The 72,089-nt window shown below is 37.3% G+C and overlaps 4 protein-coding genes across 4 annotated transcripts; all 4 read right to left on the bottom strand.

Moving 5' to 3' along the window:
* Positions 1–12,359: 12,359 nt before the first annotated feature.
* On the bottom strand, positions 12,360–13,158 carry LOC148803299 (uncharacterized). The gene has a single exon (XM_088896793.1). The coding sequence runs from the start codon at positions 13,138–13,140 to the stop codon at positions 12,859–12,861; it is 282 nt and encodes a 93-aa protein (XP_088752919.1). The 5' UTR covers positions 13,141–13,158; the 3' UTR covers positions 12,360–12,858.
* A 9,652-nt stretch (positions 13,159–22,810) lies between these two features.
* Positions 22,811–23,600, bottom strand: LOC148803298 (uncharacterized). The gene has a single exon (XM_088886708.1). The coding sequence runs from the start codon at positions 23,512–23,514 to the stop codon at positions 23,242–23,244; it is 273 nt and encodes a 90-aa protein (XP_088742834.1). The 5' UTR covers positions 23,515–23,600; the 3' UTR covers positions 22,811–23,241.
* Positions 23,601–39,138: 15,538 nt separating this feature from the next.
* On the bottom strand, positions 39,139–39,851 carry LOC104589371 (uncharacterized). The gene has a single exon (XM_010247670.3). The coding sequence runs from the start codon at positions 39,640–39,642 to the stop codon at positions 39,370–39,372; it is 273 nt and encodes a 90-aa protein (XP_010245972.1). The 5' UTR covers positions 39,643–39,851; the 3' UTR covers positions 39,139–39,369.
* Positions 39,852–71,161: 31,310 nt separating this feature from the next.
* LOC104589372 (uncharacterized) lies at positions 71,162–71,732 on the bottom strand. Its single transcript, XM_010247671.3, has one exon. It carries the CDS (start codon positions 71,621–71,623, stop codon positions 71,351–71,353), a length of 273 nt encoding a protein of 90 aa, XP_010245973.2. The 5' UTR covers positions 71,624–71,732; the 3' UTR covers positions 71,162–71,350.
* Positions 71,733–72,089: the final 357 nt, after the last annotated feature.

Genomic DNA, 72,089 nt, shown 5'->3' with positions numbered 1-72,089 from the left:
TATTTAAATATTTTAACAACTAAATATCTTAACGAACAATAAATTGAGACTATCTAAATAATTATATAACAAAATATTTAACATTATGCAATAACTTTAAAATAAATAAAATTCAAATAACGAAATATTTTAAATATTTTACATATTATTTAAATATTTAGATAACTAAATATTTTAAAAAACAAAATATTTAAAATAACTGAAATTTAAATAGTTAAAATAACGAAATTATGCAACAAATTTAAAATTTTTCTTAAAAGTAGAAAAATAATTATAATACATTTCATAACATTCAAATTAATACTAATTTAATATTTTATAAAATTAATAACAAAATTATGTAATAATAGTATAAGTTATAATCTCATAGATTAGGAAATTCAATAAATAATTAATATTTTAATTTTTAAAATAATGATATTATTTAACTAGGAAAATAATATAGTAAACTAATTTCACTTATATCAATTAATAATTCTGGAAAATAACATTCAAAAAAATTATATTTGTTAATAATAATTTAAATCTGAATCTATATTTATTTTATATTAATTTATAAATACTAAAATTAATATTTATTGCATTATCGCTGATTGCAAGTGACGCTCGAAAGGTAGTCTGAGCCCTCTTGAATGACCGTCTGGATTTCCCTTGGCGTTTATTAGGGCTGTTCACGGGTCGGGTTGGGTCGGTTTACTGTAGTTTTCCCAACCGACCCGACCTGGTCGGGTTACCTGACATAGAAACTGAAACCGACCCAGTGTTAAGCAAAACCGACTTGGTTGGTTTGAATCGGGTTGGATCGGTTTGGGTCGGTTGCGGTTCTAAGTTCATCCCTATGATAAAATCTTGCTAATTTTAAAAATAGTCATAAATTGAACATCATTTCAGCCATCTCCTATGATAAAATTTAAATGAAAAGTTAATCACAAAAGTTGTTCATTAACCACTATTCACTAATCCAAAGTTTTTTGCAACCATTCAAAAACTAGGTGACCTAATGGGCTTTGGAACTTCATGTTTGAAATAGGAACTAAGTCGGTTCGGTTCGGGTCAGTTTCAGATTTCTTGTGTGAAAACTGAAACCAACCCGAATCATCGGTTTAGGAATTTGCACAACCCGAAACCGACCCGTGCTGATGAAAACCCGACCGACTCAGGTTGGGTCGGTCTGGGTTGGTCGGTTTGGTCGGATTGGGCCTTCTTATGAACAGCCCTAGCGTTTATTTCCCATTACCACTGATTACAAGGACGTTTTGAAAGAATTTCAGTCTTCAGTTACTTCTTTTAGGCCTCGTACATGCAATAGAGCTGCACATTTAATCATGAAATTTGCTTGTAATCTCTCAAGGACCTTTACTTGGTCGATTCCTCCTGATTTCCTTTTGCATGTACTTGTCGATGATATGAATGAATGAATTGCCTATGGGCTTTTTCAAAAAAAAAAAATTCCATATAATTTACACCCCTACTTTATCAGAAATAAATAAAAAGGATTAAAAAAGATTTAAGACGAAAATAGGGATTTATTGGGTAGGGAAGATGTTACAAACATTGGCTATTAAGGAGAGAGAGAGAGAGAGAGAGAGAAGAATAAGAAGAAGAAGAAGAATGGTCCTATTAGAGAGTAATTAAATATGGGTTTTATGGGAGACAATGAATATCTATGAGAATTTTAATTTTAGCTTGTTATATTTTTAATTATTTCATTTAAAAATAAATATGTACTTATGTGAGAAAGGAGAGTAGGAAGAGGCACAAGTGAGCTCTGTGGTCAAAGTACCCCTCACCTCCTCTCTTTCCTCTTTCTATTATATATATAGATATAGATTAAACTAGAGGACTTCAACATCAGCATAAAAATCACCTCTTATGTATAAGATAACCACTAAACAAGGTTCATTTCAAATAAAAAGTACTAAAGGGAAGATCTTACCAAATAATTCTAAAAAAGCCTTTCGAACCAATCAATTAAAAGGCAAGAAATGCACACCAAAGCCTTGACAGAGAATATAAGAAACCACAACCAAGAACTTGGTAGAAAAGGATTTAAAACAACTATCAAATAGATTGATTTCTTCCTTTATTCTCTTAAAGAAGAAGATATCAGCAAAGAAAGAAAAACCCCACACTATCTACAATTATTGAAAGAGAAAAGGAACCAAAAAGAAAAAAAGAAAAGATGGTTTGACTATGATATGGAAAAGATATGATATCTGAAAACTGACCAATAAATTCAAATCATAAATGTGGCAGTGAATCAGGTGTCATTTATCAAAATTCACGAGTCGATTTTCATTGGTCAAAACTCCTTCCATATCAAATCTTACCCGTATCATAGTGGAGAAAGGGCCCCATAGTGGGATTAGTGATAAACTATTACTCTGCTTCTTTCTTTTTATTGCCCCACAAGGCACAATGGATTGCATAAATGAGCAAGGATACCGAACAATACAGAGGTGAATAGTGGATGAAAGGGAAGAACCACATAAATGAGGTTCAAAAGAAGCTATTTAGATCAAATTTAAGCATCCAATGTTGAGGTTAATTACAATTATACATAAATCACAAAACTACGTCTTGAATAACCGAAAATTTACTTGAATGTTTCAAAACGCATTTCGGAATCAGAACCGCTTTGGCCACCGATTTTGTGTCAGTGGTTAAATCATCCAGTTCAAACAGATGATTCGTTGTTGCAATTTAAAAAAAAAATTAAAATTAATTAAAATTAAAATGGCTAAAAACCATTGCCTGAATCAAACAGGTCAATGGTTAAACAACCTGGGTCAATAGTCACTAACCAAATCAATGATTTTTAGCAAAGAAATAATTTAGGGGTGAAACAGAAATGGTTGCCTAAACAATTTATTAAGAATAGGAGAATAAATTATCTTACATTACCAAATACTAGCAAATAGATTGATTTCTTCGAAATTCTCTTAAAGAAGAAGATATCAGCAAAGAGAGAAAAACCCCACACTATCTACAATTACTGAAAGAGAAAAAGGAATCAATAAAAAAATAAATAAAAAGATAGTGGAGAATGGGCCCCATTATCCACTGATTTATTTTATTGTGTATTGCGGCTTTTGCCTGCCCCCATAGTGGGATTAGTGATAAACTATTACTCTGCTTCTTTCTTCTTATTGCCCCACAAGGCACAATGGATTGTATAAATGAGCAGCGATACCAACAATACAGAGGTGAACTTTGGATGAAAGGGAAGAACCACATAAATGAGGAGCAAAAGAAGCGACTTAGCTCAAATTTAAGCATCCAATGTTGAGGTTACAATTATACATAAATCACAAAAATATGTCTTGAATAACTGAAAATTTAGTGGAATGGTTTAAAAATCAACTCGAAATCGGAACCATTTTGAACACCAATTTCAGGTTAGTGGTTTAACCAACTAGTTCAAATAAATGGCTCGTTGTTGTAATTGAAAAATAAAATTAAAAATTAATTAAAATAAAAATGGCTAAAAACCATTATCAGAATATCAAATGGACCAACGGGTAAACAACCCACGTCAATAATCACTAACCAAATCAATGACTTTTAGCAATTAAACAATTTAGGGGTGAAACAGAAACGGCTGCCTACATGATTTTCGGGCTGAACCTAACTATCCAGGTCAACAACAGTTTAAAAACCATGATTTATTCATTTTGAACCAAAATGAAAATACAATCACTATTCATTTATTACTTAATTATAATGAATAATAAATACATGCATGATCAAATCAGACGCCTCCCCACGATTTTTCTCTCACATATGGTAGTGGCAGTTAAGTTTTACAAACTTTCCCTAACGCATTTATGTGCAGTTAATTTTTTCACTGTATCCGTGCATTTCTAATTCTATCTGCTATACCTATAGTTTGAGCCATGGATGTTTTAAATTTTTAATTGAAGAAATCGAGAGATCAATTGGTTTCTTCTCTTCTCTAATCTAGTATTAATCAGAAAGTCAAAGTCAATTAGCCCAAGTGTGGCCTTGCCCCAAACATTTGACCATCTATTTCTTATATATTTTTGTTTGCAAGTAATTAAAAAGAATGAGATGGGTGTTTTTTAATTATCCTTATAATTTGTCTAACAATATGAGAATGCTACATTCTTATTTTTCTTAAATTAATAAACAATTAATGAATGTTCTTTCAAAACGTAATATACTAATATATAGTCTGATGGCTGATTTGGCCATCTAATGACATTGTGACACATGGCATTTCAGAATAGATAGATGACACCTAGACACCATCTAAGTGATGATTTGGAGTCCTATATTGCAGCTTGTCTTTACCTCAACTGGCGACCTACCTTTACCGCCGACCTGACGACATGCCTTCACCGTTGACTTGGCGACCTACTTTTACGCCGACCTAGCGACCTCAACCACAATCTAGGTCGGCTTGCAGCACTTCATCCAGGGTTAGCCTGTAGCACCTCATCACCGGCCGAAGTGACCTCGACGCGAGAAGCGACATCCCTCGAGGGCTTGCCGACCTGACTGGGGACCAGACGGTGACCTACGAGATTTTCTCACCGACAAATTCGGCATGCATATCCCGACGCTCCCAAGTTTATCAGAAGTTGGCCCACATATCGAATGTTCCAGAGGATGGTGAACGCGCATGGCGGTTATTCTCGAACCGGTTAGGCACGACCTCTCAGAAATCTCAGATGCGGTGCGTGAGGCCCAAAACAAACAATGCCTATATAAAGGCACTAACCCCAATGACACAAGAGAGGGGCGAGTAAGCACATTCTATCTCTCATACTTTATGATTTTTCAGCTTGCAATCTACTACGAGAGTACTAACTTAATCATCGGAGTGACATCGCCAGGTTAGCCACCCCGGGTTCTCTAACATTGATTCCTTACAGGTTTCTCTAAAGAGCTATCCAGTTCAGCAATCAACCTAGCTCGGCACCCAATCTACCCCCAGCTCGGCCTAGTCAGCTCGGCATTCAAGTCCTCATCCAACAAAAGTCCTCCACTTTGGCCTCCGAGTCATCAGCCACCTAGAAGTATTCCGAACAATAGGGTGCTATCAAAAAACCCTTTATCAATTGGCGTCGTCTGTGGGAAACGCTACAAGAAACTAAGTTCTCACCTCTAAAATGCTAAGTCCTTACCTTCCAGAAAGCTAAGATCTCACCTTTTAGAAATCAAAGGCACTTTTGAGCGGCATCAACACTCAGAACGAATACCAATTTCTGGGGGCAAAAACATCTGTGATGAACTTGGAGAACTCCCCTATGACAATCAGACAAGTTTAGGCCAAACTCAGCATCCCCAGTGCCCCAGATAAATACCCCACTACCACATGTGAACGCCCCTCTCCCTGCAGTAGAGCCATAAGCATTTCCCGCCGGATCGAAGCATGGCAGTTCCATGAGATGAAGTATGAATTTCCAAATGTGAGCATGAGAGCAGCTCGACGTATTCATGTCGATCTAGAATAGACAGCAGTAGAACGACCTTAACAACCAGCAGTCTGGCGACAAGCACCTCGGAGTAAGGCTGTCCCCGCAGGTTGAGCCAATCATGGTTCCCACATGGAGTTGATGGCCAACAAACTAAGCAGCTCTACCGACTATATTTTAGCTCGGATAAGCCTCATCAGTCCTCTTGGCGAGGTCTCCCCTACAGATTAAACCCTTAGCGGCTCCCCCCTCCCCACCCCACATTTTATCTATCCATCTAAAGAAACTTTGAATTAACAAATTTAAAAATTATTTAAATATAATAATGAAATTATAAAATAACTTAAAATATTTATTAAAAACACCAAAAATAATTCTAATAGATATAATAAGATTCATATTATTAATAAATTTACATTTTTACAAAATTCACGAAAATATGTACCAACAATATAAATTATGATTTTATAGATTATTCAATTTAACATTAAAAAAAATATTATTTAAATATTTTAATAACTAAATATCTTAAATAACAACGTATTAAGAATAGCTAAATAATTATATAACAAAATATTTAACATTATGCAATAACTTTAAAATAAATAAAATTCAAATAACGAAATATTTTAAATATTTTACATATTATTTAAATATTTAGAAAACTAAATATTTAAAAAAACGAAATATTTAAAATAACTAAATTTTAATTAGTTAAAATAACGAAATTATGTAACAAATTTAAAATTTTTCTTAAGTAGAAAAATAATTATAATAGATTTCATAGCATTCAAATTAATACTCATTTAATATTTTACAAAATTATGTAATAATAGTATAAATAATAATTTTACAGATTATTAAATTCAATAAATAATTAATATTTTAAAATTTTAAATAATGATATTATTTAAGTAGCAAAATAATATTGTAAACTAATTTCACCTATATCAATTAATAATTATGGAAAATAACATTCAAAAAATTAATATTTTTTAATAATAATTTAAAATCTGAATCTATATTTATTTTATATTTATATATACTGAAATTAATATTTATTGCATTTTCACTAATTATTTATTGTTTTTTTGTGTTAAACATATTTTCAATAATTATGTATAAATCTATTTTTTATCCTATTTATCAAAAAATTTTCAATAATTGTTGGAGATTAAAGTACAACTATTTAACATTTTAAATTTAATTTATTTTACTTATTGAATTTATTGTATATTTGTTATAAATTTATTTTTAGTAATTATGTATTTTAGTTAGCATTTATTAGAGATTATACTATTTATTGACTAATTTAATATATTTTTGGTATTTATTTTTTTTTCTAATTATTGTATTTTTATTAGTTCTGTATTGTATTTTCATTATAAATTTATTTTCAATAATTGTGTATTTTCACTATAGATTTTCAATAATTATTGGAAATTAAACTATTGTTATTTATTAGAGATTAGACTATTAAATTATCTGAAATTAGGAGTGGTAATTGGTTGGTTCCCTTTGGTTTGCAAGTTGTTTGGCCAACCAAATCAACCTAGTCAAGTTGGTGAGTTGGTCATCCAAAACAGACTAACTACTAGTGAAAACTAGCCAACTTGGGTTGTAACGGTTTGGGTCAATTTTTAATTTGGTTGGTTGTCTAAAAGATTTAAACTTAAAATTTAAATTTAAATTTTAACAATTATAGTGGTATTTCTAAAAAATCATTTAAAAAATTAAATTTATAATATAAAATATTTTAGACTAAGGAATATGTGAGTTTTCCCACTTTCCCCTATTAAAAAATATATTTAAAATATAAAATGTTAATATATATCTATGTTCATGCTAAGTTGGTTTTGGTCAGTTTACAAATGGCCAAAACAAAATTGATCCAACCTGATCGGGTTAGGAAATTGTTGAACCAAAGCTGATAAAAAATATTAGAAACTGACCAACTCAGGTTGAATTGGGTCAGATTGGTTAGTTTCTTTAGTTTCATGAACAACCCTAGCTGAAATTAATTATTGTTATTTTTGTATTGTAAAAAAATTATTAAAAGTAGTGGGTCAGATTGGTCAATTGTGTAGTTCTGCATTTCTATAATTTTTTTTTTGCTTAAAAAAGCATGTGCATCATGGGTCCCCTCTATCTATTTGTATATATAGCAGGATGGTCAACATCAGCATGCTTCTCCTTGACTCTCTCTCTCCTCTCTCCTTCCCACTACTCCCATTAAGCCATGTCAATATTCCCAACCCAACTACCTAAAAATATTCCTAGAAATTATCTCATATGTATCTCCTTTAAGCCATTAGAAAAATATCATGTAACCTCACTCCCTAATCAATTCCTAAAATCTCTCTTCCGATCTATGTCCACTCTCTCTCACTTAAAATATTCATATTAATTAATAAATAGTTAAATACGATTAATATTTAATACAACCCATATGCAATGAGTATTAAATAGTGTTACTACCAAAAGTTAATAAATACGGTTAGTAAATAACCAAAAATTAAAAAATATTGTTATTAATTAACTCATCAGGAATTTTTAATGTATTTTGGGTAAATACTAATATTTTCATGTTAATTAACAATATTTTATAGAAATTGAAAACAATTTAACTAATTTCTACAAAATTGAGAATTATATTTAACAATTATTAAAAGTATAAAATTTTAGTTATTGCTATTATTATAGGTAATAATAGAAAGTAGATGGGGAATAAAATATTATAATGTTGGAAAATGAAATTATTCATTAATTTATTTTGGATAATAAAAGATAAATTAGTGTAATTTTGTTAGTAAGTTACCTAACAATAATAAATATTTAATAACAATTTAAATAATTTTCAATAAATCTCCATAATTACACAAATGTAATAAAATTTTCAAAAATTTCCATAAAACTACATTTTCATAAAATAACATTTTTTGAAATTAAAAGATATAAAACTTTTGAAATTTTATTTAAAATGTATTAAATAATTATCTAAAAATATTAGCATATTTTGGAAATTTCAGGAAAAATTATTACATTTAATAGATTTTGGAAAACTATTGAAAAATTATTTAATTTTCATTGTAAATTATGGAAAACTATTAAAGATAAAAGACTATGGGAATGGAAAACTGTAAGTTAAACCAATAATTACACAAATTATTAAGATAAATTTGTATAATATTGGAAAAAGGAAATTATTGATTAGTTTATATTAGAAAATATAAGATAAATTAGTATAATTCATTAAATAAACCATTTAAAAAGAAAATATATTATTTAATGACAATTTAAAAATAATTTTGAATAAATTTTCAAAATTATACAAGTGTAATAAATTTTCCAAAACTTTCATAAAATTACAATTTTTTGAAAATTAAAGACAATTTAGTGTACTTTTAGAAATTTACCATTTGGCTGATACTCAATTTATCCTCTTGATCATTTCTATCATCAAATAGAATATTGGGTTGAGGGGACAATGTTTTCAAACCAGATCAAACTAAATGGTCAGACCGGAAAAATTGGGAATCGATCACTTGGCCAGTTCCGTTTCACCCCAAAAACGCTTTTTGGCCAAAAACCATTGATTTAGTTAGCGAACTACTAACCTGGGCGATCGAACTGTCAAACCGAACAACGGTGTTTGGCCATTTTTTTGTTTTTTTATTTTTTATATTTTTTTGTTAGAGTGGGTCGTCCATTCGGATCGGACAATCGAACCATTCAACCCAAGAACTGGGCCCCAGAACGGTTCCCTATCTGGTCCAATTTTACAAACTTAGGACGGGGAGTGGGTGCCTTGCCTTGAGCCTACTCGACACTGTGGACAGGTCGGCAAAAATTTGAGGATTCCCAATCCTTGATGAGGAGTGTGTGCCTTGCCCTGAACTCACATGACGTTGAGGATGAGGTGGAGAAATTTGAGGATTCCTCATTCCTAACGAGGAGTGGGTGTCTTGCCTTGAATCCACCTGACACTAAGGATAAGGTAGAATGTCTTGAGTAAGGGATGGGGATAGGGATAGGGTGCCCCGCCCCATTGCCCTTCCTATATAATTGTTAATTATTAATGAAACTAGTAAAAATATTAGCTAATTATTTTTATTTATTTAAAGTCAATCAAATTTTCATTTAAAAATAATAAAATTAACAAATAATTACAGTTAGATTACAACTAGAGGACTTCAACATCAACATAAAAATCACCTTTATGTATAAAATAACCACTAAACAAGGTTCACTTCAGTTAAAAAGTATTAAAGGGGAGATCTTACCAAACAGTACTAAAAAAGTCCTTCGAACCAATCAATTAAAAGACAAAAAGCGGACACCAAAGCCTTGATAGAGAATATAAGAAACTACAACCAAGCAAAGAGAAAAAAACTCCACACCTACTCTACAATTACTTAAACAGAAAAAAGATACTAAAATAAATAAAAGAAAAAAGATAGTGGAGAATGGGCCCCATTATCCCCTGATTTATTTTATTGTGTATTGCGGCTTTTGCCTGCTCCATTAGTGATAAATCTTTCCTTTTTATTGGCCACAAGGCACAATGGATTGTATAAATGAGCAACAATAGCCGACAAAACAGAGAACAGTGCATGAAAGGAAGAACCACAGAAATGATGAGCAAAAAAGCGACTTAGCTCAAATTTAAGCATGGTTACATACGTCACAAAAGTTTCTTGAATAATTAGACCTGTTCATGGGCCGGGCTTAAGTCGGGCTTTCACTCTGTATTAACAGATTTTTCTAAGGCCCGAATTTAAAACCGGTCCAACCATCGGGCCTAAAACTTAGGTTTGAGCCCGACCCTCATAAAAAGTCCAAAGCCCGGGCTTGGGCCCGAACCCGAAATTTATCCCATGTTGTTACTACTGCTAAAGTGGCTGAATAGAGAGAGAGAGAGTGAGAGAGAAATTATAAAGAAAAAAATAAAAAAAATGATATATTTAAATTAAAAATATATATATTTCAATAAATATTATATCATTTATATATTTTATATAATATATAAAATACATATTATGTATTTTATAAAATATATAATGCTGAGTCGGGCCGGGCCAGGCTCAGGCCGGGCTTTTTTGACAAATCCCGAGCCCGACCCATAACACAGTCAGGCTTATTGTGTTAGGCCCGTGGGCCTAATTACATGACCAAGCCCAACCGGGGTGCGGGCTGGGCCAGGTCGGGCCATTGGGCTACCCGGCCCATGAACAGGTCTATAAATAACAGAAAATTTAGTCGAATGTTTTAAAAACGGACTCGGAATCAGAAAGACTTTAGTCACCAATTTTCGGGTTAGTGGTTTAACCATCCACTTCAAATGGATGGCCAATTATAATTTAAAAAAATTAAAAATTAAAAATTAATTAAAATAAAAATGGCTAAAAGACGTCGTTTAAATCAAACAGATCAATGATTCTATAATTCGGGTCAATAGTCATTAACTAAATCAATGATTTTTAGCAAAAGAACAATTTAGGGGTGAAACAGAAATGGTTGCCTAGGCGATTTCCGGACTGAACAGCCCAACTATCTAGGTCAATAATGATTCAAAAACCATGATTTAATCATTTTGAACCAAAATGAAAATACAATCACCGTTCATTTATTAAGAAAAGGAGAATAGATTATCTTACATTCAAGATAGATTACCTAGAAAAATAACTGAAAATATTAATGGTACTTTTTCATATTAATTATTACTTAATTAATTATAATGAATAATAAATACATGATCAAATCAGACGCCTCGCCTCGATTTTTCTCTAACATATGATAGTGGCAAATTAACAGATAAGGGTATTTTTGTTACAAAAAGTTTGAAATTCAAAAGCACATCTTCACTTTTTGGATTATAGCTTATGCAAGTTTCCCTAGTGTATTTTTGTGTCAGATACTTATAGTTTGAACGATGGATGTTTAAATTTTTTAATTGAAGAAATCGAGAGATCAATTGGTTTCTTCTAATAATCGAGAGACCAAATTAGATAATAGGAAGGACTTGTTTGGTAGAAAATTTTGATTACAATTAATAGAAATCTCTATGATATACAAACATGTTCATTTTTCAGATTTATGTGGGGACCAGCAAAAGTTTATTTTCTAGGGTTTCACTTTCTTCTAGGTGGGTAAATTAACTTTCCCATCTAAGGGAAAGTTGCCAATACTTGGATGGTACAAAAATACCCCCTTTAATAATGGAATTTTTATGGTTAAGATGGTCATTGCCTTATTTACATGAGAAGTAAAAGAATATGGATAAGTGGCTTACCGAAAAGCGAATGGCGCATAAGTAGGACTTGTGTGAAAATGTAGATAGGATCCAAAATTCAGCCACTGTATAGAGTTTCTTTACTAATTTCTAGGGTTGTTCACGGGTTGATTCGGTTCGGTTGCACTTGATTTTGTCAACTGAACTAAAAAGTCGGGTTGAATTTGAGGTGAATCGAAACTGACCAATAAAGAGAGAAAACCAATTTTAAATTTCATTTTATTTAACATCAGTTTAATCGGTTTTATTTAAACCGAACCAAAATTAATGCTTGTAGCCTAAAACTGTACCTATATGTTCCCTGCATTTCTGATGAGTTGCGGTTGGCTAGTTGAGTGTTAGCCAGTCCCTATATAGGTCCAACCTGTACCTATAGTTGTCTCTTTGATTTTCACTCCTATGAATAGACTCAATTTTTTACTTTTTTTGTGCCACTCCCTATATTTATATTTAGCTTTTGTTAGTTAGATCATAGATGAAAATGAGTAGAAAGTAGTGGTTGTCAATCAAAAGTAAAAGAGATGAAAAATATATAAGATATATGAATTAGAAAAGGCGAATATATGTAAGTATGCTTGGGTCGGTTTCACATAAGGTTACAAAAAGCATAACCGCAACCAAACCAGAACATCGGGTTTTGCCATTTTATAAACCGAGACCGGCCGAACCATTTTAGAAACCGACCATGTCGGGTCGAGTCGGTCCGATTTGGTTGGTTTGTTTGGTTTACAATATCTTCTTTAACATGCATGTGTTCATGGTCAAACAGTGGGATTACTTTGAGAAATCATGAACTTGATTTACGTTTCGTTTAGGTGTGTAAGTATGGCTGAGATTAAGGCCGAGTTGAGTCAGAGCTGTATATGTTTAAAAGGGAAAAAAGGTAAAAAAGGGACAAAGTATTCTTTACATGTATGAGAACAATTAATTGACATTTACAACATTTACAGAGGTTTTCGTTTCACAATCACAATCTTCAAAAATGAAAATCTTCAGGCTAGAGCGTATGACTTTTCTGGGGTTTCTCTATTTTCTTTTTTCCGGTTTATTCTCGATTTCCATTCTAGCGTTGTTGGTCCAAAACTTTCAGACAGACTCCGTCCGTGCATTCAATGTCTGGATGGATCAATTGGGACCCCAGCAGCTCAAGTACATAACTTTTCTAAGAGAATCCTCGGATTGCTTCATCTGCTGCTCGTCTCTCATGGCTTTATTATTGCTCGCCATGGCCATGGAAGAAGAAGAAGATAGGCTCTTCGTAGCCTGAGAAAATGATCCAAGATTGCCCTTGGCATGTTGGTGCAACGATCTGAGGGTGTAATTCCATCTGCATAGGCCTTGATCTTTCATCACTTCAACAGCCCCAACAGTAGCTGCTGCAATCCATGCTCTGCTGGTTGAACTCATTTTTCTTTTCTCTCTCTTTATCTGTTTTTAGTAATAATTATCAAAATTATTAATAGTTATCAATATTAAAGTTCCCCAATAATTTTCCAATTTAATTATTTTCAAAAAATACTAAATTTTCTGAATAGTTATGAACATTATAAATATAATAAAAATTCCCCAATAATTTTCCAATTTAATATTTAACAATTTCCATAAACCAATGTAAATGAAAATTTAAATAAATAATTCTTATTAATTTTAAAAATTAATAAATTTCTAAAAATTAATTTTTTTATTTTAAAATAATTATCAAAATATTATTGACAATTTTAGGTAAAAATTATCAATTTTAGATAATACTAATATATAATAAATTTCATATAATACTTAATGAATATTTAAATATTAAAATTTATTGTTTAATAACTATTCATATAAATATATTAATTTTTAAAAAGTTATGTATTTATGAATAATTATTACTAAAAATATCAAAATATATTTATATTTTAATTATTGTAATTATCCTATATGTTTAATGTTTTGGAAGTTTCCACCTTTGTTACGACAGTGAGATGGGACGCAAGGTGATGTGGCTAAAGACTAAGAACTCGATAATGTGGCAAAATGATGGGCTTGGGTAGGGTAAAGGCAAGCTCATACTAAACTCGATTGTTGCGTTTATTTTTCATTATTTTCTAAATATTGAATTCAAACTGAGTTTAAACTAATATTTTTTTTTTACTTTTATTAAATGTCAACATATTTAGTAAATTGTTATTGATGCACAAGTTAAGTTATGATATTATGATAAGTTTATTACTATTTAAGATTTTTAATAATGTTAGAGTTTGTTATTATATATTAATTATAGTATTATTGTAATTAATTTTAAAAATAATTTCTAAATTGAAATTAAATTTTATTACTTTATAATTATATAATTATTATAATCAATTATTAAATTTTATAATGACAATATGAAAACATTATTCATAATTGTAATAGTTTTTTAATTATTAAATTTTATTACTTTTATCATTTGGCTTATTGTATTATTTATTTTTTCTTATTAGTATTTTAGATAGAAAAAGGGGTGAAAAAGAGACATTAAAAGTAGATGGCTTATTGTAAGATAGATTAGGAGATGTTTTAGAAGGAAGTTTTAGGTGGGGGAGATAATTTAGGAGAAGAGAAGATTTAGTTGATTGGGGAAGAGAGAGAGAGAGAGAGAGATGAGAGATGAGACTAGCTTTGAGTGTCTTGTTTACCTTAGAAAGTTTGTGTACCCATTAAAATCTTTTTGAGTGTCTACTCAAATGTCTGTTTACCTTGATATCCTAAATTCCATTAAGTCCTCAAATGTCTACTCAATCTTCCCATGATCAACTACTCTCTTAGATACCAAATATGGGGAATTTTAACTGGAACATCAAATGGGCTGAATCAACTAAGATTCAACCTTGTATCGTGTCCATATTTAATTGGCTTGGATAAATGGCTAATTCAAAAATGAGTTGGATATGGGTTTGCATCCATTGATGTATTCGAATTTTGGTTGTGTGACCACCACTTCAATCATAATCTATACTATATATAAATCAAAGTGATTCCGCATGACCCTCCCTCTCCCTACACCATACAATGCTAACAACCTTGTAGCAAGACATATTGCCATCAAGTCCTCCTTTCAAATGAAATACCGACTTACAAGTGCCAATGTTATGATCCTTGGGTTTAGGTACAAGAACCCAAGTGTAATTGTGCTTAATAGTTATACCTAAAAAATCAATTGTCACGGAAAAATACAAATAAATGTAAAACGTTAAAAGTGCCTTTATGGCATAAACATTAACAAATACAATGTTTCCCGGGACATCTATCTCAAGTTGTAAAAAGTTAAAAGTGGCCTTATGACAACTATCTCAAGTTGAGATAGATGTCTTTCATGCCTAACTTCTCCCAAAGGTCATTGTGCCACAAGTGGAGAAGTCCCTTTTGACACACCTCCCACTTTCAAGTTTTTTCCAAATAAAAGTAGTGCTTTTCCTATACTTGGCTTTGACACTAGATCGAGGCACAACACTTTGTTTCTTATTTCTCCAAATGATTAGATTGCCCCCAACCAAGGTGCAATATCTACTTGTACACTTCCTATCATCCACTAACCTAGCCTAGTTTGAATTTGTATAAACCTCAACCTTCAAGTGCCCATGCTTCTTGAACAAAAAACCAATCCCTATAAACTTCTTGAGATATCTAAGCAGTCTCTTTACTACCTCTATATGAGCAGCATTGGGAGCATGCACCAGTTGACTAAAGACACCCACTGCATGGGCAACATCAAGCTTAAACATTGATAGATATAAGAGCCTCCCACGAGTCTCTAGAACTGTTTCACATCTTTTATGGGATCTCCACTGCAATTGCCCAACCTATGGTTTGTGTCAATAAGAGTTTTAGTAGGCTTTACTCTTACTTTACTTGTGTCCCACAAGAGATCTAGGACACATTTCCTTAGTAAGAACATGCAACTTCAATTCCAAGGAAATAGCATAAGGGGCCCAAATCTTTATTTCAAACTGAGTAGCTAGGAAACTTTTTAATCTTCTAAAACCCAATCACCAGTGCTGACAATGTCATTAACATAGACTATCAAAGCTACAATGTTCCTTCTTCATAAAGAGGGTGTGGTCTGACTAACACTATCCAAATCCCACTTGTTGTATATCCAAGTGAAATATATTAAACCAAGCCCTTGGTGACTATTGGCCTTAAAGTGTGGACAAGCATAGGCCTATCCATACCTTGTACTGAAATTTAATTAATTATAATGGGAGAAATGAGGATCAAACGCTAGACTACTTGGTCAAACAGGCTCTGATGCCATATTATTCATGGAATGAAGAAATAAGGAGGAGATGAGAGAAGAGAGAAGAAAAGAAAGAGGAAGACCAAATAAAAGAATGTATAACCAAAAAAATCAAACAGGCTCTTCATTTGCCAATCCTTCATAATAAAGAAATGAGGATGAACCTCAAAATATACATCATGATACATAGAAAATTAAATCAATGATAGGAATGTTGTTGTAATCTCTAAAACATTCAACACATTTTTTTAAGAAAAAGAGTATGGAAAGGAGATTATATATGAGAAACCAATGTTTTGAATCTTCAAACCTGCTCCATTTGTTATTCTAATTTGATCTATCCCAATGTAGGATGAATGGAGTTTCAAGTTGCAAAGATCAATAATAAGATGGTTAATAGCTTCAAAGTCCAGCACTAGTCTCCATCATTATCTATTGAAGTAATATTTGTAGAGCATGTTTTGATCGACTTGTGTCATTATCCTTATAGTATACCTAAAATGATAGTTTCTGGAAATATGGTTCTTTTTTCTACAAACCTAGAATGGTTCAATGCTTGTAATATCTAGCATGGTTCAATGGTTGTAATATGGTTCTTTAGATGTGTAGATAGTTACAAATCTTAAAGAAAGGAAATCTTTCTATCTCTAAATATATTAGTAAAGCTAAGTGTCTCTCTAATAACTTATCTATTGTTGTTAATCCCATTAATTCTACAAATCTCATGTTATTTGTCTTAGCTAGTCTAGGTTTGGAGTATGAACCAATGGTCATTGTTGTCACCAATGAAGCATGGTTAGAGAAACATCATCCTAACTCCATGGAAAATTCGCCATCAGCCAATCCCAGTTCTTTCAAAGGTAAAACTCAGTCCTCTCAACAACAACCTTGGAATGGTTCTTATTTTAACAATCGTGTTCATGGTCATGGACGTGGTGGATTAGATGGTCGATATAATGGAGGTTGAGGTCGTGGTTGTTCTACCATTGTCTATCAATTGTGCAACAGTCCTGGAAATTGTGCATTGAAATGTAAGCGACTATATGATCTTAATTTTAATAATCTATAAATAGAGGAATCTGAACCAACAACTTTTCATGGAGCCACACATAATATGATGCCAAATGTTGATAATCTTCAAAATCATTCTGATTATGGTGGTTCAAATCAGGTTAAGGTTGGCAATGGGGCAGATTTGCAGATTTCTCATATTGGTTCTTCTTTGATGTCTCATGATTCTCATATTTTTATGTTGAATGGTTTGATCCATGTGCCTCACATCTCCAAGAATTTGTTATTTGTTAGCAAGTTTACTCGTTATAAAGATCTCTTATTTAAATTCCATTATGACTATTTTTCTTTGAAGGATTATACAGGGAGACAAATTCTATGAGGACCCATAGAGATGGGCTTTATTTTTTCCTAGGTAGTCTTGGCATTAAGAATGATTTTCCAGCAACTTTCATATGTTAACATTCTTCCATTCATGGTTGGCATCAATGACTAGGACATCCAGCTCTTCAAGTGGTATGGCAAGTGATCTCTATGTTCGGACTCCCATTTATGCCAACGATGTTCCATTTTTGTGAGTCTTGTCAGTTAGGGAAGAGTCGTAGGTTGCATTTATTTTCTTCTAGTAGTCAATCTAGCGCTCCTCTAGATTTAATTTTCTCAGATGTTTGGGGTCCATCCACTATTGTGTCCAATAATGGTTACAGATATTCTATAATTTTCTCGATGATTATAGCAAGTTTACCTGGTTATCCTTGATGTGAAATAAGTCTGATGTATTTGACATTATCCTTAAATTTAAGAGGCATGTAGAAGTGTTGTTTAAGAAAAAAATTAAGGGTTTATAGTCCAACTACAGAGGATAATATGGATGGCTGTCATCATTTCTACTTGAACACAATATCACTCATCACCTTGCCTGCCCACACACTGATGAACATAAGTTCCGATGAAAGAAAATATCGCCACATCATCAATTCTACCCTATCTCTATTGGAATCCTCCCTCAACTCTCCCCTTTACATTTTGGGATGATGTAGCCTCTACGGCAGTTTATTTGATTAATCGGATTCATACCAAGGTGTTGCACAATCAACCTCCCTTTGAAACACTATTCGGCACCACACCTAATTATACAATGCTACGCACTTTAGGTTGTGCTTGCTATCCTCTACTTCGGTCATACAACCCCAACAAGTTCTACTTTTGTTCACTTCATTGCATCTTTGTCAGCTATAACGCTGGTGATTCCCTCTACATAGTATGTCGAACTGGCCCAATCTTCTTGCTTGACTTTGTCTCTAGCTACTCCATCTCCGCCTATAGACAGTGTTGTTTTTTTGTGATGTTCCCTCTCCTCCTCCTCCGTGTGGCACTCAGCTTATACAAGAGTTTCTTGACGCTACTCAACCAGTCCTAGAACCCTCCATCCGGACTCATACTATGCTCACGTGTTCCCTAACGAGCTCTTTACACAATCAATCTCATATTTTTGTCTACTATGTACCCTATTCCGAAGGCTCTTCTTGTTGCTCTTCATGATGATCTTCATGAGCCTAGTTGCTTTTCATAAGCCATTAAAGAACCATGTTGGCACAAGGCAATGTCTCCAGAATTCCATGCTCTTGTTGCTAACAGCACATGGACCTTAGTACCCTATCAACCTCATATGCAAGTCGTTGGCACAAAATGGGTATACAAACCCAAAGGGCGGGCTAACGTGTTTGTTGAATGATGTAAAGAACGACTGGTCACTTAGGGTTTCAATCAAGCTCTAAGATTCATGGGTACTTTTAATCTGGTAGTGAAGCCGGTCACCATCCATACTATTCTTGTTCTCTCCACTACTCTTAGTTGGCCCCTTTGGCAGTTAGATTTGACAATGATTTTCTCAATGGTTATGTCTCTGAGGACATTTATGTTCATCAACCGAAAGGTTTTGAGGACTTCACTAACCCTCATCATGTCTATAAACTCAATAAAGCACTCTACAACCTACGTCAGGCTCCTCGAGCATGGTATTCTCGTCTCAGCTCTCATCTCCTCCTAGTTGATTTTGCATGTCAGCCCCCTATGTTGATGGCATACTCCTTATTGGCTCCTCACTGTTTGCACTTGATGCCTTTGTTTCTTCTTTGGGTAGGACCTTCTCCTTGAAAGATCTTGGTCCAGCAAACTATTTACTTGTCATGGAGATTACAGATCAACCTTATGGCATTATTCTCACACAATGGCAGTACATCTTGGATCTCCTAAAGCATGCTAACATGGCTGAGGCCAAACCTCTCACTTCCCCTATGGCTATGAATTCTAAGCTTTCTATGGTCGGTGGTGACTCTCTCAAAGATCCCTCGGAGTATTGGAATATTGTTGTATCAAAGTATCTTTGGTGCACTCCAATATCTTACTATTACACGATTGGATATCTTGCTCTCCATCAACAAAGTTTGTCAGTTTCTTCACTCTTCAACGACGGAACACTAGGCCGCTATGAAATGGATCTTACAGTACCTCAAGAACACAATCGATCATGGACTCCATTTCTACTCCACTTCAGCTCTGCTCACTCTTCAGGCTTTCTCTAATGCTGATTAGGTCAGTTGCCCCGACAACCAGTGTTCTACTGGGGGTTATCTCTGTTAGACAGTGTATACCCTTAGCTCCAATCAGAATGATGTACATTATGACATTCAATGTAAATGAATAAAGTACATATTTGATTCATGTTATCATGGTGTGTTTCTGTGTAATACCCTTAAACTGTACACATATAAGGCTCGTGTTAGTTAGAATCTTCACAACCATTGGATAGATCTGGGGAGATTTATCCTACCAAGGTTGACACTGATGGGCCACAAAGTTGGTTGGGATGGCTTGTCTCAGATGTCAGGGTGAGACCTGAGGTACATGCAGTGTGGGTTTTCATGAAACCCTGAACTGGACCAGAATTCCAGTATTGCCCTAGACCTTGGAGATAGATGGGAAAAACTAGAATGTTACACCTGACCCCTACACTCGATTATGATACTACACTAGGGGTCAGATTGGGCTGTCTTTGATATGCCAATTAGTGAGATCCTTAGAGGGGGTCAAAACCTAGGTATGTTGGGACAGTCCGAGAATTCATCTGAGTGGGTGACCATAGTGACTGGATCAGCCCCTTTGTCGGACAAAGTGAATGATCAGGAATGCACTCTCTCTGATGGAAACCAAAAGTGCTGGCAGTCGATTTCAACCGTTGAAATTTGTTTTGCAAAATATATATATATATATTATGGTTTCAAAATGTTTGCAAAAGGTTTTAATTCCAGGGATCCATGTGAGTAGAGAGTGCAGCACTGTACCTTATAGCCGAGGGAAAGATCCTCTCTTGTCGGGCAGTGTTTGATCATTAAGGGCTGAGAGGTTAAGTATAAGACCATTGAGGGTAATACCTGATGGGCTAATCTTGCATCTGCCCACAGTCCTTGTGTTTTTATACGGTGGCTTGACCCAAGGACCATTTAGTGTAAATGTTGGGCTCATTAAGAGCCCATGGTAATGGACTCAGGGGTTCACTGTCTCCTACAGTGAATTCGGCCAGGCCTTATAATAGAGGCTGGGCTAAACCCATGTGGCTGATGTGTAAATCAATGTTTGGGTCCCACACCATACAAGGATATCCAACTGGGTAGCAATTTGGAGGGTAAGTGAGCAGATGGACTTAATGGGCCTAAAGCCCAATTCAACTGGCTTAATGAGATTAATTAAAGAGGGGCGGTTCTGGGATTTAGATCAGCAGATAGGATAAGGGATTGTCCCTATCCACTTAGAGAATCCAGATCCAAATAAAGATTTGGATTAGGAAACTCCTAATCAGATTAGGATGGCTGATCTTTATCTGTAGATAAGATAAGGGATTATCCTTATCTCTTAAAGAGAGTCCAGATCCAAATATAAGATTTGGATTAGGAAACACCTAATGGGATTAGGAGATGCTCTCTTTAAAGGCTATAAATAGAGGAGGAGAGAGAATCTTCAACATACAATTCTTAATTAAGAGATTACAAAGAGAGAAGAACCTGCAGTTCGATTGCTCCTGTCTTCTGCTCTTTCCTACTCTTGCTGCCATACCAGTTCGATCTCCACCTGTGGGAGCGATCAAGAAGTGTTCTTGATATTACATTTTGGCAGAAAAGGTAATCAGAAGTTTTGCTCACTAGCCCTCCATCAAATTCTTGCTAAAAAATCAAGTTCTTACTGAAGAGCCATCCTGCAGATTTTGTTTCATCCTGCACCGTGTCATCTTCGGTGGAAGTAGTCTTTGGATCTTTCCTTGGGCGTGAACACCTTCATTGGAGGTTATTGTTACTTAGTATCAGGTATAACCCTCCACTCCCTTTTGGTTTCAGATCTGGTCTGGTTTAGGTTCAAGATTGATCCTTGAAAATGCAGTTTTCTAAAATCAGGAATGTGATTCTCACTTGGATGATCCTTACCTATTGAAGAACGGATGATCGATTCATAAATAGCCAAACCTCTGCATTTTCCACATATCCAAGAAATAATAAATCGTGTTTCAACCCATCCATGAAACATCTATATATTCACCGTTGGATAATGAAGGCCAATAGAAAAGAAAATGAAGACTTCCAGATAATAAGGAAGTATATATTTGTGTAAGAGAACAATTTAATGGTGTTTACATGCAGTAATTACAAAATTCTTGGTATATTTCATTTTCAGGACCCCACCGAGGTTTGTTGTAACGATGTTGCCAATCTGAAGTTGACGAGATTGGGTTTACAAAAGTTGAGATTGGAGAAGTTTAAGAAGAGCAAACGTTGGTAACCATTATCTCCCGCTCTGATACCATAAAATCTAAAGGATGGTGAAGTGAATTGTCGATTTGATTGATATGTTCAAAACATAATTTTATAGATAGAAGATATTAAAATCAACTATAACTCTTCCAAGGGAAACACGGACTCTAACTAGGCTACAACAACTAGAGAAATAGAAAGATAAGATTTTGTTGCTGTATAACAAACACAAGAATGATAGAAACGACTGGAAAGTAGTGAAAATAGAAAGAAACACATAGAACAGAGCACACAAAACACAAAGAGATTTAAGTGGTTCGGCTTATAGCCTAAGTCCACAAGCTTAAAGGAGAATAAATCCACTATCAACAATGGGAATTTACAATGTTTACATCCCATTACCAAAGCACTAGCTCCCAATACGACTTGAATATCCCTCTCCCTTGTCTCACACTTATATTTTTCTTTCTAGGACCCCAAGATACAAGACAAATTTCTATGTAAGATACAAAGCTATTTATATGAGAAAATTAAACCCCTATTCTGAATGCTCTTAACTTACTGATATTGATCCTCCTAGAACATCACTCCTCCGAGTCCAACAAATCACAGGAAATCCTAATTGCAAGATCAACCAAGATTCAGATGAGCCACATTGGATAAGCCGCAAAATTGGCTATGCTGCGAGATCAGATATCTGCTAGATGATCCAATATGCTACAAGACATGGGTACTAATGATCTCCACTTATCTCTATGAGTGCATACCTTCCACTTCCACCACAAATTACTATCTAAATTTTCCTCAATTTTGTTCAGGATGTGACATGGAGAGAGATCGCAACAGGAACAGGAATTCAAGGCACCAACACATATTGTTGTGGGTTACTAAGTAGATATGTTACAGACTCCATCATAAGCTATTATGTGTATTGCTTAAACCAAATTTGGCTTGAAAGAAGGTCTAACCAATTAAATAACAGCCATAATTTGAAGGAAGTATCTCAAGAGAAGGTCAGTCTCGTTCTCCTCGGATGGATAACTTGGATGATCATCACCTATTGAAGAACGAATGATTCATAAATAGCCAAACCTCTGAATTGTCCACATATCCAGGAAATCAATCCAGATTCAACCCATCCATGAAACATCTATATATTCACCGTTGTATCATGAAGTCCAAAAGAAAAAAAAAATGAAGATTTTGAGATAATAAGTATATATTTGTATAACAATTTAATGGTGTTTATATGCAGTAATTACAAAATTCTTGGTATATTTCATTCTCAGCCTCCATCGATGAGCAGCGTTTAAGTTTGCTGGGGGTGCTGCTATCTCAGCTTCTTGTCCGTTGACCCCAATTTAATATGCCATTCCTCGTCTGCTGGGCCAAAATCTATAACACCGGTAGTGCTAAGGGAGGTCTGGGGATGGATCAATTGGGACCCCAGCAGCTCAAGTACATAACTTTTCTCAGAGATTCCTCGGATTGCTTCATCTGCTTCTCATCTCTCGATGTCTTGTTACAGGCCATCGCTAAGGAAGAAGAGATGCTCCTCTTAGCCTGTGAAAACGATCCCAGGTTATTCTTGGCGTGTTGATGCAACGACCTCAGAGTGTAATTCCATCTGCAGATGCCTTGATCTTTCAACACCTCCACAGCTGCAATGCTTGCAGCAGCAACCCAAGCCCTGCTTGAGGAACTCATCTTTCTTTTCTATTTGTTGATTGTTTCTGAATTTTGGTTTAGAAGTATTGCTTGTGAGTCTGTGCTCTGGTGAAGCAGATTGGAGCTGGGGTTGTTATATATAGAGAGAGGGGTGAGGGAGATTGATCAAACTCAAAAAATTCAGTACAACAAAACCAGTAGCGGTTTCAGACATACATCGTTCTGCAACGCCAATGGTTTGAGTTTTTGGGCGTCCAATAAGAAGAAAGAAGCAGACAAACAAACAAACAAAGGCATAAAGAAAGGATGGATATATAAGAAAGGAATCCACCATCTCATAAGTACGGATTTTATGAGAGACAATGAAGACCCATGTCGGTTTTAAATTTGATTATTGTGGTTTTAGTGATTTAATTTAAAAATAAATGTGCACGTGTGAGAAGATGAGGAATAGGTACATGTGAGCTCTATAGTGAGTGAACCCCTGAACTCCCCTCTTTCCCTCTTTCTATTATATATTAGTGGTCATGTTATGCATGCAATGCTATTTAAAATTATACTTAGGGAGAAAATGAAGAAATATAGATTCACCACAGTTTTTATATATTTCTCCCTTTCCTTTACATGTATAATAGTATAAAAAATAATTTTCTTATCTTTTTTACTTATTGAGCTTCAAACTTTCCTTTTGATAAAGCTTTTATATTATGAGAAGAACATAAATCAATTCATGGTGGCTCAGTTGTTACATTTTCTAGCTAGTTGTAGTAGAGACTTGGGTTAGGGGCATGGGCTACCTCGCATTGTGTTGCTCTACAAAGACAAAAAAAATGTGCTTAGCATGAGATTAATAACCAAGTTGAAAAAAACAATTTCAAAATTGAACTGATAAAAATAACCAAAGACTTACATTAAGTTCTTTCTCATTACATTTTATTATTGAACCAAAATAATACATGAAACAAATCTACATTACATTAAATCAATAAAAGTTGTAGGAAAAACGTAATAACCCAAGTAAAGGAGCAATAATGATTTATTTACATTGATTCATATTTAGGTTGACCCTTAAGTTCTAACCTAATAATGATTTCTTTAGATTGTTTCATATTTAGGTTAATTCTTAACCTAATTAACCCAATCCATCTAATGTATACCAATACTTTATTAGAGAGAGACAAAAGGGATTAAGAGATATTTAAGAGGAAATTAGGATTTAATGGGGATGGGAAATGTTACAAACATTGACTATTAAGGTTTGATATATATATATATAGAGAGAGAGAGAGAGAGAGATTCAAGAATGGTCTTATTAGAGAGTAAATATGGATTTTATGAGATACAATGAAGAGCTATGGGGGTTTAAATTTTGCCTTCTTATATTTTTAGTGATTTCATTTAAAAATAAATATGCACATGTCAGAAAGAAGAGTAGGAGGAAGCACATGTAAGCTATATACATGGTTAGAGGACCCCTCACCCCCACCTCTTTCTTCCTTCTATTATATACTAGGCTTACTAGCGATGACTTGTATAATGCACGGGGCTTCCTTTTAAAAATATATTTTTAAGGGAAAAATGAAGTAATAATGATTTGCCAAAGTTTTTATATATTTATAGTTCTTTACATACAAAATAGTAGAAAAAATAATTACGAGAAGTATGAGGAATACATACATCAATTGCTTAGCAAGAGAACCAACTGATGGTGGTTTAGTTGATAGGTTCTTTGTCTAGCTAGTTGTAACAGAGACCTAGGACCAAATCCCGTGGCCACTAATTTCAAAAATAATTTTAATATTGAAATGACAAAGATAACCAAAGGCTCATGTTACGTGCTTTCCTATTGCATTTTGTTGTTGAACCAGGAAAATACATGAAACAAATCTACATTAAATTATAAAAAATAAAGAAATCCTAATAGCCCATGGAAAGGAGAAATTGTTTCTTTAGACTTTTATATAAGAAGAAAACTAGTTCACCCCATATACTAGTGGGAAAATTTGTGTCTTTACATTAGTTTGGTCCAAGTTAGGGTTCATATTTAGGTTGGACCTTAAGCTAACCAAATCCATATAATTTACCCCCTACTTTATTAGAAATAGCTAAATGGGATTAAAGGAAATTTAAGAGGAAAATAGGGATTTATTGGGGAGGGGAGATGCTACAAACATTGGCTATTAAGGGGGGGAGGGGGGGGGGGGGGGGAGAGAGAGAGAGAGAAAAGAATGGTCTTATTAGAGAGTAATTAAATATGGGTTTTGTGAGAGACAATGAAAACCTATGAGGATTTTAATTTTGACTTGTTATATTTTTAATGATTTCATTTAAAAATAAATATGCAAATGTGTGAGAAAGGAGAGTAAGAGGCACATGTGAGCTCTATGGTGAGAGTACCCCTCACCTCTCCTCTTTCCCCTTTCTATTATATATATAGCAAGACAGTCCAGGTCAGCATGCCTCTCCTTGCTCCAAACCCCCCTTCCTAATTTCTTGTTTTTATGAATTTTTTATTTATTTTTTTAAATTTTACATAATTTCCTATTAAAACAATAAGGAAACAACATAGGCTAAATGATCTCTAACAACCAATAGATAAAAAAAGAGAAATTTGATTTTCTAATGTCTAGCCAAGTGGCACCACTATCCCCCACTTTCTCCTGAATTATCTCTAATTCCAATTTATCTTCTCCCCTACTTTGCCAAGTGGCACCATTATCCCCCACTTTCTCCCAAATTATCTCAAATTCCTATTTATCCTCCCCCCCTCACTTTTTATCTATATCCATCTAAAGAAAGTTTGAATTAACAAATTTAAATATTATTTAAATATAATAATGAAATTATAAAATAATTTAAAATATTAATTAAAACCTCCAAAAATAATTATAATAGATTTAATAAAATTCATATTATTAATAACTTTACATTTTTACAAAAATCACGAAATTATGTACTAACAATATAAATTATAATTTTATAGATTATTCAATTTAACATTAAAAACAAAATATTATTTAAACATTTTAATAACTAAATATCTTAAAGAACAATATATTAAGAATATCTAAATAATTATATCACAAAATATTTAACATTATGCAATAACTTTAAAATAAATAAAATTCAAATAACGAAATATTTTAAATACTTTACATATTATTTAAATATTTAGATAACTAAATACTTTAAAAAACAAAATATTTAAAATAACTAAATTTTAAATAGTTAAAATAACGAAATTATGTAACTAATTTAAAATTTTTCTTAAAAGTAGAAAAATAATTATAATACATTTCATAACATTCAAATTAATACTAATTTATTATTTTATAAAATTAATAACAAAATTATGTAATAATAGTATAAGTTATAATTTTATAGATTAGGAAATTCAATAAATAATTAATATTTTAAATTTTTAAATAATAATATTATTTAAGTAGGAAAATAATATAGTAAACTAATTTCACTTATATCAATTAATAATTCTGGAAAATAACATTCAAAAAATTAATATTTGTTAATAATAATTTAAATCTGAATCTATATTTATTTTACATTAATTTATATATACTAAAACTAATATTTATTGCATTATCACTGATTGCAATTGACAATGCAGGGACGAGCCCTGTTGAATGACCGTCTGGATTTCCCTTGGCGGTTATTTCCCATTATCACTGATTGCAGGGACGTTTTGAAAGAATTTCAGTCTTCAGTTATTTCTTTTAGGCCTTGTACAGGCAATAGAGCAGCACATTTAATCACAAAATTTGCTTGTAATCTCTCAAAGACCTTTACTTGGTCGATTCCTCCGGATTTCCTTTTGCTTGTACTTGTTGATGATATGAATGAATGAATTGCCTATGGGCTTTTTCAAAAAAAAAATTCATATAATTTACACCCCTACTTTATTAGAAATAAATAAAAGGGATTAAAGGAGATTTAAGAGGAAAATAGGGATTTATTGGGCAGGGAAGATGTTACAAACATTGGCTATTAAGGAGAGAGAGAGAGAGAGAGAGAGAAGAATAAAAAGGAGAAGAAGAAGAATGGTCCTATTAGAGAGTAATTAAATTTGGGTTTCATGTGAGACAATGAATGTCTATAAGGATTTTAATTTTAGCTTGTTATATTTTTAATTATTTCATTTAAAAATAAATATATAGTTATGTGAGAAAGGAGAGTAGGAAGAGGCACATGTGAGCTCTGTGGTGAAAGTACCCCTCACCTCACCTCTTTCCTCTTTCTATTATATATATAGTTATAGATTACAACTAGACTTCAACATCAACATAAAAATCACCTCTTATGTATAAGATAACCACTAAACAAGGTTCGTTTCAAATAAAAAGTACTAAAGGGAAGATCTTACCAAATAATTCTAAAAGAGCCTTTCGAACCAATCAATTAAAAGGCAAGAAACACACACCAAAGCCTTGATAGAGAATATAAGAAACCACAACCAAGAACTTGGTAGAAAAGGATTTAAAACAACTAGCAAATAGATTGATTTCTTCCTTTATTTTCTTAAAGAAGAAGATATCAGCAAAGAAAGAAAAACCCCACACTATCTACAATTATTGAAAGAGAAAAGGAACCAAAAAGAAAAAAAGAAAAGATGGTTCGACTATGATATGAAAAATATATGATATCTGAAAACTGACCAATAAATTCGAATCATAAATGTGGCAGCGAATCAGGTGTCATTTATCAAAATTCACGAGTGGATTTTGATTGGTCAAAACTCCTTCCATATCAAATCTTTCTCCTATCATAGATTCTCAAGAAAAGATAGTGGAGAATGGGCCCCATAGTGGGATTAGTGATAAACTATTACTCCGCTTCTTTCTTTTTATTGCCCCACAAGGCACAATGGATTGCATAAATGAGCAAGGATACCGAACAATACAGAGGTGAACAGTGGATGAAAGGGAAGAACCACATAAATGAGGAGCAAAAGAAGGGACTTAGCTCAAATTTAAGCATTCAATGTTGAGGTTAATTGCAATTATACATAAATCACAAAAATACATCTTGAATAACTGAAAATTTAGTTGAATGTTTCAAAAACCATTTCGGAATCAGAACCGCTTTGGCCACCAATTTCGGGTCAGTGGTTAAACCATCCAATTCAAACAGATGGCTTGTTGTTGCAATTTAAAAAAATAAAATTAAAATAAAAAATGCCTAAAAACCATTGCCTGAATCAAACAGGCCAATGGTTAAATAAGCCGGGTCAATAGTCACTAACCAAATTAATGATTTTTTAGCAAAGAAATAATTTAGGGGTGAAACAGAAATGGTTGCCTAGATGATTTCTGAAGCCAAGTATGCAGGTCAACAAAACCATGATTTAGTCATTTTGAACCAAAATGAAAATACCATCACTGTTCATTTATTAAGAAAAGGAGAATAGATTATCTTACATTACCAAATACTAGCAAATAGATTGATTTCTTCCTTTATTCTCTTAAAGAAGAAGATATCAGCAATGAGAGAAAAACCCCACACTATCTACGGTTACTGAAAGAGAACAAGGAACCAATAAAAAATAGAAAAGATAGTGGAGAATGGGCCCTATCCACTGATTTATTTTATTGTGAATTGCGACTTTTGCCTTTCCCCATAGTGGGATTAGTGATAAACTATTATTCTGCTTCTTTCTTTTTATTGCCCCACAAGGCACAATGGATTGTATGATTGAGCAACGATACCAACAATACAGAGGTGAACTTTGGATGAAAGGGAAGAACCACAGAAATGAGGAGCAAAAGAAGCGACTTAGCTCAAATTTAAGCATCAAATGTTGAGGTTACAATTATACATAAATCACAAAAATATGTCTTGAATAACTGAAAATTTAGTGGAATGATTTAAAAACCAACTCGGAATCGGAACCATTTTCGCCACCGGTTTCAGGTCAGTGGTTTAACCAATCAGTTCAAATAAATGGCTCGTTGTTGTAATTTAAAAAATTAATTAAAATAAAAATAACTAAAAACCATTGCCTGAATATCAAATGGGCCAACGGTTAAACTACTCAGGTCAATAGTCACTAACCAAATCAATAATTTTTAGCAAAGGAACAATTTAGGGGTGAAACATAAATGGTTGTGGTAGTTAATTTTGTGCTTATGACATCTATCTCAATCATGCCTAACTTCTCCCAAAGGCCATTGTGCCACAAGTGGAGAAAGCCCTTTTGTACACACCTCCCCACTTTCAAGTTTTTCCCAAAAAAAGTAGTGTTTTTTCACTTCAATGTGCTTTGTACAATCATGTAGGAATGGATTGGTAGCAATATTGATGGCAACCTTATTGTTGCAATAGAGTGACATTTCACTCTTTATCCACATAACCTCTACAACTCCATGAAACATAGCCCTATACCTGGTTTCGACACTAGATCGAGGCACAACACTTTGTTTCTTATTTCTCCAAGTGATTAGATTGCCCCCAACAAAGGTGCAATATCTACTTGTACACTTCCTATCATCCACTAATCTAGCCTACTTTGCATTTGTATAAACTTCAACCTTCAAATGCCCATGCTTCTTGAACAACAAACCAATCCCTATAAACTTCTTAAGGTATCTAAACACTCTCTTTACTACCTCTAAATGAGCAGCATTGGGAGCATGCACCAGTTGACTAAAGACACCCATTGCATAAGACAATATCAAGCCTGAACATTGATAGATATAAGAGTCTCCCACGAGTCTCTAGAACTATTTCACATCTTTTATGGGATCCCCACTACAATTGCCCAACCTATGGTTTGTGTCAATAAGAGTTTTAGTAGGCTTTACTCTTAGCTTACTTGTGTCCCACAAAAGATCCTTGACACATTTCTTTAGTGAGAACATACAACTTCAATTCCAAGGAAATAGCATAAGGGGCCCAGATCTTTATTTCAAAGCTACAATGTTCCTTCTTCATAAAGAGGGTGTGGTCTGACAGACACTATCCAAACCCCACTTGTTGTATATCCAAGTGAAATATACTAAACCAAGCCCTTGGTGACTATTGGACTTAAAGTGTGGACAAGCATAGGCCTACCCATACCTTGTACTAAAGTTTAATTAATTATAATGGGAGAAATGAGGATCAAACACTAGACTACTTGGTCAGACAGGCTCTGATACCATATTATTCATGGAATGAAGAAATATGGAGGAGATGAGAGAAGAGAGAAGAAAAGAAAGAGGAAGACCAAATAAAAGAATGTATAACCAAAAAAATCAAACAGACTCTTCATTTGCCAATCCTTCACAATAAAGAAATGAGGATGAACCTCAAAAAATACATCTTTGTTCATAGAAAATTAAATCAATGATAGGAATGTTTTTGTAATCTCTAAAACATTCAACAAATTTTTAAGAAAAAGAGTATGGAAAGGAGATTATATATGAGAAACCAATGTTTTGAATCTTCAAACCTGCTCTGTTTGTTATTCTAATTTGATCTATCCCAATGTAGGATGAATGGAGTTTCAAGTTGCCAAGATCAATAATAAGATGGTTAATAGCTTCAAAGTCCATGACTAATTTCCATCATTATCTATTCATGCTCCATTTGTTATTCTAATTTGATCTATCCCAATGTAGGATGAATGGAGTTTCAAGTTGCCAAGATCAATAATAAGATGGTTAATAACTTCAAAGTCCAGGACTAATTTCCACCATTATCTATTGTGGCAATATTTGTAGAGCATGTTTTGATCGACTTGTGTCATTATCCTTATAGTATACCTAAAATGGTAGTTTCTAGAAATATGATTCTTTTTTCTACAAATCTAGCATGGTTCAATGCTTGTAATATCTTAGGATGGAGTCTATTATGCATCTACTTAGTTACCCACATCAACATCTTATCTCTCTATCTTCTCAAGTTGTTCGTAGCCTAGTTAAAGTATCTATTTTCCTTAGGTTAATCAACTTAGACTGAAGTTGCATATTTAGGACCCTAAACAGGGACACATACAAGTTTCCTAAGGTGCACCATACAGCTCTTATCATGGTGCAACTGGTGACTTTCCCAAGAACACTTTCGATAAATGTGAACAGCATCCTTTTCATTAATAGCAACCGGCCTTGCTTCCTCCATTGTGTATATTCAAGATTTGTGACTAATGTGTTGTCTTGTTCAATGCTTTTGGTTGGGCATGAAAGAGATCCATCAGCATGGATAATGAGATCTGATCCCTTAAGTGTTGGTAGAACCTCTCCAAGGTAAGTAATTACATCAACCTAGCTTAACTATGACAAGCTAAACGAGGTTTGTTGTAAAGATGTTGCCGATCTGAAGTTCATGAGGTTGGGTTTGCAGAAGTCGAGATTGGAGAAGGTTGAAGAAGAGCATGCGTTGGTAATCATTATCTCCTACTCAGATAACATATGGTGAAGTGAGTTGATGATTTGATTGATATGTTCAAAACATAATTTTATAGATAGAAGAGATTAAAATCAACTATAACTCTTCAAAGGGAAATAGAGACTCTAACTAGGCTACAACAAATAAAGAAATAGAGAGATAAGATGTTGTTGTGGTACTAACAAACAAAAGAATGATAAAAATGATTGGAAAGTAGTGAAAATAGAAAGAAATACATAGAACAAAGCACACAAAATACAAAGAGATTTAAGTGATTTGACTTATAGTCTACGTCCACAAATGTTATGGGAGAATAAATCCACTACCATCAATGGAAATTTACAATTACAATGTTTACAACCCATCACCAAAGCAATAATTCTTATATTTTCTTTCTTGGACCCCAAGATACAAGATAAATTTCTATGTAAGATACAAGGTGATTTATATTAGAAAACCCCTATTCTAAATGGTCCCCAAAAGTTGTTAACTAACTAATCTTGATCCTCCTAGGACATCAGTCCTCCGAGCCCAATAAGATCACAAGAAATCCTATTTTCATGATCAACCAAGATTCAGATGAGTCACATCTGATAAGCCACAAAATCGTCTATGCTATGAGATCAGATATCTGCAAGATGATCCAATATGCTACAATACATGGATACTAATGATCTCCACTTATTAGAGCACGTTTCAAACAGAGTCCTTAACAGATCTGAATCACACGTCACTCTCTCTTATCTCCACTGTACCTTATCTCCTAACTTATAGTTATCAATATTGTAACCCAACTCTAACGCCTAAGTGTTTGTGTTGTAATCAAACTATGATCGATTGATCACTATAAAGACATAAGGGTCCGATCACCTAACTTATCGAATAATTGGTATCAGGGCCTAACGCCATGGCCTCCAATGGTGATTCAATGTCTACTTCAATCCAAAACTCTCAGAGTTCCCAATCCAACATGTCCTCAACCGGTGGTGTGATTTCTTCTTTGATCTCTTCCTCCTCTCACTATCTCTCCCCATCAAACTGAGTAGAGATAATTACTTACTTTGGAAGGCGCAACTACTCCTAGCTTTTACACTCACAAGGTCATGGGAATTGTTGATGGTACCACCAAGGCTCCTCCCAAAGAAGTCGTTGATCCTAGTGATCCCAACAACAAGGTGATGAACCCTAGTTATGTTGAATGGTTTCAACAGGACCAACTAGTCCTTAGATAGATTATTTCTACTCTCACCAAAGGGATATTTTCTCAAGTTGTAGGCCTTTGATCAACTCATGAGGTATGAACTGCTCTTGTGAAATCTTTTTCTACTTATTCTCAACCACGGATTCTTTAGATGTGCAGACAGTTACAGGTCTTAAAGAAAGGAAATCTTTCTATCTCTAAATATATTAGTAAAGCTAAGTGTCTCTCTAATAACTTATTTGTTGTTGTTGATCCCATTAATTCTACAAATCTCGTGTTATTTGTCTTAGTTAGTCTAGGTTCGGAGTATGAATCAATGGTCATTGTTTTCACCAACTGATCTGATAAATACCATTTTGGCATTGATGATATCTTGGGTATCCTTCTTAGCCATGAAGCATGGTTAGAGAAACATCATCCTCACTCCATGGAAAATTTGCCATCAGCCAATCCCAGTTCTTTCAAAGGCAAAACTCAGTCCTCTCAACAACAACCTTGGAATGGTTCTTATTCTAACAATTGTGGTCGTGGTCATGGACGTGGTGGATCAGATGGTCAATATAATGGAGGTTGAGGTTGTGGTTGTTCTACCATTGTCTTGAAGGGATGAGATATCCATCGTATGGACGCCCGAATCTTGCAGAATAGAATGGGCGAATTTCAAAAATTTCTCTCCATCCTACTGGGAATCGTATTCCCTATTTTAGAAAAATTGCATTTTTCAAGGACCTATCTTGAACTATAAACTGAAGCAGATATGAACAAAAGCAGTAGGAAAGGGATATACCTGATACGAAAAAAAAGTATCTCCCAATGGAGGTGTTCATGCCCAAGGAATGAACCAAAAACTGCTCCCACTGAAAATGGCGCAGTGCAGGATGGAGCAGAATCAGCAGCGTTCTTCAAAAGAACCAGATCCTTCGCAAGTATCAACTGGATGGCACGTGAGCACTTCTTCTAATCAGCCATTTCACAAAAGACTGATATCAAGATCCAATCTTGATCACTCCTACTGATAAGAGGAGATCGAACTGGCAGATATGGCCGCGACAAGAAGGAGGCGGCAAGAGAGATTTTAATGCAGTGATGCTGAATTCTCTCTTCCGTGATTTCAGCTCTGGAGAGGATGTGAACATGAATCTCTTCTAAAGGCTACCGCCCCCTCCTCCTTTTATAATCTTAAAGGGATCAGCTCCTAATCCCATTAGGAGTTGCTGATTCAAATCATATTTGGATCAGAATTCCCTTTAAGAGATAAGGGTAAACCCTTATCTTATCTGCAGATTAAATCAACCCCCTCCTAGGGTTAAGCTCAATCCTATCTGCTAATCTAATCTCAGAATTCGCCCCTCATTTAATTGATCAAATCAGCCCAGTTCGAAATGGGCTTTAGGCCCAATAAGGTTATGTGCTCACTCAGCCTTCCAAACTGCTGCCCAGTTGGGCTTCCTTGTATGGCGTGGGACCCAAACATTGATCTACACATCAACCACATGGGTTCAGCCCAGCCTTTGTTACAAGAACTGGCAGAATACACTGCTATAGACAGTGCACCCCCTAAACCCATCACATGGGCTCTATGGGCCCAGCACTTACCCTAAGTGGTCCCTGGGCCAAGCCACCTTGTAACACCCAGGGACTGTGGGCAGATGCAAGATTAGCCCATCAGGTGTTACCCTCAATGGTCTTACACTTAACCTCTTAGCCCATAATGATCAAACACTACCCAACAAGAGAGGACCTCTCCCTCGGCTGCAAGGAACAGTGTTGCACTCTCTACTCACATGGATCCCGGGAATTAAAACCTTTTTGCAAATGTTTGGAAACAATAATATATATATGTATATCAGTATATAAATATATTTTGCAAAACAAAATTTTCAACGATTGAAATCGACTGCTGGCAGTCTTGGTTTCCATCAGAGAGAGTGCATCCCCGATCATTACCTTTGTCCGACAAAGGGGCTAATCCTGTCACTATGATCACCCACTCAGATGATTTCTCAGACTGTCCCAACATACCCAGGTTTTGACCCCCACTAAGGATCTCACTGATTGGCATATCAAAAACAGCCAAATCCGACACCTAGTGTAGTATCGTAATCGAGTCTAGGGGTCAGGTATAACTTTCCAGTTTTGCCCATCAATCTCCAAGGTCCAGAGAAATACTAAAAATATGGTCTGGATCAAAGATTCAATTAATCCTACACTGCATGTGCCTTGGGTCTCACCCTGGTGGCTGAGATAGGCCACCCCAACATTTGGTAGCACAGCAGTGTCAGCCTTGACAGGATAAATCTCCCCAAACTTATCCAATGGTTGTGAACATTCTAAACTAACACGAATCTCATAAGTGTCCAGTTTAAGGGTATTACACAGAAACAAACCAAAAGAACATGAATCAAATATGTACTTTATTCATTTACAATAAATTCATAATGTACATCATTCTGATTGGAGCTAAGGGCATACAATTGTCTAACATGTCTATCAAGTGTGCAACAGTCCCGAGTGCCATGCACTAAAATGTAAGCGATTGTATGATCTTAATTTTAATAATCTACAAAAAGAGGAATCTGAACTAGCAACTTTTCATGGAGCAACACATCATATGATGCCAAACGTTGATAATCTGCAAAATCATTCTGATTATGGTGGTTCAAATCAAGTTAAGGTTGGCAATGGGGCAGGTTTGCAGATTTCTCATATTGGTTCTTCTTTGATGTCTCATGATTCTCATATTTTTAAGTTGAATGATTTGATCTATGTGCCACACATCTCCAAGAATTTATTATTTGTTAGCAAATTTACTCGTGATAATGATCTCTTATTTAAATTCCATTGCGACTATTTTGTTTTGAAGGATTATACGGGGAGACAAATTCTACGAGGACCCATAAAGATGGGCTTTATTCTTTCTTGGGTAGTCTTGGCATTAAGAATGATTTTCCATCTACTTTCATACGTTAACGTTCTTCCATTCATGGTTCGCATCAATGACTGGGACATCCAGCTCTTCAAGTGGTACGACAAGTGATCTCTATGTTTAGACTCCCATTTATGCCGGCGATGTGCCATCTATGTATGAGTCTTGTCAGTTACGGAAGAGTCGTAGGTTGCATTTATCTTCTTCTACTAGTCAGTCTAGCGCTCCTCTAAATTTAATTTTTTTAGATGTTTGGGGTCCATCCCCTATTGTGTCCAATAATGGTTATAGATATTATGTAACTTTTCTCGACGATTATATCAAGTTTACCTGGTTATCCTTGATGTGAAATAAGTCTGATGTATTTAACATTTTTCTTAAATTTAAGAGGCATGTAGAAATGTTGTTTAAGAAAAAAATTAAGTGTTTATAGTCCAACTACGGAGGATAATATGGATGGTTGTCATCGTTTCTGCTTGAACACAATATCAGTCATCACCTTGCCTGCCCACACATTGATGAACAAAAGTTCCATTGAAAGAAAATATCGCCACATCATCAAGTCTACCCTATCTCTATTGGCATCCTCAACTCTACCCTTCACATTTTGGGATGACATAGCCTCTACAGCTATTTATTTGATTAATCGGATTCATACCAAGGTATTGCACAATCAGTCTCCCTTTGAAACACTATTCGGCACCGCACCTAATTATACAATGCTACGCACTTTAGATTGTGCTTGCTATCCTCTACTTCGGTCGTACAACACCAACAAGTTCTACTTCTATTCACTTCATTGCATCTTTGTCAGCTATAGTGCTGGCGATTCCCTCTACATAGTATGTCAAACTGGCCCAATCTTCTTGCTCGACTTCATCTCTAGCTGCTCAATCTCCGCCTATAGACGGTGTTGTTTTTTGGTGATGTTCCCTCTCCTCCTCCGTGTGGCACTCAGCTTATACAAGAGTTTCTTGACGCTACTCAACCAGTCCTAGAACCCTCCATTCGGACTCATTCTATGCTCACTCGTTCCCTAACAAGCTCTCTACACACTCAATCTCATATTTTTGTCTACTACGTACCCTATTCCGAAGGCTCTTCTTGTTGCTCTTCATGAGCCTAGTTGCTTTTCTAAAGCCATTAAAGAACCATGTTGACATAAGGCAATGTCTCCAAAGTTCCATGCTCTTGTTGCTAACAGCACATGGACCTTAGTACCCTATCAACCTCATATGCATGTCGTTGGCACAAAATGGGTATACAAACTCAAATGGCGGGCTGACGTGTTTGTTGAATGATGTAAAGAACGACTGGTCACTTTGGGTTTCAATCAGACTCTAAGAGTTGATTTCATGGGTACTTTTAGTTTGGTAGTGAAGCTGGTCACCATCCATACTATTCTTGCTCTCTCCACTGCTCTTAGTTGGCCCCTTTGGCAGATGAATTTGACAATGATTTTCTCAATAGTTATGTCTCTGAGGACATTTATGTTCATCAACCGAAAGGTTTTGAGGACTTCACTAACCCTCACCATGTTTGTAAACTAAATAAAGCACTCTACAACCTGCGTCAGGCACCTTGAGCATGGTATTCTCGTCTCAGCTCTCATCTCCTCCTAGTGGGTTTTGCATGTCAGCCGCCTATGTTCTTGGCATACTCCTTACTGGCTCCTCACTGTTTGCACTTGATGCCTTTGTTTCTTCTTTGGGTCGGACCTTTTCCTTGAAAGATCTTGATCCAGCACACTATTTCCTTGTCATGGAGATTACAGCTCAACCTCATGGCATTATTCTCACTCAATGGCAGTACATCTTGGATCTCCTGAAGCGTGCTAGCATGGCTAAGGCCAAACCTCTCACTTCCCCTATGGCTATGAACTCTAAGCTTTCTATGGTCGGTGGTGACTCTCTCTCAGATCCCTTGGAGTATTGGAATATTGTTGTATTAGAGTATCTTTGGTGCACTCCGATATCTTATTATTACACTGCCAGATATCTTGTTCTCCATCAACAAAGTTTGTCAGTTTCTTCACTCTCCGACAAGGCCACTATGAAATGGATCGTACGGTACCTCAAGAACACAATCGATCGTGGACGCCATTTCTACTCCACTTCAGCTCTGCTCACTCTTCAGGCTTTCTCTGATGCTGATTAGGCCAGTTGCCCCGACAACCAGTGTTTTACTGGTGGTTATCTCATTTATTTAGGATGAAACTTGGTTGCCTGGAGCTCTAAGAAGAAACCCGCCATTGCTCAATATAGTATTGAGTCTGAATTCCAAGCTTGCGCTAATGCTTCAACGAAGATGTTTTGGGTTCGTTCCTTGCTACAAGATTTGGGCGTCACTCACTGACTCAGACGTCAGTTATTTGGTGTTGAAATATTGGCGCCATGTATCTTGCATCCAACCCTGCCTTCTATGCTCGTACGAGTCACATTCCATTTCTTGAGGGATCTTGTACTCAAACATTCTCTCTCGGTTCAATTCATATCCTCTAGTGATCAGGTCGCAGATCTTCTCACCAAACTAGTATAACAGTACTTGCTTCATTTCTCTCCGGTCCAAGCTCCATGTCCTTCCTAGACATTTCACTTGAGGGGGCGTATTAGAACATGTTTCATATAGACTCCTTAACAGATCTGGATTTCATGTCACTATAAATACATAAGGGTTAGATCACCTAACTTATTACCTCTGCTTCCACCACAAAGTACAAGGAAAATTTTCCTTTGGACTTTTCCCCAACTTTGTTCAGGTTAAGGCATTGAGTGAGATCGCAACAGGAATTCAAGGTACCAACACAACAGATATTGGTGTGGGTAACTAAGTAGATGTGTAACAGACTCCATCATAAGCTATTATGTGTATTGCTTAAACCAAATTTGGCTTGAAAGAAGGTCTAACCTATTAAAGAAGAACAGCCTTAATTTGAAGGAAGTGCCTCAAGAGAGAAGGTCATTCATTCTCCTCGGATGGATAACTTGGATGATCCTTACCTATTGAAGAACGGATGATCGATTCATAAATAGCCAAACCTCTGCATTGTCCACATATCCAGGAAATAATCAATCGTGTTTCAACCCATCCATGAAACATCTGTATATTCACCGTTGGATAATGAAGGCCAATAGAAAAGAAAATGAAGATTTTGAGATAATAAGGAAGTATATATTTGTGTAAGAAAACAATTTAATGGTGTTTACATGCAGTAATTACAAAATTCTTGGTATATTTCATTCTCAGGACCCCATCGATGAGCAGCGTTTGCGTTAGTTGGGGATGCAGCTATCTCAGCTTCTTTGTCCAACCAATTTAATTTTCCATTCTTCGTTTGCTAGGCCAAAACCTGTAACACTGGTAGTGTTAAAGGAGGTGTGGGGATGGATCAATTGGGACCCCAACAGCTCAAATACATAACTTTTCTGAGAGATTCTTCAGATTGCTTCATCTGCTGCTCATCTCTCAATGTCTTGTTATAGGCCATCACTAAGGAAGAAGAGATGCTCCTCTTAGCCTGAGAAAACGATCCCAGGTTGTTCTTGGCGTGTTGATACAACGACCTCAGAGTGTAATTCCATCTGCAGATGCCTTGATCTTTCAATGCCTCCACAGCTGCAATGCTTGCAGCAGCAACCCAAGCTCGGCTTGTGGAACTCATCTTTCTTTTCTGTTTGTTGATTGTTTCTGATAATTTCGGTTTAGATGTATTTCTTGTTTGTCTGTGCTCTGGTGAAGCAGATTGGATCTGGGGTTGTTATATATAGAGACAAGGGGTGAGGGAGATTGATCAAACTCATCAAATTCAGTACAACAAAACCAGTGGCGGTTCCAGACTTGGTTCTGCAACGCCAATGGTTTGGGCTTTTGGGCGTCCAATAAGAAGAAAGAAGCAGACAAACAGACAAACAAAAGCAGAAAGAAAGGATGGATAAATAAGACAGGAATCCACCATCTCTTCCTAGTACTAGAGCTAGACGAGTTTTACTAGCTTGCCCTTTGCTGTATGCTCCATGGATGGCTACAAGAGCCCGTGGTGGATAGCCAGAGGGGTACAATCAGGAACTCCGGTCTCAAGTGAATCAAAAATTGGTGCCCACTGGTTGACTGATGAGCGCGTGGTTTCCATTAATCCGCTTTTGCCAGAATTATTGGAGTGATTCCTTTGGGTTGTTTTCTCTTTAGGCAATTCTGATATATATTGTTGTCTTGTCTATCATTGATCTTTCTCACTCTTTCAAGTCAGTTGCCAGTTGGAGGTTCTGTATTGGATCTTGAGCTCACGGGCTCCTGGGTGTGTGGCCTGGGAAACTTGCCACCTGTTAAATATACAGATGATCATCTGAGTCTTCAATCAATGGGTGGGTCCCACGTAGGGGACCTGAGCTTTTGCCATTTGCAAATAAGGCAACTTTTATCATAAGCTCTGTATTTAACTTGATTAAACCATAACTAATATAGTTACATTCATGAAAAAGAAAATTAACTACAATCAGTGATCCATGCCCTAAAGACAATTTTTTAGTTGATGAAACAGACATTTTTTAGTAAAATCAGCTTATAACCTAATCATGGTCAGGCTAGGTAATCCAGTTGGCATATGAGAGAAACTGTATAGAAATTTAATTGATTTAACTTAAAAAAAAAAAAAAGAAAAATCTTTCTTTGGGTCCTCATCAGGTGAAATGCCAACTAAAAAGAAATTAAAGGCTAATTTGAAAATAATATAAATACAAATATGTATACTACAAGTATAGAGATTAAAAATATCATATATAAGGTTCTGCATTGTATTTTGCAAACAAAGGGATTTACCTTGAGGCTGCATTTGGTTGCAGTGCAATTTTATTTGCACTAGTATAAATTCATGAGAGTGCAATGAAAAAAAAAATGCAAATCTTCATTTAACTTTTTTAGATTTTACCTTATGTTACTTCATGTCTTAATTTAATTCATTTATACTACAATCAAACAAGATAAATAGGTCAAATTTTACACTCAAATCATTTGTACTGTCATAATTGGGTGAGTCGGTCAGAGTCCAATCCGAGCATTATTAATGCTAAAGTTTTTTATTAATTTTTAAAATTTTATGGTTTGTAACTATTTTTGTATTATTTTTAGGTAATAATATATTTTATCAAAATATTTTTTCTGTTTGTAATTATTTCTGAATAAAGTTGGTTAAGGATAAATTTGGTATTTAAAGAAAATTAATGCATTACATTAACATTTTCTATTTCTAATGCTAACTAAAGGAAAGTATTTGCACCTTTTTTCAAAACAATATAAGAGATCTTTGTTAAGGACAAAACATATATAGGGGAGGTTCATAGGATTGTTAGAAACCCCAAGGAGGTTTTTATAATTTTCTCTTTTTTTAAATAGAATCTAAGTTTAGTTTATGTTAATTAAACTATATATAAGGCTTTTATTAATTTTTCTTTTTATTAATCCTTATTAAATTTAGTTAATTATTTTAAATTTTTATTTTAAATGGAATTTAAGTTCATTAGCAAAAATTAATTATAAAACTAATAAATGTTATAGTATTTTGTATTAATTTTAAATGGATATTAGTTTTTAATTTATCTTATTACTTTTTATTAATTTATTTGCTTTTATTAATAATTATTTGTGTTTTATTTTTAAGTAACTTAATAAATTATTTTTACTATGGTTCTTTAATTTTTATTATTTCAAATAGAATATAAAAGGATTAAACCATGTGAACCATGGTTAATTAATAAATTGTAATTTTTATTATGGTTAATTAATAAATTATAATTTTTATGATGTTTTATTCAAAATTTTTAACTCGTCATTGGCTAAGATGGTTAAACCATGTGAACCATCTCCTGGCCCTATTTCTAATTCAAGGTTTCTTAAGACCTACTATTTTGTCAAAACCTATTCAACCTAGGTAGTTGAACCATTAACCTTTTTTTATCTACCCATTGGATCAAGGGTTACAAATACAATGTATTGAAAACTTCTAAATGACTTAACTTTGTGCTCAGGTGTCTGATTAGGGTGATTTTTTTTTATTATGGGTAACTTTTCATGATCTTTGCAACCCCACAATACAAAAAAAAAAAAAAAAAAAAAAAAAACATATTTTGTGGTCTCAAATCTCAATTTCCGACTCTTTTATTTAAAAAATTAAAAGCTAAAATAAAAAGTACTAAAGCTAAATAATATATACTGACACAAAATGTAATCTTATTATACATATACAGATGGGTGATGCGTCACTGTTTGATTTGTCTAATTTGGACAGTTAAACCACTGACACATAGGACCGGATCTAGTAGACACAACATAAGTAAGCACGTTAAATGAGCACTTGACAAGTATTTTGACAACTATCAAAAGTGGGTTTTAATCTTTTTCAATGGTGGGCTAAGGGTATTTTAAGGGACAGGTGCCAAAAAAATTTTCAAGTGCTCAATAAAAGTGCTTACAACGTTCTGCTTACCTGATCCGAAATGTATAAATTGACTTGGACAAGTAACAAATCAAGGGAGGACATATTCATCCTTCCTTGAATGAGCCAAGAAAAAAAGTCCCAATTTGTCCTCTCAGTAATTTGATTTTTATATTATTTATGTTTTGTAAAAAGACATGTATAACCTCATTTTGTTTAAAATATACATGACAAAAATGGTTAAAAAATGTCTGTTTTTTAAAAGACTATTTTGTTTTTCTTCAATTAATACCTTGTTAAATTTACATACCTATCTATATCTATGTATTAAAATGGAATGTGCCAAGGTGGCACTTTCTTGATTTTTGGTTATTTTTGAGAAGCAAGCATTTATTTTTTTCTGGTGGTTTTTGAGAAGTATTTATCTTTTTTTCGTATTTTTTTTGAATTTTCTCATTTTAAAATTGGACAAAATAACACAAGTGGCCAATAAGATTTAAAACTTTTATATCCTCTCATTAACTAACCATTGACTCCCTCTTCTCTTTCTAGTTAACTCCTTTAATTATCATATTTCATTAATTATGTCATTAATTCACTCTTTCAATAACTCTTGCTATTAATTCTCTCTGCTCTTCATTAATCCATTAAATTTCCTAAAAGTCTTTAACTTTATATATATATATACATATACGTTTTAGTTTAAATATAATTTTATATACATTATATATATATTAAATTATAATTATCAATAAAAATAATTATATTAAAGTGGATATATTCAATGATATAATATTAGGCTAAATAATCTACTTTGATTTACAAGATAATTAATTTTTAATTGAATTAATTAAGTAATTTGTATTTCAAAATAAATATTATTTTATTCACTGAACAAATAAAACCCGTGTTTTTAAAATTGACTTTGAGGCTAAATAGATTTTGCCTTTAGGTTAATGAGCACTTGAAATTTTTTTTGAAACCTAGCCCTTAAAATACCCTTAGCCCACCATTGAAAGGGTTAATTTTGGCTGTTGGGGCCAACAACATAGGCTGTTGAGACAATTTCTGGGCTGGGCAGTTCACCTATTCACGCCCATGCTTTGGTTTTTAGTAAAAATAAATTAAGATGTAATTACTAATTTACCCATTCTCATGGTAACGTGGCATTAATAGAAATTCTCTCAACAGCATAGGCTGTTGGCTCCTAACAGCTAAAGTTTTTCCCCATTGAAAAAGATTAAAACCCACTTTTAACAGTTGTCAAAATACTTATCAAGTGCTTATTCAAAATGCTTACTTATGTTGTGCCTACTAGATCCGATCCCTAATTAATATGCCAATTAGAATTAAGAGGGAAGGGCCACTCAAACCTAATGGTGGCCTCACCCATATTAGTTTTGCCCACCGTTGTCTCAAAGCGTTTTTCTTTTACAGAGTTCAAATCAAAACAAAACTTCACTTCATGATTTCCCATCACCAAACAAAACCATATGGCAGATGCGAACTCTTTTAATTTGGTGATTTTCCAGCCCTCAAAAGTTCAAACAGAACTTTTCCCACTGATTATTTATCTACTCTAAGAACGTCCATTGGTTCTTAATCTACTTTAATAGTAATGCCAGGTTTAAATTTTTTTTTCTCTTGGTTTATTTATTTTCTTGTTTATATAAAACCAAACGCTTATATGCAAATCCTTCAACCAGGAACAATAATCATTGAAACATTATTGTAATTAAAAATAATACAACGTTTGGAAGGGAAAGAAACATGCAAGGACCAAAAAGAAACAAAAATCTGCAAATATCTGGTTTTGCAATTAACATTTATGATTATAATTCTATTAATTAGTTTAGTTAGTCAATTAATTTAATTTATTAATTAATTAACAAAAATAAATTTCCAAAGGAAAGACCACACAACCAAATGCAGGTTCCACTTTTTCTGTTGTTTACTTTTGTCTAGTATGTAGGTTTTATTTTTTTGTCTTATTTATTTTGTCTTGTATTTGTGTAGTTATCTTATCCATTTTTGTTAGATTTTCTTTTTCCTTTTGATTGATAAGATTTCATTACAACTAAGACCTACTTGAGGTGTAAATCAGCCCGTGCTGCCCGTGGCCTGACACGATTGTATGGGCCGATGAGCAGTGCCGGGCTTGGGGTTTCAAGTCGACAGGCCAGGGCGGCATGGCCTGCATTGTGCCATGCCGCCCATGGCCGGTGGGCTAGCACAGCCCGGCATGGCCCAGCCCGCAACAGGCTCCACTCGGCCTGTCCAAAGAACTAGCCGTTGGAGATCCCCACCCCCCCACAATAGCTAGTTACAACTTTTTTTTTTTTTTTTTTTTCGGGGGGGGGGATGTTATAGAAATACCCCCTAATAGTTATAAAATGCTATATAGGGGGTATGTATGTATTTTCGCTTTGGGGGAGATAAAATGACAATAATGCCCGCCCAACAACTATATAACTAGTTTAGGGGTATTTAGGTAAAGTGATAAACAACATTATAATGACCAAAATACCCCTCCCAATAACTAAAAAATAGCTAATTTTTAGGGTATTTTGGAGAATCAAATTATTTTCAATTCCTATAAATAGCCTTATCCTCCACCATTATCATCACACCAATTCTCATACTCTCTTAGTCTCTTATATTCTCTCAAATCTCAATCTCTTCTTATACATCATACTCTCACATATACTCCCATACTCTCTCTACTCTCCAATTCTCAACTTGATTCAAGTTTCAATAAGAAGAAGGCTTGCACGGGTATCTCAAGTTAGCAATTTGGGAAACATAGAGACTTCAACCGTTGAAATCAAGTTGAAATTCTGAACCAGCAATCTAAGTAAGTGTAGTTAAATTAATTTTTATCTTCTTCTAATTAAAAAAAATGGTCGGCTCCTTTCACTCTCAACACCAATTCCTCAACATAATCAATGTCAATAATGTCGATGTTCATTTGCACTGATATGGATGCTACTAATATTGTTGACGTTCCCACCCCTAGTACTGCTAATAGATGTAAGGGAAAGAAAAAGGAGAACACTAGGTTGATTAGCCCGATTTGGACAATATTTAAAATAGAGGAGGTTGAGGGGAAGGGAAAGAAAGTCATTTGTCAAAAATGTAGGAATGAATTTAGGTATAGTAGTACTGTAGTAGTGGTGGTACTAGTCACTTGGACAGACATTTGAAATGCCATTTAATGAAAGAAAAAGGGAAAGAAGCATCACAAGCACAAATAGGAAGTGAGATTTTTGTTATTTTTAAATATTCCCAAGAAAAAATGAGGCAAGAATTAGCAAAATATATTGTGCATTCTGAACATCCATTTTTATTAGTTGAAGATACTAAACTTGAAAAAATTTTACTTAGATCTGTAAATCCACAATGTAAAAAAGTTTGTAGAAATACTATTAGAATAGATGCTTTAAAAATTTTTTATTCATATAAACAAAATTTAATTTCTATGCTATCAAATCTTATTTCAAAAATTGCAATTACTTTTGATATTTGGACATCTAGATTTAACATAAGTTGTATTTGTGTTACTGATCAGTTTATTGATGAAAAATAGCCTTTATATAAAAGAATTTTAAGTTTTACTAGGGTTGAATGGCCACATACTGGCCCAATTATTGCTACAAGTAGTTTAAATACTTTACATACTTATGGAATTGAAAATAAACTTTTTTCTATTAGTTTTGATAATGCTACTAATAATGATTCAACAATAAATATTTTAAAATCTCAATTAAAACCATTTTTAGATGGTAAATTATTTCATATTAGATGTGCATGTCACATTTTAAATTTATGTATTCAAGATGCTTTAAATATTATTTCTTATCATATTTCTAAAATTAGAAATTGTATAATATATATTAAAAGTTTTAAAGCAAGAAAACAAGAATTTAAATATTTATGTCAAAATTATGGTTTCAAATATAAACATTATATTAGATGTTCAACATAGATGGAATTCTACCTATTCTATGTTAGAAAGTTGTATTGCTTACAAACAAATTCTTAATGATTTTTATAATGCAAAAATGCTACATGATCCTATACATGAGGAAGATTGGGAAATGGCAATTTGTATAAAAGATATTTTACAAACTTTTTATGATGCAACTAATGAAATTTTAGGTGTTTATTACTCAACTAGTTGTCTTTTAGTTAATAAATTATTTATATTTAGTGAATGTTTTACAAAATATAGGAAAAATCCACAATTTCAAAGTATTACTAAAATAATGGAAAATAAATTTAAAAATTATTGGGTGAAAATTTCACTCCTTTTTTGCTTAGCTGTAATATTAGATCCTAGGATTAGGAAAGATGGATTAGAAATTTTACTTGAATCATATTGTGAAAATATGAATATTGAAGTTGGAAATAAAATAGAATAAATTAATAATTTATTGTTTGAAATGTGTAATTTATATGAATCTCAAGTTGGTGGATACAAGAAATCTTGTACAGGTGAAAGTTCCACTTCTAAAACAACTAAATCTATTTCCAGTACTGGAGACAAAAATTCGACCTCTACTACATAAGAAATAGAAATCTACTACCAATTAATCAACAAATTCATTTACTGAACTTAATTTTTATTTACAAGCAAGTGTTTATACTTTAATTGATTCCTACGACAATGAGGGATGGGATAATTTTGATATTTTAGCCTGATGGAAAGTACATGAAAAAAAAACTATCCAATCCTTGCCACCATGACACGTGATATACTAACCCCTCTAGTGTCTACAGTTCCATCGGAGTCTTGTTTTAGTGTAGGTACTAAGGTACTAGACGACAAGAGAAGTTGTAATGATGATGAAAGTCTGGAGATGTGCATCTACCTTAAAGAATGATTGGATGCCAAAGCTAGATTACAAGACAAATGAGGGCAGGACATTACACTTGATGTTTCACTTGAAGCATATGATGACAATTAAGGAGATTATTAGATGAAGATGCAGGTAGAGGTGGAACCTGAAGAAAAATGATGAAGTCAATATTTTTTATTCTTTTGTATACTCAATATTTCGTTATTTCAATTATTGTAAATTTTTTTTCAATTTTTAAAATTGTAATTTTTTTCAATTTTATTTATATTAGTTTTTATTTTTTTCAACAATGTAATTTTTTATTTTCAATTTATAATTGTATTATATTTTTTTATATTTTATTCCATTTTCTATATTTCATTCATCCATTGTCCATTGACCATTGTATTATTCAAATTCAAGAAAGAAAATTCCTATTTTTCCAATTTTTTGTCCATTTTGTATTTTGTTAAGTACTTAAGTATTTTTTTTAATTTCTTTGTTAGATTTTTTATTTTTCTAATTTGTTCCCAAAGCTCAAGGGAATTATTGAATTCAAGAAAGTGAACTATTTTAGCAAAAAAAATCAAAATTTCAAAAAAACAAAAAAAAAAATAGTTTGGCCCGATTTAGCTTAGACCCAAGGCCCGGCCTGACCCGGTCCACCCTGCCCAGGCCCATGGCACGACCTAAACCAGAGTGCATATATGCAATGAACCAGCTTTTGCACTCTTTCCAAATGAATCCTTACTAGTATTTCTGTTGGACTGTTTTTGTATGCCCTTAGCTTCAATCAATCTTGATGTACTTTTGATATTTAATGTAAATAAATAAAGTACATGTTTGATCATGTTGTGTGGTATGCTTTTGTGTAAGACCCTAAAACTGGATACTTAATGAGACTTGTGTTAGTTTTAAATGTTCATAGCCGTTGGATAAGTCTGGGGAGATTTATCCTGCTAAGGCTGACACTGGTGTGCTGCCAACTGTTGAGGTGGCTTGTCTCAGCCGCCAGGGTGAGACCCAAGGCACACGCAGAATAGGATTACTTGAATCCATGAACCAGACCAAATTTCCAATATTTCCCTGGATCTTGGAGATTGATGGGCAAAACTAGAAAGTTACACCTGACCCCTAGACCCGATTATGGTACTGCACTAGGTGTCGGATCGGGCTGCCTTTGATATGCCAATCAGTGAGATCCTTAGCGGGGGTCAAAACCTGGGTATGTTGGGATAGTCTGAGAATTCATCTGAGTGGGTGATCATAGTGACGGGATTAGCCCCTTTGTCGGACAAAGGTAATGATCGGGGATGCACTCTCTCTGATGAAAACCAAACTGCCGGAAGTTGATTTCAATCGTTGGGATTTTGTTTTGCAAAATTTATATATATATGATATATATATTTATGTATGGTTTCAAAATGTTTGCAAATGGTTTTAATTCCCGGGATCCAAGTGAGTGGAGAGTGCAGCACTGTTCCTTACAGCCGAGGGAGTGCTTGATCATTATAGGCTGAGAGGTTAAGTGTAAGGCCATTTAGGATAATACTTGATGGGCTAATCTTGCATCTGCCCACAGTCCCTGGGTTTTTATAAGATGGCTTGGCCTAGGGAGCACTTAGTGTAAGTGTTGGGCCCATAGGGTCCATGCAATGAATTCGGCTAGGCCTTGTAACAGAAGCTCGACGGAACCCATGTGGCTGGTGTGTAGATCAATGCTTGGGTCCCACGCCATACAAAGAAGCCCAACTGGGCAGCAGTTTGGAAGACTATTGAGCACTTATTACTTAATGGGCCTAAAGCCCATTTCAATCCGGGCTGATTTGATCAGTCAATTAAGGGGGCGTATCTGAGATTAGGATGAGCCCTAAAGCTAACCTAATCTGCAGATAAGATTAAGAAGAGTCATAATCCAAATACAGATTTGGATAAGGGCAACTACTGATTTGATCAGGAGGTTTTCTTAATCATTAAGAAAGAGGAGAAAGACCCTAATTCGAATTACCTGAATTCGAACCCGAGGAGCTTTTCAAGAGAGCGCACCTGCATTCTAGAGATAAGATCTCAGAAACCCTAGAGAAGAAAATAGCAGTTCGCCACCTTCTTCTCTAGCATTCTCCTCCAACAGCAGCCGCCACCCCTTTTCTGCCAATTCGAGAGGATCAAGAAACATTTTGGTTGTTCGTGTGGTGCTCATTGTTTCCAAAAGAAGGCCACCAAATCTAAGAAACAAAAGAAAGACAAGGCATCCGATGCTTGTCACTTCCGTAAGCAGGCCGACCACTGGAAGAAGAATTGTCCTGCCTACCTGGAGTCTAAGAAAGGTAGTTTCGAAACTTGTGTCATGGAAACTAATTTATTAGTGACTTCTATGTCCTGGTGTGTTGATTCCGGGGCTTCAACTCATGCGTGTAACTCACTGCAGGGGTTCAAAGTAAGTAGAAGGCTGAGTGAAGTAGAGGTGACACTTTACTTGGGGACTTCTGCAAGTGTTGCAGCTACGGCAATGGGAACCATAGAATTATGTTTTAGAGAAGGGATTCTTGTACTGAAAGACTGTCTTTATGTACAAAATCTAAGAAGAAATTTGATTTCTGTTTCTAAATTGTGTGTGGATGGATATGCTGTCTCTTTTAGTAATGTGATTACTATCAAAAGGTACAACAAATTCATCACATGCGGGGAACTAGAGAACGGTCTCTATGTTCTACATCCTTCTCTAGAAACTAATTTATATGAAACTATGTCGGTCGAAATCCCCAAGCAAAGGACTCGTGACATAGTCAATCCCATGTGCCTATGGCATTACCGACTTGGCCATATCGGTATTGACTGAATCACAAGATTGGTAAAGGATGGTCCTTTGGGTTTTCTAACCGTAGAAAATCTTCCCACTTGTGAGCATTGCCTTAGAGGCCATTTAATGGTAAACCTAAAAGATGTACAGGCACACTTGACCTTATACATAGTGATGTATGTGGACCCCTAAATGTTAGGACCCACAACCAACACGTGTATTTCATCACCTTTACTGATGATTTCTCAAGATATAGTTACGTGTACCTAATGAGACATAAGTCTGAATCTTTTGAAAAGTTCAAAGAGTTCAGACAAGAGGTCGAGAAACAGTTAGGGAGATAAATTAAGGCCCTCCAATCAGATCGAGGTGGCAAATATCTCTCTGACGAATTCAGGGACTACTTGAAAGCCAATGGGATTATCTCATAGTTAGCTCCTCCTGCAACACCCCAGCTTAATGGTGTTTCAGAGAGGAGGAATAGGACATTGTTAGACATGGTCCGGTCACTTCTCACACGCTCGGAATTGCCCACATCCTGTTGGGGATATGCGTTAGAGACTGCAATTTACATGCTGAATCGGGTTCCAACCAAATCGGTTTCGAAAACTTCATACGAACTATGGACCGGAAAGAAACCAAGTGTCAGACACTTGAAGATTTGGGGTTGTCCCGCGCACGTTAAAAGAACGAGTGCAAACAAGTTGGAATCCAAGACCAGTCGTTGCCTATTTGTAGGCTACCTAAAGGATTCAGTGGGTTATCTTTTCTATGACCCAAATGAGCAGAAAGTGTTCTGCAGTCGAAATGCCCTATTCTTAGAGACATATTATATCTTGGACACTCATCATCAGGAAATAGTTCTTGATGAGGAGAGCTCAGGACCAGTGGGAGATGACCTGCAAGTTCCAGGTAGTGACCAACCTAGAAGATCCACCCGGGTATCCACACCACCAGTTCGTTATGGTTATGACCAGGATAGTTACCTAGTGGAAGCCTTGACTAGTGAAGAGGATCCCGTGACTTACGTGGAAGCTATGTTGGACATAGATTCCCAGAAGTGGGTGGAGGCCATGAGAGCTAAGATGGACTCGATGGAGGCTAATGGAGTCTGGACTTTAGTAAATCCACCCTCCGGGGTAAAAGCAATTGGTTGCAAATGGATCTATAAGAGGAAGAAGGGCCCCGATTGCAAGATTGATACCTACAAAGCTCGTTTGGTGGTGAAAGGGTATATACAGAAAGAAGGCATTGACTATGAGGAAACCTTTTCGTCCGTGGTCATGCTTAAATTCATTAGGATCTTGCTAGTTGTAGCAGCATACCATGACTACGAGATTTGGCAAATGGATGTCAAAACCGCGTTCCTGAATGGAGATCTTAGTGAAGATATCTACATGCAGTAGTCGCAAGACTTCATTGCTGCTAGTCAGGAACACATGGAATGTAAACTTAATAGATCCATATATGAACTTAAGCAAGCTTCTAGGAGTTGGAACATTCATTTTGACTCTGCCGTCAAATCGTTTGACTTTGAGCAGAATCCAAATGAGCCCTGTGTTTACAAGAAGTCCAGTGGGGATAAGGTCACCTTTTTGGTGTTGTATGTGGACGATATCCTACTCATTGGGAATGATGTAGGAATGTTGACTTCAGTCAAGGTATGGCTTTCGCAGCAATTCTCCATGAAAGATCTTGGAGATGCTTCCTATATACTGGGTCTTCGACTCTATAGAGATAAATCAAAGCGGATAATTGGATTATCACAGGCTGCTTATATTAACAAAATTGTCAAAAGGTACAACATGGAAAACTCTAAGAAAGGAAACATTCCTTTCAGGCACGGAGTCACTCTCTCCAAAAAGATGTCTCCCAAGACTTTTGAGGAGATTAAGGGCATGAGAGACATTCCCTATGCCTTAGTCGTAGGGAGCATCATGTATGCCATGCTGTGAATTCACCCCGACATTGCTCAGGCGGTGAGTGTCGTAAGCAAGTTCCAGGCCAACCCAGGGCAGGAGCATTGGACTGCTGTAAAGAAGATACTCAAATACCTTCAAAGGATAAAAGAGTTTTGTCTAGTATTCAATGGTAGTTCACTACATATTCTGGGGTATACTGATGTCGATTTCCAGTCAGATCCAAATGATAGAAAGTCTACATCTGGGTATGTTTTCACAATAGGATCGTGTGTTGTTTGCTGGAAAAGCAGCAAACAGGGGTCCCCGATAGACTCCACAACCGAAGCTGAGTACATTACCGCAAGTGAAGCTGCCAAGGAAGCCATGTGGATGAAGAAGTTCGCTCAAGAATTAGGAGTGGTTCCGTCCAGCACATCACCCATCCGGTTGTTGTGTGACAACAATGGAGCGATCACCCAGGCTAAGGATCCTCGGGCCCACTTGAAGTCAAAGCACATCGAGAGGAAGTACCATGTATTGCGGGAGATTGTTGGTAGAGGGGACGTCCTGATTCAGAAGGAAGCATCAGCGGATAATGTGGTAGACCCATTAACTAAGCTACTCACACAGAAGGTGTTTGAGAAACACGTGGAAAGTATGAGACTCCGGCTTGTACCTGATTGGACCTAAGTGCAAGTAGGAGTTGTTGGATAGTTTTTGTATGCCCTTAGCTTCAATCAATCTTGATGTACTTCTGATATTTAATGTAAATAAGTAAAGTACATGTTTGATTCATGTTGTGTGGTATGCTTATGTGTAAGACCCTAAAACTGGACACTTAATGAGACTTATGTTAGTTTTAAATATTCACAGCCGTTGGATAAGTCTGGGGAGATTTATCCTGCTAAGGCTGACACTGGTGTGCTGCCAACTGTTAGGGTGGCTTGTCTCAGCCACCAAGCTGAGACCCAAGGCACATGCAGTATAGGATTACTTGAATCCTTGAACTGGACCAGATTTCCAATATTGCCCTAGACCTTGTAATAGAGGTTGGGCCGAACCCATGTGGCTGGTGTGTAAATCAATGCTTGGGTTCCACGCCATACAAAGAAGCCCAACTGGGCAGCAGTTTGGAAGACTATTGAGCACTTATTACTTAATGGGCCTAAAGTCCATTTCGATCTGGGCTGATTTGATCAGTCAATTAAGGGGGCGGATCTGAGATTAGGATGAGCCCTAAAGCTAACCTAATCTGCAGATAAGATTAAGAAGAGTCATAATCCAAATACAGATTTGGATAAGGGCAACTTCTGATATGATCAGGAGGAGAAAGCCTCTAATTCGAATTACCTGAATTTGAACCCTAGGAGCTTTTCAAGAGAGCACACCTGCATTCTGGAGATAAGATCTCAGAAACCCTGGAGAAGAAAATAGCAGTTCGCCACCTTCTTCTCTAGCATTCTCCTCCAGCAGTAGCCGCCACCCCTTTTCTACCAGTTTGAGAGGATCAAGAAACGTTCTTGGTTGTTCGTGTGGTGCTCATTGTTTCCAGAGGATTCTTGTGAAGGATTCAGTGCGTAGGACGCACTCTACTGGTTCTGTTCCAAAGTTGTTGTGTCATCTTCAGCAGGAGCAGTTCTTGGTGTCTTCTTTGGGCGTGAACACCAACTTTGGAAGATATTACTTCTCTGGATCAGGTATAATCCCTCCCTTGTCTTTTGGTTCAGATCTGGTTCGGTTCTTGTTCAAGTAGGATCATTGAATTTTGATTCTAAAATTAGGGAATATGATTCCCAGTTGGAAGAAGGGTAGGAAATTTTTGAAATTCGCCCACCCATTCCGCAACCTTTTTGGCATCCATACGATGGATCCTACCATTCTTTCAATTTCTAGATTAAAGATAAAGAATTTAGGACCAAAAGGGCCTTGCTTATAATAGTTTGCTTAATGCAAATTTGTACACATATATGAACACCCAATACATGTATTCACATGGCCACCAAATAAAATTATAAAATTACTTTTACATCGATAGAATGTATCAAGGAATCATAATTTATAAGCATGTACCTATTATGGTTTGACAACCCCCGCCCCATGGTTTCTTAGTTAGCATTATCATAATTATTTTTCTTGATTATTTTCCCCCCTTTATGCCACTTTATTTGGTTTCAATTATTTCAAAAGATTTTGAAGATACATTAAAGATATTATACCTTTTTTCTCTCTATAGAATGTTCTCATTTGATTAATTGAAAATAAGAAAAATAAAAGGTTGAGAAAAGGTTCTTAAGAAAAATTATGCTTCATCTTATAGTGTTTACTATTTATATTTTAAATGTCATTTTGCTTTTAATAATTCTATTGTCCACAATTAGTTAATTGATCCTTATAACATTTCTTAGTCGTAGGATAAAAACATCCACCCCCCGCCCCCCCCCCCCCCCCCCCCCCCCCCTCAAATGGCTACTGAAGACTTTGCTACATTGGATACTAAAATTGAAGGGGATAATATAGGTTGAAGAGCTTGGATGTAGATATGCCCGTAAAGTTAAATTTTGATGAAGAAGAATATTATTCTATCCTCAAACATCAAACATCAAAGTGTATTATAACCTAATGTTCATATGGCAGAAGATAAACAATATGAGGAACCAAAAGTTGGGATGACATTTTCAACATAGGAGAATGCATACCATTTCTATAATGAATATGCTACAAATGTTGGTTTTAGTGTTCAATACAGGGTGGACATAAGTGAAAAACTGGTGACTTTAGAAAAAGAATATTTGTTTATTGTCAATAAGGATATCATCATGAGGACAAATGATGAGTAGAAGTAAAATGTTGCAATAATATAAAAGGAACAGGTTATCTTGCATGAATGACTATTGCGTTGCAAAGTAATGGGCAATGCTGTGTTACAAATTTTGAAGCAACTCAAAACCATTTGGTTGTTACTCCAAGTAGATCATATATGTTGTGATTACAAAGGAAAATAGCAGTAGCACGAAAAGCCAAAGCAAATCTTGTAGATGATTCAACGGTAGAATTCATAGGCAAAAAGGGAGGAGTCCAAAATCTTGGGTTTACTAGTTGATTATAATAACTACATGTATGCTAAAAGAAAAAAGGACATAGAAAATGGAGGTGCATGAGCTATATTAGAGTATTTTGATAAGTTGCAAAAAGAGAATATATCATCATTTCACTCAATTCAAATTGATAACAAAGGTCTAATAACGAACATATTTTGGGCAGATACAAGAATGGTGGCTGATTATAGTTATTTTGGTTGTGTTGCTTACTTTGATACCACTTTAGGAAAAATGACAAATGACAACCGTTTACACCTTTTGTTGGATTAATCATCATAAGAAAACTATTATTTTCGGAGTTGCATTAATCCCTTCATATAGGTATTTCAATCTTTTTTTAAAATCAATGTCTAGAAAACATTCACATATAATTTAAGGATAGGTTGATTCTTATTCTTGTTGCCTGATGGAGGATGATTTGACCCGACCCCTTGAGACAATGACATGTGGACCTGACTCAGCACGAGCAACAGCTCAGCACCACAGCCTGACTGTGACTAAGTAACGAGCCTGCAGGACAGCTCGCTATAAGGGGAGCTCGAGGTCCCCCGAGCTATTGAAAGGGAATACTCCAAGATTATCCCAACTCACGAGCAAGGGTAACCAGCTCGCTCCAACACTTAGGCAGAAAGACAGCCCCAAAGACAATCTCGATGAGGATCACCTCGAAGTACACCTGGGAGGTCGCTACGAAGTAGCTCACGACTAAGTGACGCGATGCTCTCAGGAAGCTTCTATCTGACAAGACCGTACCTGTCAGACTGCGCCATGTCTCTTGACTGACGGTGCAATCCCTGTCCATTCGACAGACTGTACCCATATCTCTCGACAGATGGTGGCGTGCCTGTCCTCTCGGGACGTGTCACCCGTCCAATTGGGTAGTACCCTGCAACGGTCACCTACGCAGCCCTGGCAGGTAACGGCTGCAATAGAAGCCCAGTGGTGGTTACGCCCGATTTGACAAGAATGCCCCTATAAAAGCCCCTTTGTCAAAGGGGAGAGGGATCTCTGATCGAATCTGATTTTGAGTCATCTTACTTGCTCTCGAGCTAATCTTGAGAACTCAGTGATCTAGCACGACCTACACTCTTAGCCTCTTTACACTCTTTACTTTCTCCCCCAACATTCTAACTTAAGCTTCGGAGTATTCCCGCCGGGAAAATCCCCCGGGAATCCTTCACCTTCTTCCTTTCAGGTGTCGTCTGTTGATAGCTAGGAGCCAGTCAGCAGCCAGCTAGGAGTGCCCGAATCGTGCCTCATCATTTGGCGCCATCTGCGGGAAGTGCTTCAAGAAGTCTTCCTCTAAGCTTTTATAGTTTCCTTTTCTGAAAACTCAGCATTCATAGCTTCCTCTAGCAACGCTGGATGTGGTGCCAGCCAGAATACTTCTGGGGAGTAGCCCCAACTTCCTACTATCTGTATTGGGCAGTTCACCATCCCCCTCTCCGTGGATGGAGTTCCTAGTTTGAACATGCCTCTCACAGTGGCACCTACGGTCGCTCCACTCCCTTCCACAGTTGGAGAAACCTTTGCTAAACCCTCAGTTGTGCCCCCAGCGGTCAACCCGAACCAGTTGGAGGATTTAATGCAGTGCATGCGAGCCATGCAAGATCAAATGCAACAATTTCAACAATTCCAACTCTATCAACAAAACATGCTGCACCAGGTTTCCCAATACCAGTATCAGTAGTAGTTCCCCTCTCTGCTTCAGGCCCAGCCATCGCTGCCCCCTCGGCATCCGGCCATGAAGCAGACCAAGCCCTCCCGCGGGAGTGAACGACCTCGCCGGGGAGAGGCCTTCGAGGCCCAGGATCCTGCCAAGAGCCAAGCCTCTTCCCATAGCCAGAAGGAGAGGCCAGCCACCCCCGCCTCGCAGCCTGTGGGCAGGTTGGGGGCCTCCCAGCCAACCAAGCCCGTATCGCCTCGGCCTTCGTGGTTCGAGCTCCCGCTCGCAGAGAATCCGTTCGAGGTTCGGGCCGCAGACTATAGGCAGGGCCCTTTGGTTCAAAGTCACCACCAGCAGTCTAAGCCCGTCGAGCTCGGCGACACTGAAGCATCAAGCACCAATGCCGAGCCAGCAAAGCCGCAGCGAAGACGCCAGTGAGCTCGCCGAAATGCTACCCGAGTCTCTCCCAAGCTCAAAGGAAAAGAGGAGGTATGCTCAGGTGAAGTCAAAGCTACCCCTCTCCTCTCAGTTTCTTCTCCATTATCTCCAGAACTCCTTGTTGTCCCCATGACAAGGGACTTCAAGCTCCCTCCACTGGATAAGTATGACGGATCCTTCGATCCAAATGATCATGTGGACGCCTTCCAGTCGTAGATGCATCTGGCAAGAGCCAGTGAATCCTGCATGTGCATGGCCTTTTCCACCACCTTCAAAGGGGTAGCCTGCACATGGTACCGTAACCTCGCGCCTAGTTCGATAAGAAGTTGGGCGCAGTTCATGCAGGTTTTCACCTCCCACTTTGTCACCAACAAAAGGTGCCCGAGAACTCAGGAAAGCCTCCTCGACGTAGTTCAAAAGGAAGGGGAGTCAATTCAGAGTTACATCAAGCGGTTCAATGACGCTTGTTTACAGATACCCGACCTGGATCCCGCAGCTTGCCTCACCGCAGCCAAGTGAGGTATCACCCACAAAGAGTTCAAGTGGCACGTAGTTGTCAATCAACCCAACACTGTGACCGAGTTCCTCAAGCTCGCGGATCGGTTCATAGGGACGGAGGAGGAAATCAACTAGAAGAGCGAGCAGACCCTTGAGAAAAGGAAGAGGGAACCAGAGCCCCGAGCTCAGAGCGACAGCAGGAAGAAGAAGGACCAAGCTCGGGGGGCAAAGCCAAATCAGCCTTTCCGAGCTCCAGCAATAGAAAGGGACTATACACCCCTCAACGCGAAGTGGGCCGAGATCCTCATGGTGATCAAGGACGCCCCGTACGTGAAGTGGTCACCTTCGCTGAAGGCCGACCCAAGTGCAAAAAATAAAAATCTGTATTGTACCTTTCATAAAGATCACGGTCATAGCACCGAAAGTTGTAAAAACCTCCGTGATGAGATAGAAGAACTCATTCGTCGTGGATATCTAAGAAATTTTGTACAAAGTAATAATAATAATAATAAAGCAGGTCGGCAAGGGGAGCAGAGTAGGGATGCTCCCGAGTCCAGCAGGCAAGTGGAACAACCGCAGAAGCAGCCCCCCAAAGAGAGACCAGTTTAGGGGACCATCCACGTCATAGTTGGAGGCTAGATTGTGGCGGGCTGTACCTCAGCTATAGCTAGCGCATCAGCTCGCGAAGCCACCTGGGAAGAGCAGAACCCCCCAAAGCGGCCAAGGTTGGAAGATCCCATCTTCTTCATAGAAGATGACGCACGTGGGGTCCACTACCCCCATGATGACGCGCTCGTCATAAAGGTGAAGATCAATGACTTTGAAGTCAGGCGCGTCCTCGTCAACTCAGGGAGCGCGGACATCCTCTTCAAAGCAGCCTTCGACCAACTACAGCTCCAAGAGAGCGACCTAAAGCCCGTGAACACTCCCCTGGTAGGCATCAACGGGGAGGAAGTCAGGCCCCTGGGAAGTATTACAGTCAATACCCGTGGAGGTCGGCACTTGGCCTGGCATAGTGAAGCTCAACCACGATTTCTTAGTGGTCGCAACCCCCTCCCCATATAACGCCAAAGTAGGTCGGCCGATTACCCATGCCTTACGGGCTGTGGTGTCCACCTACTACTTGGCCATGAAGTTCCCCACGGACTTCGGAATCGGGATAGCGCGAGGTGACCAGCTTGAGTCTCGCAAATGCTACATCGTTGCTCTCAAGGGAAAAGCCAAGGTGGCCGATGACTTCGAGCTATAGCGACCTACGGAGCAGAGCGAGGAGTGAGCTGCACCCACAGAAGAGACCGTCTCCATCCCAGCCTCGGTGGAGGACCCAGCCCGGACACTTCAGATCGGTGCTTCCATTGAGGAGCCTCTGCGATCTAAACTGATACGCTTTTTACTTGAGAATTTAGATGTTTTTGCTTGGTCCGCGGCAGAAATGCTCGGTATAGACCCTAGCATCATAACTCATAAGCTTAATACTGATCCTATAGTTAGGCCCGTTAGATAGAAGAAACGCAACCAAGCCCCAGAGTGATGGAGGGCAGTCGATGAGGAGGTCGAGAAGCTCCTTGCAGCCGATTTTATCAAGGAAGTCCATTACCCAAGCTGGGTGGCCAACCCCGTTCTGGTGAAAAAGGCTAACGGTAAATGGCGCATGTGCGTCAACTACACCGACCTAAACTGAACTTGCCCAAATGACTTCTTCTCACTCCACAGGATCGACCGTCTGGTGGACGCGACCTCAGGGCACGAGTTGCTGAGCTTTCTAGACGCCTATTTGGGCTATAACCAGATCAAGATGGACCCAACAGATGAAGAAAAGGTTGCCTTCATAACCGAGCTTGGCCTGTAATGCTACAAGGTCATGCCCTTTGGGCTGAAAATGCTGGGGTGACCTTTCAAAGACTTGTAAATAAACTGTTTGAGCCTTTGATTGGCCTAAAAGTAGAATGTTATGTAGACGGCATGGTTGTCAAAACACAGTTTTCGTGTGACTTAATACAAGACTTGCATTCAGTTTTTGAAATTCTACGTAGATTTAATATGACACTAAACCCGAATAAGTGTGTCTTTGGCATCACCTCGGGTAAATTCCTAGGATACATTGTTAATCGGCGCAGCATTGAAGCCAACCCGGACAAAATAAAGGCCATCCTAGATATGAGACCACCCCGAAAAGTGAAGGAGGTTCAGAGGCTGAATGGCCGAATAGCCGCTCTGAGCCGCTTCATGTCCAAGTCGGCAGATCGTTGCCTACCATTCTTTAAAGCAATTAAAAGCAAAGGGTTTGAATGGACCCGAGATTATCAGCTCGCGTTTGACGAGCCCAAAAAGTACCTCGCCAGCATACCGGTCTTTAACCCGGCCCGAAGAGGGCGGTGTTTTAAAGTTGTACCTCTCGGCAAGTGACGAAGTGGTCAGCTCGATACTAATAAAAGAAGTAGATCGGGTTCAATGACCTATCTACTATGTCAGTAAAGTGTTGTAGGGAGCAGAGACAAGATATCCGGAGATAGAAAAATTGACCTATGCACTGGTTATTGCAGCCCAAAAGCTCCGTCTGTACTTTCAAGCTCATACTATTATCGTCCTCACCAACAAACCTCTGAGTTAAGTCCTACTCAAGCCCGAGGTCTCTGTTCAACTGACGAAGTGGGCCGTTGAGCTCAGCGAGTACGACCTCCAATACAAGCCACGAACTGCTATTAAGGCCCAAGCCTTAGCAGACTTCGTCGCGGAGTGCACTTTCAGCTTCGAAATCCCCAGGCCGGTTGAGCACGACGCCCCCAGTTCGGACAAGCCCGGAGCTCCCAAGCCGGTTGAGTCCGAGCACCGTGAGGTAGCAGCCAATGCGGCATCTCTCCTAGTTAGGCCAAGCGCGAACTAGGATGAGGAGCCCTGGATCCTTCACGTAGATGGCTCCTCGAACCAGTAGGGCAGCAGAGCCGGAATAGTCTTGCACGGCACAAGTGGCACAAAACTGGAGTACGCACTACGCTTTGAGTTCACGACATCCAACAATGAAGCGAAGTACGAAGTGTTGATAGCCGAGCTAGCTCTAGCCAAAGAAGTGAAAGCCAAGCATATCATCATCTGTAGTGATTCCCATCTCGTGGTCAATCAGGTCATAAGCGAATATGAAGCTCGCGAACCAACTATGATTGCCTACTTAGCCAAAGTAAGAGAGGCTCTGCTCGATTAACAGTCACACTTCATCAAGCAAGTCCCGAGGTCGGAGAACACTGAGGTCGATGCCCTGTCCTAGTTAGCCAGCACCAGTGATAACACCATGAGAATCGTGTACATAGAGAACCTGCCTCGGCCTAGCATTCTCGAGGCGACAGAGGAGGTCGCTCCTGTCGTTCAAGCAGAACCGAGCTGGATTGACCCGCTCGCGAGCTTCCTGCTACACGGGACCCACCCTGCAGATCGAAATGCCGCCATAAGGGTAGAGTGTCAGGCAGCCAAATATGTCATGATAGACGAACGGCTGTACCGAAGATCCTACACGCTCCCCTACCTGCGCTGCTTGCGACCTTCTGAAGCCGAGCTCGTACTCCGCGACACTCATGAGGGCCTGTGCAACGGACCCTTGGGGGGCAGAGCCCTCGCCCAAAAAGCACTATAACAGGGGTACTACTGGCCAACAATGAAAGCAGACGCTATTGAGCTCGTCAGAAAGTGTGACAAGTGCCAGAAGCATGTCAATATCCACCATCAACCCACTGCCGACCTCAAGTATCTAACCAGCCCGTTGCCTTTCGCACAATGGGGCATCAATATAGTCGGACCGTTTCCACTAGTGACAGGCCAGAGAAAGTTCCTGGTGGTAGCAGTGGATTATTTCACCAAATGGGTAGAAGTTGAACCTCTCATAACGATCACAGCCCGAAACGTCCAGAACTTCTTTTGGAAGAACATAGTGTGCCACTTCAGGTTACCTCGGGTACTAATTTCTGACAACGGTAAGTAGTTCAAGGACATCAAATTCCAGAACTGGTGCCAAGACATGGGGATCCGACAGAACTCCACTTCGGTCTTAAACCCTCAAGCAAACGGTCAAGCAGAGGTCACAAACAGAGTTATGCTCTACGGACTGAAGGCGCGGTTAGACTGAGCTAAAGGACTATGGGCAGACGAGCTACCCAATGTTCTATGGGCTTACCGAACCACCGAGAAGACCGCCACAGGAGATACTCCCTTCAACCTCACCTATGGCAATGAGGCAGTCATCTCAGTTGAGATCGAGGTTCCCTCGCTACGACTGGAAGCATATGACGACAAAGCAAATGAAGACGAGTTGCATACCAACCTTGACCTACTCGACGAGGTAAGGGACCTCGCATATATCAGGACCGCAGCTTACCAGCAAAGAGTAGCATGGTACTATAACGCTAGGGTCAAGAAGCGGAACCTCCGCGTCGGCGACCTGGTCCTTCGTAAAGTTATGGTACCAGAGCCCGACGTTGGCAAGCTCTAACTGAATTGGAAAGGACCCTACCGAGTGAAACGGGTGCTCGAGGAAGGAACATACGAGCTCAAAACCCTTGAAGGGAAACAAGTACCTCGGGCATGGAATATTGTCAACTTAAGGCAATATTACCTGTAAATACTGAGTAGACCATGAGTCACTCTCAAAGCCTAAGGGCCAAAATGCCGAGCTAACACGACCTCGGCACAATAAGACCCAATTGCCTCTATGGCATGGGCGAACTACTAAGTAGACCATGAGTCACTCTCAAAGCCTAAGGGCCAAAATGCCGAGCTAACACGACCTCGATGCAATAAGACCTAGTCTTCTCCATGGCATGGGTGAACTCCAAGGGCAGACCATAAGTCACCTTCTCAGCCTAAGGGGTAAAACACCGAGCTAACTAAGACCTCGGCACTGTGAAAGACTTAGCCAATTCATTGATAAAGGCAAGGTATGAAATATCAGAGGCGTAAGCAGCTCGGGGTTGAACCCTACGAAGCATAGCTTGTCTCAGTACACCGGTTGGACCAATTAAGGAACGACCTACAAACATATAGTTCAGGCATACAATGTACTTCACGTTTTGCTATAAAGATGCCTCGAACACTAAGGGATAGCTCGGGATAACGATTACCAAAAAAATCCTATTTCGGGTATGTAGCTCTAATAGCTCGAGTGATGAGATCACTTTGGCAAAAAAATAAAAGAGCACACCATACTTAGCAGAAAAAGAAAAAATTCATTACTAATAAATAAAAACCAAGCTAAAAAAGCTCGGGAAAGTTCAACAAGAAGTAAAAGAAGGGCACAACTGTCCATGAAGAAGATTTTTGAAAACTGGGTTTCGGCACCCGAGAACCACCAGAAATCAGTCAAAAAAGCTTAAAAACAGAGCCGCCAGCCTCAAGGGTCCACCTCCTCCACCTCATCATCGTCCTCCAAGGAGTTAGGCTCCTCCTCCTCCGCCTGGTCCGCCGTCTCGGGAACTAGACCTTTCATTGTGATGTCATCGAGGTTGAGCCCAGAGAACTTCTTTCGGACTAACCAGTGGCAGAGCTTGAATCCGGAGCGGTATGAACTCGAGCCATACTCCACTTGGAGGTCGTGATACTCCTGGGAGTCCTTGAAGTCCCAGACTGCCTTAGCCCGCTCGGCCTCCACCATGGTGTCCAAGTTCCGAGTTTGGTCCAGAAGTGTAGACTCCAAGTCCCAAACCTACTGGCGAAGGAGCTCTCTCCACTGCCACCCTCGACGACTCCTCCCTGTAGCGCGTTCTCTCCTCAGAAAGCCTAGCGATCTGCGCCTCCTGGTCACGGGCGAGCAGCTCCTGGGCCTCGCTCCCCTTGCGAGTCTGAAGGAGCTCACCTCAGGCCTAGTTGAGCTCGCCCTGGAGCTTCTGAACAAGGACCCTCTGATTACGAGCGTCGCCGGATTGGATGTTGGTTTGGAGGGCCATGGCGTGGATGGCGGAGCTCACCTACCAAATAAGGGACTAAGGTCAAAAAACAGCTAAAGAAAGGAAAGAATGAGAAGAAAAGAAGGACCACTTACCACCATACAGTGAGAGGCGGCGAGCGCAGTGAGCGACCTGGGCTCTATCTCCCCCCACTTAGCGACCTCCTTGTGGCAGATCGCCCTTCAGCTCTTCCGCCCAGCCACGAGGTAGTCATTGACACCCTCCCAGTCCCCCATTGGGAGCTGCAGGTAGGGGAATGGGCGGGAAGGACCAGGAGGAATCACCCCTTGCCTCGGGAGCTCGCCCTCCTCGAGGCCACCCTCTCCGGCACCTCCTTCAAACGGGCCTGGTGGAACTTCAGGCGGTGGAGAAACAAAGTATGGCTCAGCAGACTCAAACTCAGTACCCCCAGAAGTAGGAGTTCGGTCAGGACGCGACCTCTTTGCCTTACGCTTCTGGTTGCTGGAAAGAAGGCGGCGTGCATCAACACTAGACATGATGGCTGCCAAAAAACCGCAAGGTATTAGTCCAGTAAAAAAGAAAATATATGTATACACATATAATATATTTTTACAAGGCACTACGTGACCTAAAAGGCAACCTACCCAGACTCAGGCTAGCCTGCGCGAGCTTCTCCTCGGTCAAGTAATCTGAACAGAGAAGGCCTATAACTCCCCAGGACAGCAGCATTTTCTGAGTTTTAGAGTCCAACTCAACCCCGGGGTCCTAGATGGTGCCCCTCCAAGAGGTTGGGAAGGGCCACCCCTTGGGGTTATGGACCACAAAATAGTCCCGCTTCCAGGCGGGAACCCTGTTCGACAAGTCGTGCAGGAGCTTAAAGCCGCAGCGGGGAGAAAAGTAATAAGAACGCCTTTCCGGAGGCGCTTCGGGAGTGGCATTCTTAATGTAGAGAATGGAAGAAAAGATATCGAGATCAAGGGGGAGACAATACTCATAGCACAGGGAAATGGTCCCAACTACATTCCGGATGGCGTTGGGATGGAGTTGGTCAATGCTGACGTTAAAATTATTCAACACCTCCACTATTAGGGTGCAGGGGAAGATGCAGGCCAGCCTCGAGCTATTCCTGGAAAATTACTATGTCATTGGGACCATGCTCCCAGGGAAAGTAACCAGAGGGGAGACCGTAGATAAGGTCCCTAGGAAGATGAAAGTAGCGGACTAGAGATCTGAGTCTCTCCATCATCATATAGGAGGGACCGAAGGTGTCGGGCTCTCTGCCCCGAGAAGTAAAAGCCACATCGTCGGAGGCCTCCCGAGCCTGCTCCCAAGCTCTCCCTGAGCTCGAGGGGGCGTTGTCGTCTTGGTTACCGTCCCGGGGATAAACGTGGTGCAGATACCCAAGCATGATTGACAAAATGAATAAGACTCACTGGAAAGATGAAATGGTGTGAACAGAAGAGCTCGGGCAGACTAGATGGATGCGCGACCTCAGAATCCGAACACAACAAGTTAGCGTGAAAGAAAATGAGGCCTGGGGGCCCTCCTATTTATAGCCATTGTGCCCCTAGTCAAGCTGACCGCACGTCTTCTGAAACCGAAATGTGACTGGCTGCACGTCTCCCATGATTAAGGTAATGACAGCTGCACGACATCCAGAGTTAAGAGCCGCTTCGGCATGTTTCTCGGCATTCAAAATGTTAGAAATCCCCTGACTTCTGTGCACGCATTTAATGCGAGCAGTCAATCAAGTTTGAACTTTGGTCAAATCCACCCGTCGCGCTTCAAGAACTCCTCACGCTAAGGTAGCACTCTCAGCCCGAGGAGTGGGGGGCAATTGATGGAGGATGATTTGACCCGACCCCTTGAGACAATGACACATGGACCTGACTCAACACGAGCAACAACTCAGCACCACAACCTGACTACGACTAAGTAATGAGCCTGTAGGACAGCTCGCTACGTCATAGCTCGCTATAGGGGGAGCTCGCTACAACGCGAGCTCGAGGTCCCCCGAGCTACTAAAAAGGAATACTCCAAGACTATCCCAACTCGCGAGCTAGGGTAACCAGCTCGCTCCAACACTTAGGCAGAAAGACTGCCCCAAAGACAATCTCGATGAGGATCACCTCGAAGTACCCCTAGGAGCTCGCTATGAAGTAGCTCGCAACTAGATAGCTCACTACACGATAGGGTAGCTCGGTACAAGGTAGCTCGCGACTAAGCGACGCAATGCTCTCAAGAAGCTTCTATCTAACAAGACCGTACCCGTCAGACTGCACCACGTCTCTTGACTGACAGCGCAGTCCCTGCCCATTCGATAGACTGTACCCACGTCTCTCGACAGATGGTGGCGTGCCTGTCCTCCCGGGACGTGTCACCCATCCAATTGGGTAGTACCCTGCAACGGTCACCTACGCAGCCCTGGCAGGTAACAGCTGCGACAGAAGCCCGGTGGCGGTTACGCCCGATTTGACAAGAACATCCCTATAAAAGCCCCTTTGTCGAAGGGGAGAGGGATCTCTGATCGAATCTGATTTTGAGTCTCTTACTTGTTCTCGAGCTAATCTTGAGAACTCAGTGATCTAGCGCGACCTACACTCTTAGCCTCTTTACACTCTTTACTTTCTCCCCCAGTGTTCTAACTTAAGCTTTGGAGTATTCCCGCCGGGCAAATCCCCCGAGAATCCTTCACCTTCTTCCTCTCAGGTGCCGTCCGTTGCTAGCTAGGAGCCAGTTTTTGAAGCAAGTTTTTGCTGCTGCTTCTTCTTTTGATAAGGACTTTAATAGATGCATATATGAACATGAAGAGGATGAAGAATTTCAAATGGCATGACATGAGATGATCTCAAAATATGATTTAGTTGAAAAATTTTGGTTACCATGATTGTTTCAAGTGAAAGAGAAATGGGTTTTAGCACACGAAAGAAACAATTTTTGTGTTAATATGAAAACTACATAAAGGAATGAGAGCATGAATAGTTCATTGAGAGGCTATTTAAATCCCTATCTCGATTTGCATTAATTTTTTAAGCACTTTGATAGAGTTATATCAGATCGTCAATATAAAGAGTTACAAATAGAAGTGAAAATGAGCCAGAATATCCCCCACTTAACTTTTCCAATACACATGTTAAAGCGGGTTGCATCTATATACACTCCAACAGTGTTTAGAGAAATTGATGAAAAGAAATATTAAAAAAGTCACGATTGTCTTATCCAAAATGCAGTCGAGGTTGGAACAATGAGTACAAAGTGAAATACTTGAATAAACATGGTGAGAATATTATGACAATTAATCTTTCTTGTGTAGAAATTGTTTGTAATTGTAAAAAGTTTGAGTTTGCGGGAATTTTACGTATGCTTGCATTATATATTCTTTCTCAAAAACAAAATTAAAATATGTCTTAAAGAGATTGATAAGGAATGTAAGGTATGGAGAAGTAACTGATTATTGTGGCCATTCAATTGAACTTGACCCTAATGTTGAGTTTTTTAAAATGTTTATGGAACTTTGAAGAGTTGTTAAAGAGGTTTCAACACAAGCTACAAATAATAAGGAGACATTCATATATTTATTAAATGTGTATAACCATGCAAGAAGGAGATAGAAGAGATTCTAAAGGCAAAAGCTCCCCAAGTTTTGATGTTGTTTCCCATAGCACCAATTTGACTCTTGTTTGTGAATACGGACCATGTGATGTAATTCAAGATTCAAAAGATAATTTAGAGGAAGATGATAAAGTGGTATCCAAAGGTAATGAAATCAATGTCAAAAGGGCATGGAAGCAACATTAGAAAAGTTAGTTGTTTGGAGAAATGCAAGCATTGCATAAAGAAAACCCAAACAGATTTGGTATATTTTCTATTCATATTTATCTTTGTTTTTATTTATTTAATATTTATATTAATATGTTTGGTACTTTTTAGAGGAATTGTATGAAGATGGTGATAATACTACTCATAAGAAGAGTAAATTGACCAAAATCCACTTGATCCATCTTTGCCAAATAATGTTATAAACATGGAAAGCCCTCTGTAAATTCAACACAATGTGTTAATTTCATACTTCATAATTATTTAACTATTGCTTATTTGTTTATCGTTGTCATTCTTTTAATATTGTTGCTATGTTGGGGTCATGTGTCGCAATTAAAATTTGATTGCTTACTATGACTATAAAAAATGTCCCCAAATGCCTTCAATGGAACACATTTGCTCCTCGTGATCCAAACTCTAAAAATAGACAAATGATTCGGAAACAGAGTTGGCCCTTTTTACTTTCATCAGTTTCTCTTCTTTCAAAAATAAATGTTGAATATGGGAAAACATTTCATCATAAAAATCTAGAACATAAGGCTTTGGATGCCACCAAACGAGCAAAAAAGTCAAGTTTCTCCATAACTAAAAGATAAAAGAGGAAGTCCGTAACAATAAACAACAAATTGTAAGTTCATAGTTATGAAAATAAAATTTCATTAACTCTAAAGGTTCTCAAGGAAACTTGAATATCATTAGCCAAAAGTTATTAGAGATTTTCTACTACAATAATTTAACCATTAAAAGATTTAGTAACACAATTAATTACTTTTCAGGAACCACTCTTAACATATTATTTATATTCTAGATTTAGGAATGTGAGTTCTAGGAATCTCATGATCGGCTCAAATAAGATAGAATCGCCACCTATTTCGCAAAGGAAATGTGCCCTCATTTCAGCTTTGAAAAAATTGATTTATCTTCAAAATAATGACTTCATTCTACACGGGAAAGGCATTTAACCAAGAGATTCCGGATTCCAAAGATTGGGAGAGGGAAAGTGTTAGGAACTCCTCTCTCCAAGCTGTTGCAATAGCCCAATACGGGTGTTTTTTAATACTTAATTTACAGTGAAACACTAACAAAATGATTGCTAAAAATCCCCAAATTTTGGTAAAACCTTTCCCAACTTCTCCCAAAATTGATTTAAGGTAATGTTATCGAGCTTTATGTACTATTTTCCCTAAAACCCTCACCTCTCAAACTCTTTCTCTTATCTTAGAAGAAGCTGAAATGCAAATTCTCCAAGGTTTCTGAACTTCAAGCAACCCAGAAATAAAACAAACTCGAGAGTGCTTGGACGAGCTCAAGAGAGGTCTGAAACTAACAAGGGCATGGAGATTTCGTGCAAATCTCAGATCTAAAACATAGTGGATTTCACACATCCAATGAGAGTTTGGGGCATGCCTAACATTGCAGTCTCGTATTTTGGGCTCCCAATCACATAAAACAAAAAATTGACTCACCCAAAAATATTATTTTGTCTTTTCATAACTTTAAATGGGGTATCTTTGGGTTTTTAGGTTTTTTTAAGTCTATTAGACTGAATTTTATTGGTCCAGGTGTTTGAACTGGTTAAATATAGGGTTGACATCAGCCATCATGGAAAATATGGATCTCGAATGTGATGGAAAAGATGAATTTGTGTTCAAAGATGTGGATTAAAAGATTGGGTTCAAATCAAAGTTTTGGCTTATGACTTATCAACTAATGAGAAGACTTGAAAAAGAACTTTGCTCATTTTGGGAGAAATTGGAGGATCTTAAGGTCGAAATTGGATAGGAGGGTTTTCTTGGACTTAATGAGAGGTACCCACTTTGTTTGGATTTGGCTTCTTTTGTGATTTAATTATATGTGTCGAATTAGAATTTTTGTTGATTGGACGGTTAAATAAGGGATTTTTTTAGTTGAAATTTGGCATATGGGCATGGATTGTGATGAGGAGTCGGGTGGACTATTTAGATTTAAGAAAAAGCTTGTTGATCTTGGTTGTTTAGTTTTATTCATTCAGAGTTATTGAAATAGAATCTTGGTATTTTTTAGATTGATCATCGTAGATTTGATGTGAGATTTGGGAATTGATTGAGTCTTATTGGCTAGAGGCAATGGATGTTTTGGATTTGACTTTGTAGAGTTAAGGTTTGAACATCGTGTAGATTGGGGCCGTTAGAGAGGAGGTTGGTGTGATGAATGAAGGATCTTTGGAGTTTGGTCACGAAATTTAATGTATAATTAAGCTATAGCTTCCTAAGTCTAAGGGTCATGTCTAATCAGATGTTCGGTTTTGATCTCAATATTCTAGTTTGTCATGTGGATTGCATCAAAAGAGGGATTTTTAGGTTTTGTCAAGTCTCAAGTTGGTCCGATTATGTTTTCAAGTTTTGGGGTCTTAAAATGAAGGTACAAAGAGGTAGGGTGAAAGGACCGATAAAAAATTGGATGCTGACAAGAAAGTAATCATATTAATGGAATAAATTGAAAATGAAAAACGATTACTAACAATGATATTTTTTTCTATTTAGACATAGACATATGAATTGTTGATAAGAAAATATATAAAAAAATAAAGAAAAGAACATATTAATTCATGAAAGTTATAAAAAATGAAAACAAAAGAAATAATCAATAATCAAAATTCACATAATCTTTTAATCTACTATTTATTCAACGTGGTCATGGTAGATAACCAATGGAGTTGTCACCCTCTTTCCTTTTAATTAGGGTTATATTTTAACCATTGTAAAATCCACCTTTTGGATATTTTAAACTGTTTTAATATAAAATTGAGAAGAATTAGTATAAAATTGGTCATGGTAGATAACCAATTGGACTGTAGTTGGCTCTCTACAGTTACCACCACCACCACAGCACTCATCTCCACCAACATACTGCTTCTCTCGGCCTATCTTCCCCTGACCCACATTATCCTTTGAGTGAAGGGAGGCTATGGACCATGAGTTTCAAGTTCTACTATCCCAACATACATGGACTTTAGTACCAACCCAACCCTACATAAATGTTGTGGGCTATTAATGGGTGTGTGAGGCTTTTGTCATTGATATTTGAAAAGGACAAAAATGCTCTTTGAATGTCATCTAATTTTTTTTATCAACCATTTAAGCATTGACAAAAAATTAACAGTCCCAAATTCTTGTTTATTTCGTTCAAGAAAATTAGGGTAACGTTTGAATGGACATTTTGGTGACCCCAACTTTAGAAGAGGTAATTTTTATCTTTTTAAAATGTCACTTAACGGCTGGTTAATAACTAATTAATGGCCTGAGTTGTCCAATTTTAAAGTTTGAAGACCAAAGTGACATTACAATTTTATACAATTTTCCTAATCGTAATCCCATATTCCCATCTCCTTGTAGTCTCTCACACCATCACGCCACTGTTTTTAGCTTATCCCTGTAACAATTGCAATGCAATTATACAAGTATATTTCACAACCGAGGGAGGAAGACCATAGGATTAGTGCTTTATTCTCTCAAATTTTCACTATTTTAGCTTAGACCAAATTTGGCTTGAGAGAAAGCCTAATCTATAATCTATTACAGCAAAACAGCCCTAATTTTACTGGAAAGAATGTGCCAGGCGATGGTCACTAATTCATTCTCCTTAGACGGATAACTTGGATGATCACCACTTATTGAAGAACAGATAATGATTCAAAAATAGCCAAACCTCTGCATTGTCCACTTATCCAGGAAACGAATCGTGATTCAACCCATCCATGCATGAAACACCTATATATTCACCGTTGAATCATGAAGGCCAATAGAAAAGAAAATGAAGAATTTGAGATAATAAGGAAGTATATATTTGTGTAATTAAGATAACGATTTAATGGTGTTTATATGCAGTAGTAATTACAAAATTCTTGGTATATTTCATTCTCAGCCTCCACCGATGTCCGACCCCAATTTTGCCATTCTTCGTTTGCTGGGTCAAAATCTGTAACACTGGTAGTGTTAAGGGAGGTGTGGGAGTGGATCAATTGGGACCCCAGCAGCTCAAGTACATAACTTTTCTGAGAGATTCCTCAGATTGCTTCATCTGCTGCTCATCTCTCAATGTCTTGTTATAGGCCATCGCTAAGGAAGAAGAGATGCTCCTCTTAGCCTGAGAAAACGATCCCAGGTTGTTCTTGGCGTGTTGGTGCAACGACCTCAGAGTGTAATTCCATCTGCAGATGCCTTGATCTTTCAATGCCTCAACAGCTAAAATGCTTGAAGCGGCAACCCAAGCTCTGGTTGTGGAACTCATCTTTCTTTTCTTTTGGTTGATCGTTTCTGAATTTTGGTTTAGAAGTATTGCTTGACTCGTCTGTGATCTGATGAAGAAGATTGGATGTGGGGTTGTTTAATATAGAGAGAGGGGGTAGAGAGATTGATCAAACTCGTCTAGTTCAGTATAATAAAACCAGCGGCGGTTTCAGACATGGTTATGCAACGCCAATGGTTTGGGTTTTTTGGGCGTCCAAAAAGAAGAAAGAGACGGACAAACAAGCAAACGAAGGATGGAGAATAAGACAGGAATCCACCAACTCTCCCTACTACTAGCCAGACAAATTTACTAGCTTGCCCTTTAACTGTATGGCTACGAGAGCCCATGGTGGATGGCCACAGGCCAGAGGGGTACAATCAGGAACAAGTGCCCACTGGTTGACTGATGAGCGCGTGGTTTCCCTTAATCCGCTTTTGCCAGAATTATTGGAGTGATTCCTTTGGGT

Source organism: Nelumbo nucifera, chromosome 1 (assembly GCF_055504915.1).
Source record: "Nelumbo nucifera cultivar China Antique chromosome 1, China Antique-T2T, whole genome shotgun sequence".
Lineage (NCBI taxonomy): Eukaryota > Viridiplantae > Streptophyta > Magnoliopsida > Proteales > Nelumbonaceae > Nelumbo > Nelumbo nucifera.
This window is presented reverse-complemented; position numbering and strand designations above follow the sequence as displayed.

Coding starts and splice junctions, on each gene's coding strand:
- LOC104589372 (XM_010247671.3), bottom strand. CDS start 71,623: ATGAGTTCCACAACCAGAGCTTGGGTTGCCGCTTCAAGCATTTTAGCT.
- LOC148803299 (XM_088896793.1), bottom strand. CDS start 13,140: ATGAGTTCAACCAGCAGAGCATGGATTGCAGCAGCTACTGTTGGGGCT.
- LOC148803298 (XM_088886708.1), bottom strand. CDS start 23,514: ATGAGTTCCTCAAGCAGGGCTTGGGTTGCTGCTGCAAGCATTGCAGCT.
- LOC104589371 (XM_010247670.3), bottom strand. CDS start 39,642: ATGAGTTCCACAAGCCGAGCTTGGGTTGCTGCTGCAAGCATTGCAGCT.